At 44.2% G+C, this 71,373-nt stretch overlaps 3 protein-coding genes across 14 annotated transcripts in view; 2 read left to right on the forward strand and 1 right to left on the reverse strand.

The window, feature by feature from the left end:
- Positions 1–10,260: 10,260 nt before the first annotated feature.
- On the forward strand, positions 10,261–48,478 carry ddr2l (discoidin domain receptor family, member 2, like). Of its 3 annotated transcripts, none has more exons than XM_044197461.1 (20): positions 10,261–10,597; positions 25,490–25,588; positions 25,783–25,885; positions 26,529–26,604; positions 27,456–27,608; positions 29,111–29,258; positions 31,097–31,202; positions 31,282–31,471; positions 32,178–32,424; positions 32,547–32,633; positions 32,765–32,904; positions 37,368–37,479; positions 38,997–39,113; positions 39,731–39,805; positions 40,708–40,952; positions 41,283–41,410; positions 42,390–42,587; positions 42,854–43,088; positions 43,768–43,917; positions 45,200–48,478. In XM_044197461.1, the coding sequence occupies exons 2-20, from the start codon at positions 25,528–25,530 to the stop codon at positions 45,332–45,334; spliced, it is 2,706 nt and encodes a 901-aa protein (XP_044053396.1). In that variant the 5' UTR covers positions 10,261–10,597; positions 25,490–25,527; the 3' UTR covers positions 45,335–48,478. The 3 variants fall into 3 exon arrangements, with proteins under 3 accessions (XP_044053396.1, XP_044053395.1, XP_044053397.1); XM_044197460.1 differs by having other exon boundaries at positions 10,262–10,597; positions 32,762–32,904; XM_044197462.1 differs by lacking the exon at positions 39,731–39,805 and having other exon boundaries at positions 10,267–10,597; positions 32,762–32,904.
- Positions 48,479–53,721: 5,243 nt separating this feature from the next.
- LOC122876811 (protein-lysine 6-oxidase) lies at positions 53,722–67,009 on the forward strand. 10 transcript variants are annotated; one of them, XM_044197557.1, is made up of 9 exons: positions 53,722–54,122; positions 56,207–56,293; positions 56,401–56,495; positions 62,455–62,563; positions 63,113–63,244; positions 63,326–63,482; positions 64,052–64,147; positions 64,457–64,572; positions 65,448–67,009. In XM_044197557.1, the coding sequence occupies exons 1-9, from the start codon at positions 54,055–54,057 to the stop codon at positions 65,452–65,454; spliced, it is 867 nt and encodes a 288-aa protein (XP_044053492.1). In that variant the 5' UTR covers positions 53,722–54,054; the 3' UTR covers positions 65,455–67,009. The 10 variants fall into 10 exon arrangements, with proteins under 10 accessions (XP_044053492.1, XP_044053493.1, XP_044053497.1 ...); XM_044197558.1 differs by having other exon boundaries at positions 53,722–54,114; XM_044197560.1 differs by lacking the exon at positions 53,722–54,122 and adding an exon at positions 54,161–54,719.
- Positions 67,010–69,516: 2,507 nt separating this feature from the next.
- Positions 69,517–71,373, reverse strand: part of LOC122876813 (mucin-2-like) — a 21,388-nt gene continuing 19,531 nt past the window's right edge. Inside the window, exons 16-21 of the mRNA XM_044197568.1 lie at positions 71,077–71,127; positions 70,918–70,965; positions 70,675–70,772; positions 70,393–70,524; positions 70,197–70,272; positions 69,517–69,898 (exon numbers count right to left, since the gene is read on the reverse strand). Coding sequence (XP_044053503.1) covers positions 69,822–69,898; positions 70,197–70,272; positions 70,393–70,524; positions 70,675–70,772; positions 70,918–70,965; positions 71,077–71,127 — 482 coding nt within the window. The 3' untranslated portion in view covers positions 69,517–69,821. The remainder of the gene's footprint in view (positions 69,899–70,196; positions 70,273–70,392; positions 70,525–70,674; positions 70,773–70,917; positions 70,966–71,076; positions 71,128–71,373) is intronic.

Below are 71,373 nucleotides of genomic sequence, written 5' to 3' on the forward strand. Positions count from 1 at the left end.
ACAAGCAGTTACTCCAAACACACCTCATCCATGTTATCTGGTTGGTAAACACACACTCTCTCGCTCTCTCTCTCTCACAAACACACACACACACTCTCTCTCTCTTCAGTTAGGGCCAGTGTTTTCAGCACGGTTTGCATGATTGTTCTTGGAAATGTGAAAAGCTTGATATAAAACAGTTTGGACAGATGTGGAGGAATCAGACATTTGAATGTTTCCGGAGCATTTTGACGTCCATCAGAAACCTAAAGATGACTTGTGTTGTGCTGTAAGCCTACATTTTTTCTCTTAGTGCAATGTAATCTTCACAGGCAAGCACGCAGCTCTCCCGCTGTCTATGTAATGCACTTATTAACTACATAAGTAATGAGTGATCCCTGGGAGCCTCCTGGTCTCCACGGGGCCCCTGTGGGCATGTAAAGTTATGTTGGGCTGGAAAATAGCACTCGGTACCAGAGGTCAGTCAGTGCGGTTGAACAGATTGACTCTGCGGGCGGCTGTGGCTTGGTGGTGGAGCGGGTCATCCACCAATCGGAAGCTCGGTCCCGGCTTCCCCCGGCCCACGTGTCTAAGTGTCCTCGGGCCCCAAAGGGCTGTGCCTTGGGTGTGTGAGTGCGTGTGAATGATTAATTAGTTTCTTTGTACTGACGGGCAGTTCTGCCATCGGTGTGTGAGTGTGTGTGAATGGGGTGAATGCGATACGTGGTGTGTGAAGCGCTTCGAGTGGTCGTTTACCGCCGACCCAGCACTCACGTCTCACCTCTGCTGTGAACTCGCGGTCCCCCGTTAAGCCAGGGTACGGTCAAAGCTAGCACTCCTCTGGATAAAAGTCTGACAAAAATGTGAAACAACTGTCTTTTATTTTCGTATAAATAAGAGAGACATAGTATCTCACTATTTGTTGCTGCAACAACCCTTCCTTCTGTCACTGGATCACTGGATCTGAGCCACTCGCTGTAATCCATGTTACAGTACAACATTTTAACAGTTCCAGGCAAAATAAAGACTTTAAGAGCGATCCTGTCACAGTGAAGAAGGGGAAAGTAGCACTGAGGAAAGAGGGGAATAGGTTTTTTCTTTTTCTTAGAGAGGGGGTCGAGAGGAGACACGATCGGGGTTAAAGAGGACAAAGAGGTTTTCCTCTCCCCACACCTCCTCCATCTCTCCTCCTCCTCCTCCTCCTTTTCTTTCTCTACATACCAACACAGTGAGTCATCTGTGGCAGGAAGCCTCGAGAAGCTCGCCCGTTCAGACCGCAGAGGAGAAGAAGGGAGGGACGCTGGAGGGCCGGAGCTGAAATCTGAGAGAGGGGAAGGTGGAGGGAAGGACGAGAGGAAGGAGGGGAAGACAGGAAGGAAGGTGTTTAGCGGGAGATTCCCTGGCTGCATCAGATAGGAAGCAAAAAAAAGATCAAAGTCATCAGTGACGTTTGAACCTGAAAGAAATCAAAAACATCTTCACTGGAGCAGAAAATACATCATACCTCACCAGCAGTGGCTCATCGGGATAACATGACTTATTCTTGCTTTCACAACACCGGCAGCACAAAGACACCGCTCCTCTGTCACAGCTTCATAGGGGCAGAGGGAAGTGACAGGTTCTTGGAAAGCTATGGAGGTTGAAAATGAGCCAAAAAACTGTAATAAACCTCAGACTCTTTACTATACTGGATGAACAGCTTTCATTAAAACCTCGATAGAGGCCAAAGACACCAGAATCTGTGTGGAGCGCTTCAGAGAGATGGATTCATCCAGCAGGACAGACAGCAGCGGAAACGCAGACCAAAGCTTAACGTGGTAGCAGATCAGGACGCGACCGTATGAATCCTTTTTGTAAAGGCCATATGTGAAATAGGGGCTTCACATCAGAAAACACACACAGTGTCAGTGAAAATTAACTTGAGGCCTTCAGTTGCATTAATGTTTTATAGTTATTTCTCCACTGCGTCAGTGACCAACTCTCAACTCCAGGGTGAAAACGTTACTAAACGCGTGGCGTTATTGTTGGACGATAATAGAAATGAGCGGTATTGTTACGTAAAACTGTCACTCTTAGCGCAGTGTACAGTAACATGAAAATGTGGGGTTTTGTATGATTCAGTATCTACCTACTTAAGTTTAACTGTGTGTGCTGATATTCTGGATTCTGGATTATTCTTTATGTCTGATCGCTGAGTAATAAGAAAATCCTTTAATTTGTCATTTTAAACCTCCTGGGCTCATTTTGCCTCAGAGCTACAGAAATCCAGGATTAGAAAAGTATTTGAAGTATTTGTGTGCTGGGGAACACCCAGAGGCCCGGCCGGGTGGAGCTGCATTCAGGTGCGGAGTCATGCATCCAACACCTGTCAAGTCAGTCTGTATCTGTTACTAATCTGAGCTCTTTCCCACACATCCCACTCCCTCAGCAACACCGCTTCATGCTGTAACGGACCAATCGGAGAACACTGATACAGAAGCACCACCATCATACCTGTAACATGACATTAACACTGCGCACATACCGGATGAGGCCCAGACACCGGAACCTCATGCAGCCACGACAGTAGCATTTCTGGGATAACAAAAGAAGGCGCAGCATGATGTCATTCACTGCAACACACCTGAGCGCATCACCTGGTGCGTTCAGGGAACTACAGCTGCTTCTTTCTGACTGCAGCTGAAAGGCCCGAGCCAGGTGTTAGGGAGCGGCTTTTCTCCTGACTCTGCAGTCACGTGGGATCGTTAAATATATTTAACACGTGGCAAACTTAAAATATGTTGTGTGATATTTAAAGGGTTTTTTTGCTCTGCTTGCAACCAGGCAAAGGGGGATCTTGATAAATATTATATTTAGAGGATGAACACTTTCTTCTGCCATCACCCCCGGGTCCTGACCTTGCAGGTTCTGTTCCAGATGTAAGAAATCTACATTCAAGACCTCACTGACATTTGTGATAATAATTTTGGGAAAGAGCCTTTCCTTTCTGTCATGAAGTTCATTCAGTTTGTCTTTAAAAAATATGTAATTGTTTGTACTGTAACTGTTTTTGGTGAGTTTTTAACACATTCTGTTTTACAGTTTATTTATATAGTAATTTAATAATAATAATAATAATGATAAAACTTTATTTATAGAGCACTTATCAAAAGTACAAAGTGCTTCACAACAAGAGAAATGAAACACCACAGTGAATGATGAAATATAAAGAAATAAAATACATAAAAGCAGTAAAATAAGCAGCCAGTTCAGGTAAGATCAGGATCTGCTTTCTAATAAAAATGTGTTTTGAGACGAGACTTAAACGAAGACGCTGACTCAGACAGCCTGATGTCTTCGGGCAGGTTGTTCCAGAGCCTCGGGGCCCTGATGGCCAAAGCTCTGTCCCCCTTAGTTTCCATCCTGGACTCAGGATCAGACAGAAGGTGAAGGTTCATAAGGGACTACAAGGTCTAAGATACAGTCTGGAGCCATGAAGAGCCTTAAAAGTAATCAACAAGATCTTAAAGTCGATCCTGAAACCAACAGGGAGCCGATGTAAAGAGGCTGAACCAGGTGTGACGGGGTCGCACCTCTGGGTCCTGGTTTACAGCCGAGCAGCTGAGTCCTGTACAGTCTGCAGGCGTTTCACAGTTTTTAGATTAAGACGAGTGAACAGGCTGTTACAGTAATCGAGGCGTGAGGAGATAAAAGCATGAGGAACAGTTCCTGCATCACTAAGATATAAATAGATCGGATTGTTGCAATGTTTCTGAGGTATTTGATTTATTTTTATCCTGCTAGCAATACGTTGTGAGGATGGTCCGTCCGTGACACTTTAAATCATGACATTTTGATAAATAGTCACCAGATTGCGCTGAAATTTGCTTTGGATGCTGGTCTTCCCCAGAGGATGAACCCTTGACCTTTTCTCAGGACGAACTGCGGTCCCGGTCAGACCAGAAAGTCAGCGTCATTTTACCAAGATCCCTCCCTGACCGAGTGCTGCAGCGTCTAAACAGAACCATGCAGCAGTTTAATAATGCAACGAGTGGAAAACAAATGAAATACAATGTCCCTGAACATTTTACTGATACGTTCAGTGTCAGTATTTCTCGTGAATTTCCAGATTCGTTAAGTAACAACATTTCTTCATCGTGTTGATAGAAAACGGAATCCGCTGGCATTGTGTTCCCTTTTGCTGTTGCAAATTTGTGTGAGGGTTACAAAGGGCTGCGCAGAAGCACTCAAGCTCTTTATCTCTAGTAGTGCAGCACAAAGACACACCCTGACACACACACACACACACACACACACACACACACACACACACACACACACACACACACACACACACAGGAGGAATTCAGCTGAATCTGATGTGATGAAAGGGGATCTGCCCCGCTGTGATGAAACACAGTTTTGAAATAAAGATGAGTGTAAAACTTCCTTTTCTTCTTTCACCTCAACATCCGTTTACTCAGCTCGAACTGAGGGAAGCAGCTCTGATTCAAAACATTTTTTAAAATGTAAAGATTTCAAATCCCCAAATGTTCTCATTGCTGTGTGTTTTTCGGGTATTCGGGTATATTTAAACCCTCTTTCTGAGGCTCCCTGACTGTTCGTTTAAGGGCTGCAGTAATATTTCTTCTTACAGCTCAAGAAGATAATGGTGATGATTACTGTGGTTAGAAGTAGTAGTAGTGATTTTAGTACGAATATGCTATTGAATAAGCAAATTGATATTTTGATTTAACAGTAAGTGGGGATATTCTTCATTAATTAACTCGTTCAGTTATACAGATATTATCATTATCGTTCATATATTTAATAGCTTTTGAACAGAAGAATCTGTTGTTGTTGTTGGAGTGTAATTATCACAAAACTTATAATCCCACACTTCACCACCATTGTGATCTCCGTGAACAGCAAACCGACTTCTTTAAACAGGATGAAGATTTCTGCTTCCTGGTGAAATACCCATTACTCACTGAATCAGTTCTTCCTCCTCCAGCTCAGACAGGAGACAAACCAGAGGAACGACAGGAATGTTGGCTGAGAGCCAGAAAGACGATGAGACATCAGCTCACACCTTCAGCAATCAGACGCAGGCTTTGGATTTCATGTAAGACATGAACCTGGAGACGCTGTCCCTCGTCGGCCTGCAGCACAGAGCGAGCAGGTGAAGTTTCAAATCACAACACTTATCTCATATTTTATGTTATTTTATTGTACAGCACTTTGGTCAACTCTGGTTGTTTTTAAATGTGCTTTAGAAATAAAGTTGATTTGATTTACTAATCACGAAGGAACAAATGAAGTTTCACTTCATTAAAATAATAACATTTGATGTGCCGCAAGTCTGCATTAAAACGGTCTCTTCTCTTTAAGTAGAAATCACCTCATCATATACTTAATTAATTCACCTCCAACCTGGGCGTCTGTAAAGCGCTGGAATGTGAAACTAGGAGAGGAACGGAGACAAGCTGAGACACAGCTGGAGCTCAGCTCACCAGTCCTGTTCAGAGAAATACTTTGAAGTGATTCAGAAGCAAAAGTGGGACGAGTTTCGTCAGCAGGTGTAAGAACCACTTTCACCTATAGGGAGGCAGAAATCTGAGGTCAGAGGTCAGAGGTCAGCTACAGAACTGAAGCCCTGGAGCCGCTAGACACCAAGCTGTGTTCAGCATCATTCAAGACGCCTTCGGGCCTCAGTTTCCCACAGTGCATCGTGTTCTAGTCATTTGTTAAACTGTGCATGAATACTATCAGGCAGACATCGACTTAAAAACAGTTTGTTCTGAATAGCAGCCACGAAGTTGCTGTTCAGTCTGTTACACTTCATGTTCTTACTCTCGTGGTTAAAAAATCACTTCTTCTACAACATCTGTGCATGAAAGCTGCTGTCTGGGTCTGGTTAAGAAAAAAGAAGCAAACGTTAATTGTTGGTGGACAGGAGTCTTCACTACATAAAGGACAAACACCACTTCCTGTACTGACTGAGCGTTGGCACTGGAACGGTCCAATGCAGATGTGATTCCTCAGGATACTGGACCGATGTTGGCCAGCTGACGGTCACCTGACGCTGCCTGCGAGGACACCGCTTCTGCTGGAACCCTGGACGTCTGAAATAACTCCTCACACCCATCTGGTACTGTGTTTGTGATGTTGCACACGTTTTGTCATCGTGCGTGTCCAGCTGATTCAGTGAAACTGAACGATGAATCTGCGTGACAGCAGCCAGCTGGAATGTGTCCAGATAAGTGTCCCCCCGACCGTCAGTCCTCTGACTCCGCTCTTGTTTGTCTGAATGAATCATGAAGTGTTTGTGTTGACGGTGATAAGAGCGTGCAGCGGATCTGTGAATGAATGCAGAGGAAACACTGCGGCACCAAACCGTTTCTCCTCCCTCACACCGCTCTCCTCCTCCACGCTGAATAATGACCTTTATCTGGAGACGTGATAGTGACTAAAGAGCTATTTTCAAACGCAGACTCACAGTTTTCTGGAGCAAAGGTGGATCACATCATCTGATTTTGAAATGAATCGGAGTCCTGACTGCTGTGAGGCGGAATTTCTTCTGCCCCCGTCACTTTTCAAAATCCTTCTTTTGTCCCCTCAAATTTTGCAGTTTCACTTTGATTTACTCACTAACATCTCTGTCAGCAGTGTCCTCCGAGAGAAACTCAGATGATAAAAACATTCCAGCAGTTCTCTTTGTATTAACTTCACACCTTAAAAAGCTTCAGCTTTAATTAGTCAAAGGGCCACTTCCCTCGAACCCCTACAAAACCTAGTTCCTCTGGTGTCTCTGCAGATGGCTTTGGTTTTATTTGTCCAGGTTTTGAGGAATCTGTCTCTGAGACTTCTGCCTACCTGCCATTTTCACAATGCTAATTCACATGTCTGTCCAGAGACAATGTCCTGGTTACTCGGGACAATCCACAGACCTCACATGGAAACGTTTTTATTGACCAGAGCAGTTCCTCTTCTGTGTGCTGCCAGTCGTACTCAAAGACGAGAAGTTTGTTTTTTAGATTTGTCCCTGTCCTAAATGAATTGTGTCTTTGTGAGAAGAACAGAAACGGGGACATGAACTGGGTCAGCTGGACTGCGTCCATCTGTTAGATAAGCAGACGGCCCACCATCAGCAGAGCTTTACGAGTTCTGTTAGGAGGCTGAATGTGAGGAGGAGGAGGAGTAAACGCATGATGAAATGATCGGATGATGACGACGGTGTTTACAGCCAGTGGAGGACGGAGCCGCTCTCACAGCCACATTTGGGAAAGTTTACATGTGAGTCAGTGCTGTGAATGTTTGGCCGGGGAGATGAAGCAGCTCTGGTTCCCGCTGCAGTCGGCGGTTGTTAATCTCTCTGTGGACGACCTGCAGAGGTTTCTGGCTCCTGGACTGCATTCCCAGAGAACGACACCAAAGATGCCATTTGATCCACCAGAGAAAGTTAGGAGGTGAAGAAAGATGGGGACGCTCAGGGTTACTCAGTGAGCGACAATACCAGCGAGCACACAGTAAATAAGCCAAATGTTGAGGCGGGAGTGAGGCCTCTCCATCCATCGGCTCTTTAAATCAAGCTTTTCCTTTTGTGTCTTTGCCTTTTCCGTGCACGTGGACTCATGACTGAGAACTTTGTCCTTTTTCTGTCAAAAACAAACACGACACTCAAAACAAACAAATAAAGAAAGGGTGATTTCTGTTTTATTAACTTTATTAATAAAGAAAAATATAAAAACGATCTTATTTCTCATGTCGAGTCAAATTTGAAAACAAAACAGAAATATCGATACAATACACGTACAAGCACATCCATACGTTCATACATACACAGCTTCATACACACTGCAAAACACTGATGCAAATACAGTATATCCACCCCAGAGCGTCTGACCGTGTGTGACCCGGACCGGGACCGGCTCAGACGTGGCCCAGACGGGACAAAAGCAGTGAAATCCCTTTCACAAAGAGAACGAAGAAAACAAACAACGCCTGCTTCGTGGTGTGATGCGTGTCACGCCACACATGTCAACAAGCTTTATCCGGCTTTCCATGAGCTTCGTCCGGTGATGATCCAGCGAACACTCGGGAGCAATCCGGCCTGCGGTTTAGGAGATGTGTTGCAACTGTGCATGTTTTGCTTTGTGTATTATGTGTGTGTGTGTGTGTGTGTGTGGATTGCCAATTGCCATCTTTAAGTGTACACAGTGCAGAGGGCTCTTGCGTCATCGAACACACACACAAACAGTGAGGCTGACCCAGTCGACACCGGTTTAATGAGAGGAACTTCGGGGAGGAAGTGATGTCGAGCGTGGAATGATGAAATTGTGGTTTGAAGGAGAAGAATGGAGAGAAGAAATAAAAGACAGAAAGAGAAGCGGAGAGGAAGAAAAATAGAAAACGTAACAGCCAGATTTTATCTCGACCATCTTGTGTTTGGGAAGGAAACAGGAAGAGAACAACAGGAAGTGGAGGGATGGAGAGAAAAGAAGGTGGAATCATGAAAAGAAACAGAGCGAATCAGTAGGAGGTGATGTGACCAAACTAAAGGCATGACAAAAGGAAATGAAAGCACTTGTTCTTTACTCGAGTACTTCAGGTTTGTGCTCCTTCTGCTCCGCCACGTCTCAGAGGCAAACACTGTGCTTTTCACCGCATTTATTTGACAGCTTCAGTTACTTTGCACACACACAGGAGTCTGATTGGAGGGAAGTCGGGAGGAGCAGTGATGCGATCAGCTCTGAGCACTAATCATGATGACTACGTTGTCCCGCCCCGACAGCTACAACAGCATGAACACGAGGCTGAGGGAGCTGTCAATCACGCTCAGCAGTAATTAGGCATAAGTGAATACACCTGTGTGGGTGGACTACAGGTGTGCGGATTATACAAACGATATGATGCCTTTATAAAACATGATGCAGTGCCAGTGATTAAAGTAGTCGCAGTAATATTTCTGGAATATATCCAATAACACTGACAGGCCCACTCTGCATGACGAGCACGTTTACTTCTGATGTTTCACTACATTGTTCTTTTACTTAAGTAATACTGTGAGTGCGTGACTCTTGTATTTTTACACTGAGGTTCGAAACGTTTTACTGTGAAACTCTGCTGCCCCCTGCTGCCTGACACACACACACACACACACACACACACACACACACACACACACACACACTCTCTGAACTGGGCTGGGTGCTGTGTGTACAGCAGTGATGATATGTAACTAAGTTCTGTACTTAACTCTGAGGTACTTGTACTTTATGTGTTGTATTTCCGTTGTATACTTCTACTCCACTCTGTCTCAGAGGTAACAATGCACTTTTTACTCTGACAGCTTCCGTTTCTTTCCACATCACTCTTCCTCCTCACTGCAGTTCCTCTCCCTCCTCAGGACCGTTACAGTTTCACACTGTAATCACTTGTAATCTTTCTTATCTTATCTAATCGTATGAGCCACAGCGCGAGAAACTGAATCCCTTAAAATGGCACTGATTTACCCACAGATGTAATCCAGGAATTCTAATGGGATTTTAAGTGGATTATTAATGGATTAGAATAAATGAAGGTATTTTTTAAACTGGCCAAATAACCTGGAAGCTGCCCCTTAATGGAAATTCAAGGATGGCTTTCAAGCTATTATGTCATATATAATAATCATTGATCCATTATTAACCCCAGAGTTGGCTGAACAAATTAACGGCTCTCTGTCATGTTATGCTGTACATTTGAATCCATGCAGAAACCCCATTTTAAAACCCTTAATGCAAAATAATCCATTAATTTATCATTTATTTATCCCAAATTACCCATCAAAATATTATTCATTTGCACCTGAAACAGCTAGAATCCCAACCTTAATAACAGCTTGAATTGATAATTAATGTTAATTCATCTAATTCATCTAACTGAGTGTTTTAATCTGACTTGTTTCTTGGGCTTCTGAAGTTAACGTGTGTTTGAAGGGTTTAGATTTCACTGATCTCTGATCTCTGGTGTGTTTTAATACCTGAAAGAACCACTTTAAGTCCTCAGATCTTTCTCTCCAGTAAAACCAGTAACACCACAGTGCAGAAATACTCTGTTACAAGCTAAAGTCCTGCAGTCTGTTTGACTGGAGCAAAAGAACAGGACTCGGTATGCAGGACGGCCCTCTTCAGAGTGATCCGGATCGATGTGTTGTTGCCACACAGATGCAGGAACAGAGACAGTCTGTAAAGAACCCCGGGCTGTTAGACCTGAGTGGAACCCGCCCTCTGCTGCGGACTTCCTCCAGCTCTCAGATGTCAGACAGCCTTCCTCCTCCTCCTCCTCCTCCTCCTCCTCTTCGGAAACGGGATGTGATGTAAATACACAGCAACTTTTTTTGTTCCCCTCTCTTTGGATGTGCAGATCTTCTTCTTCCAACACACAGCTGAAGGAAACCCAGCAGCAGAAGATCCAAAAGAAGAAAGGCACGGCAGCCAGCGAAGCGTCCCCGTTACTTTTCTCCACCATGAGCCCGTGAGCTCCTCGGCTGTCTCCGACTGCCAGCTCCCGACCTGCCGGACTGGACTCCGAGAAAAACGGATCCAACCGGGAGAGGCTCGCTGCTGTTGTGGATCCGGAGGGACCCCGCGGACAGGTAAGCAGCTGCGGGCTGAAACGGACTGAAACACGAAGGCGAAGCCGGGCGGAGGGTCCAGACTGTAGGGAACTGTGAGGGCAGGACAACAGGGCTGAGATCAGGGCTGAGATCAGGGCTGACTGCAGACTGAGGCCTAAACGGGACAGCTGAGATGTTTGATCTGCAGGAGCAGGGGTCCAGGAACAGCACAGGTCCAGAACACTCTGACTGAAAAGATCAGACTGCAGGAAAACACATGAAGCAACATCAGACAGAGACATCTGTAATGTGGACAGAGGGGGACATCAGGATAAAGTCACTGCAGATTTAAAAGGTTACAGGATTAGTAGCAACTACATTAGAAGAAAAAATGCATAAAATACAACCCAGCTGCCAGAAACAGATGCTGTGAGCCAACATCAGGTTAATGTAACAGGTGAAGTCACTACAAAGGGCCACAGAAACTCCCAGTGAATGAATGTTAATGTGAAACTCAACACACCGATAATATTCACTACTTATAGATTCAGATATAATGCAGCTGCTTTAAACTGACTGGAGACTCAACAGGAACACTGTCCACAACACTGGTGTAAACAGATGTGAGTATATTACATTATATTGTTACAGCAGCTGTAAGTACACTGAGGGATGATGACGATTAGACGAGTCGATCGATCTGCAACTATTTTAATAATCCATGAATCGTTGAAGTTATTTTTCAATATTCGACGGCTCCAGGTTCTCAAATGTGAGAACTAGCTTGTCTTACGTTACAGTGTTTTAAATATTTGGAGGTTTGGGGCTGAACGAGGCATTAGGTGATGGCTCTAGGAAACTGTGGTGCGTTTCATCGACCGAGCGATTAATCGTTAAATCGAGGAAATAATCGGTAGATTAATAATGAAAAGAGTCTTTAGTTGCAGCTCTAGAACACACACATCCATAAAGATAGATAAAAGGCAAAAATACATAAAAAGCCATTAATCCTAAACATTAGACTGAAGTGAAACTAGGACCACACTCGATAACTCTAATATGTATTAAATACACAGTGATGGAGCCCAGTCATATACTGTTCTGTGCTGGACTGAATTCATACATTATATAACAGGCATCATAGAAATAATCATCATCATCATAACAATGAATCCTGACAGCAGCAACTACAGAAAGTAAAAGAGTCGCAGTAAAAAGCCAGACATCAGGAAAACGAGGAAACAACGGGAGCAAGACATTTGTTTTTGAATCTTCACTCTTACTTTTAATTTAATCTGTCAGCTGTTAAGAAAGTCAAAGTTTCGATCATAGTGTCAACTCAAAGCACCTTGATTTCCCTCAGATATCAGTCACGGTGTTTCCTCTTCGTGCCACTGTAGCACGACACGTCACGCAGAGACGGCAGTCAGTCTGAAACCGCTGGAAATACCGGTTCTTACTCCAAAAATGATTGACAGGACGTTTAGTCCACAGACTGACGCTTTTAATGTTTTCATTTACATCAGTAATGTTTGTAAAAGCAGCAGAAAACGAGACCGTCTGCATATTTCGAGTTATGATCACCTGAATATACCATAATGTAATATATCTAATATCATGTGAAGTGTTGAAGATCATTGAATCGAAGATCAGGATATTAGAATCAAAATAGCAGATTCATATCACAGTACGGATAATCAATAAGTGATAATGAGCTAGTATACACAAGTAAAGTAGAATGAGCTGTCCATTCTGTTCCCAAAGGAGGAAAACTCCTCCTCCATGTTTGTAGTCACTTTAACCCTGTTAGGGTTCGTTTCACCTGTCAGTTAACTGTCAGCATCGGTACTGTTGCTATGGTTACCTACAGTTTACGAGAACAGTGGGTTAACTGTTGACCTGACCTGTGATGACTGTAACTAAGGACTTTACTCAAGTACTGTACGTAAGTACAGAGGGAGATATTGTTCTTTTTATTCTTCGGCGTCTGTCTGACGGCTTCAGTCACTTTACAGATCACAGTTTTCATCCCCTTCCTGTCCAGTGGAAACCAGGTGTTTGTGACGAGCTGAAGGATGAAGAGTTTCCTTCATGTGCTGAGGAAACTCTCCTCCTCCTGAAGCTGAATAAACTCTTTAACCCCCCCTCGGATCAGCTGGAGAACGCATCGTCACAGAGCTGAAAACAGGCTGTTTCTCTGATACGTGGTTCTCACAGGACAGCGACGCTGCAAACGATCTTATAGACCATGATGCATTGCTGCAGATGAAACTACCCAACAGTATATAAAGCAGTTAACATCAGCTCAGCCTTAAACATCTGCATCTGTGAACATCAGTTCACCCAAAATGTAAAACACGTAAGTCCCCTCTCACCTGCAGCGCTGTTTATCCATCTGGGTCGTTCTGCTGCGAGCTGCTGAGTTTCGAGATATCGGCCGTAGAGATGTCTGCGTTTTTTGAATATAATGGGACTGTATGACACACCAAAAAAATTAAATCTGAAAGACTCAACAGCAACGTGTCTTAGCAGAAGTCCCGACCCGGATACTGAAGGAGGTCCACAGGAGGTTCTCACAGTCTGGTATTAGTACTTTTACTGCAGTAAAGGATCTGAATGCTTCTCCACACTGAGTACATCTGAGGTGAACACAGATATGATTTAACAGACAGCTACCAGCCAATCAGAGAGCAGGATTTTGGGGCTGAGATTTTTGGTTGTTTACATAAGTCTCCAGTGTGTGTGTGTGTGTGTGTGTGTGTGTGTGCTGCTGACCTCTTGGCCTCCTGTGAGGTGTGTTAGGGATCATGTTTGGGTTATTTTCATGCTCAGCTCGGTTTACAAGGACGAAGTGACGGCGGGCCGCGGTCTCAAACCTTTAAATATAAACTGAAGTAGATCCTTCGCTCTCGGCCTCATCTCCTTTCTCAGGCTGACTTGTGTCATGAAGCCCTTTAGGACAATTCATTTGCATGTCATTTAAAAACATATGCTTCTTGTCTATGAGAAGCACATTTTGGGTGAGCTGTGTTTTTGTGGACTGATCTTTCTGCAGCAGGACTGTCAGGACCTGTTCAAGTGATTCACAGCACGGACTGAATTCAGTTTCCACACTTTGACTTTGTTGTATCTTGAAACCAGTGCTGAACTTGTACATTACAGTCCCAGCTCAAGGTCATGCGCTAGCTTTTTCCAGAGCTTTCGACCACACGGTCCTCATCAGCCGATGGCCTTTTCTCTGTTGTCATGGAGATGGATGTGTTCACCTGCAAGCTCAGTAGCTGATACGATTCTCTCCGGCACTTAAAAGTTCATGGTAGACGTTGGATATATCACTGACAGTAATAATGCTTATTAATCAGTTAGTCGATTGACAGAAAACTGATTGGCAACGTCTCTGATTATTGATCAGTCGTGTATGTCGTTTCTCATTCTCTGGTTCCAGCTTCTCCAGATTTTCATCATTTCTCTGTTTTGCACCGGAAGAAAACTGAACATCTTTGGGTCTTGGACTGTTGGTTGGACAAAACAAGACATTTGAAGAAGTCCCTTTGCACTCTGGGACTTTTGACATTGTGTCCATTAAACGATTAACTGTGAAACTGATTAAAGAAAAGGTGATGAGCGGTGGCGTCGGCACCCCGCGGGAGCTTTCACAGCTCGGTGTTTGTGATGCGAGGCAGTTGGAGGCTGTGGGAGCAGCCTGGAGCCACAGAGAGGCTCAGAGAGATTTCACAACAGCAGCAGCTCAGTGTTTGGCTCAGACTGTGAGAGCTGACAGCTCTGTTCACTCACAAAACAAACCCCAAACAAAGAAATGGAAGACGAATGGTTTCACTGCTGCCACTCATTAAGACGGCTGAAGTGGAGCACTTTTTTCTTTTCACGGCTCTGTAGGTTTTCTGGGTTTCAGGACGTATCCGCAGCGAATGAGCGGCGCAGAATATGATCAGCTGAAGTGTAGGATTGTATTCGTATAGTCCTGTAACTGAGAGAAGAACCAGGTCCAGGACTCTCCTGCTGCTGCTGTCAGCTTTGTATTTCTACACAAACTCACATGATGTCTGTTGTTCTGTTGAAGACAAATAAACCCAGTTTGTCTCTGACCAGCAGACCTCCACTGAGGTGAACCACAGCAGGTTTGTCCTCATGTTTGTCTCCTGAGGGGGGAAAAGCCTCTGAAGAGAGCTGATTCTCGTAAACTTCAAAATCATTTGTAATTTGTAATTTATAGCTTCGGAATCGAAAACTCGTGTTTATTCCTCTCATACTGACTGTGTTTTTGTGCAAGAACAGGACAAAATCTTTGGAAAGGGACACGTGTCTTCAAAATTAGTCGTAGCTTTCAGAGCTGCACTTACAGGATGTTCAGTACAAATGCAGTCACTTTCATTTTTTGCTGGCGACTCAAGCAAGCTAACCAGCAAGTGACGGGACACGCTAACGAGCAACCGGAGTGAAACCGCTCAGACTCTGTTGGTCCTGTGGACTTTGGCGTGCCAACCTGCGCAGTGAATTTGTTGATAGAAGACAGTCACATCACAGCGTCTTCTTAATGACAGTGGACGCTGCGTCCTCACTGCACTCTGAGACAGGCTTCGAGGACCAACAGTTAACCAGATGACTTCAAACTGTCTCTAGGAATCTCGGCGTGTGTGAGCACTCCTGCTTTCCAAAAAACGATAATTCGTCCCGTCCCACTTTGAACAGCATTAGATCCAGATCTCTTCTAAAATCTCGCCAGCTCAACCTGGAGCCAATAAAGTGATCTGTCTGCGAGAGTGAACCATTTGAGAGATTGTATCTATGTTAGCAGCAGACACACAGAAAAGCATGCATACACAACCTCCTTCCAGTGAAGTCCTCCAGCCGTTTGGACAAACCTTTCCAAATACATTTAACCTCATTAAATGACCTTATAAAGTCAGTGCCCCTCTTATCAGGCTGTGATCTCAGTTATGATGCGCTCATGAAGCCTTTTTATATCAACACCACTGTTAAACACAAACACAAGTGTGTGCTGATGGTAGCAGCAGATTACAGATGAGTGTAAATGATCTGTTAGAGGCACAGGAGGCTTCTGTGTTAATGAGGAGTTAAAGGTCACAGAAGCGACATAACCTCCCGGGCCGATCGGCTCTGATATTTAATACATCGTCGTCTCTGGTCCCCCTCAGAGAGCTCTGAAGTGCTGCAGAGTTCAGAGTGCAGTAAAACTGCACCGCGGGATCAGAAACATACATGCTAAGATTCAAATTTTTGATCCGGCAGCTATAAACAGTCAGACATTTTGTGATTGTTCTTGTTTAAAAGGTCCGATAATAAAAACTCATAAATGTCTGTCTGGCCATGCCCGAGCTGTCTGTCTGTGTCCTGGTCTTTCCTTGAGTTGGACGTCCTGACAGCAGCTGCTTCTGATGGGGCTCGATGACTTACAGTCATCAGCTGCGAAATGATTCCGCATGTTAGACAAACTCCTTCTCTCGCATTAAATTGTTTTCATGCTGTGATTACAATTGACTGAATCACTGCTATTGTCTCTGTGAAGCTTAGCGGCTCTTCGGAGCGCTAGCACGTACTGTAAACACTGAACAAACGTCGCTGTCAGAAATCTGTAAACAGAACGGGAAAGCACATTTGTCGATCTGCTGAGTGGATTTGGCTGGCTGGTTATCCACCGGCCGGCTGGGTTTGCACGCTCTCGTTATGACTATGTGGAGCATGAAGACGTGCAGGTGAACTGAATGGAAACACTGAACTGTCTGGAACTTAGCCGACGGCTGTTTTGTTGCGTAAAGCTTCGGGCTCAGGTCGGATTTGGTTTATTTTAAATGCAGTTCATTAAGAAATGTCCCTCTTGTCCATGCTTGTCATGTTGCAAGTAGATATGCAATGTCCAATGGGAAGAGGGGAGGAGACAGAGTGAATTCAGTGCACTGCATTAGTCTGGTGAACTTATGGTCAGTAACTGATGAAACAAAGCAAAACATAGCTTTGGGTTCAGCTCTCAGATTTGGAAGTCAGGTTCAAGGTATAGACGAGTAACGGCTCCGTAACAGACTGGGTGCACACTGCTTCTCACCCAGTGCATGCTGGGATAAAGTTCACGGATGGGTGGATTCTGAAAACCCAACTCAATCTGAAGCGTGAACAGTGATCTGGTCCTGCCATCTTCCCGGACTGCCACGTTAAGGTTCACGCGGCTCTGTAGAAATGTGAGGCCCCAGTGGGCATTTTCAAAGGCACGAAACTCTGCTGCGTTTCAGTGCTGTTAGCTTAGAGTCCTGCAGCTGCTCAGTGAGCTCCTCGGCTGCCTCCGCCCACCGCTGACAGAGTTATGACACCCTGCATACCTGTGTGTGTGTGTGTGTGTGTGTGTGTGTGTGTACTGACACATTCGTGTCTTCAGGGCTCGCATTCTGAGTCGAGCAGCACAGTCTCGAGCGACACGTTTGAAGAGTACTTCCTGGAAAAAGCAAAGTTTTAAAATCAGAAACATTCGACAGTTTTGTCCTCTTCGATGTGGGACATCACTGCAGGAGTGGACTCCCTGGTTAAATAATTCCACATTCAGGTTTTCAGGTGTGTTTGATAACGTTCACCTCGGCTGCAGTGCTGTCTGTCAGTTCAAAGCTCTACATGTTAAATCAAGCGCTCCTCACATTCCTCAGATAGCAGCAGCTCTTGTGAAACCATCTGCTGCTCTGCTCCAGGTCAGACCCGTAACCATCACCTGCTCTAAGGTTACATTTGCATTTTGGCCATTTTGCAGATGCACATGTGTAATTTCTGAAAACTCTGAACTAACAGAAGCAACCAGACAGGAGCTTTAATGTTGACACTGACACCGTCACGTTCACCAGATGGCTTTCAACGGATCTGAAGTGTTTCGTACTGTTGGGTGGAAGCTATTCATGTGTAAAAATATTCTAAATATTACATATATATACTTAAATATTATTCATTTCTGTTATAGTTTCCTGTTGATAACCATGATCATCACAGGCATCTGGACCCAACTGTGTGTGTGTGTGTGTGTGTGTGTGGAGCCTCTGCTCGGCTCTCAGTGTGTTTTCCTGTGTTCATTGTGTTGCGTAATCAGACAGCAGTGCTGCAGCGACAGACAGGTTTTGTTGAAACAGGCTCTGCGCTGCAGTGGTGTGTTGCTGCGGGTACAGGTGAGAAGCTGAAATCCAAACCAGAAGGTCCAGTCTGAGATACGAGATCCATGGCCCGTTAACAGTTTGAGCCCGTGCTGGAGCAGCTTTCTTCCTACAGCGATGGCTAATTTCACTTATATATAACATGCAGCTAACGCAGGAGAAAGACACTGTAAGGGGGCACTTCCACAGATCACTTACAGTACTGGCATAAGCACAAATTATACTTTGCACAGCTGTGAAGGTCTGCCCGACGTAAATTTTGTCATCCACCAATACCGACAGGGGTCTGCAGGGACTGTTCACGTGCAGCCTCCAACATATGGTTGGCCGGGACCACATGCACCCGCAGACACGTACGAACATGTCGGCCAACTGCACCCAACACAGCAGGCGACGTCGCCACTCCAGGCGACCAGCTGGCTTTGGCTATTAGCAGTCGCATCGATGCGAGGGAGAGACCGAAGAAGAGCGGTCTCTGCTCTGGGATCATGTTTGTTGATGAGGTATTATCTCTGATACGACAGGGGAAGCCGTGGGACTCCTCTGCTTTATGCATTCTGTCCCAGGGAGCAGCTAATGCTAGCTAGCAGATGTCAAGAAACACAAACCGCAGGAGGAGATGAATTCACATGCAGACTTTTCTGCGCTGTGTTTGGAAAGTGATTATTGAAGCGGATGTCCATGCTGGTACGGACAGTCCAGCTGCAGGGGACAACCTGTATTTCTGAGTATGCGTGCCGAGCGTTTCAGGTGCTGCAGGTCTTCTCTTATTCTATATGATGTTTGGTTTCAATCATGTTTTAGTCCGTGCATCTGGGACAGAAGGATGCGTTTACACCTTTTCTATGTCTGGCTAGAACGCGTGCAAAAACGGACTGAAATGTGTCTCGAATGATTCTTTGTTGCATTTACACTTTTTCCCGATCGAAGTCGCAGAGCGGGGGCTTATCAGAAGCCAAAACATCTGTGGAGCGTTATTCAAACTAAACAGTAGACCTATACATTTAACGTTATAATCTGCCTGGAATGTGCATGTATATGACTGGTCAACACAGTGCGTTAGCCTGACATATGTGGTGTCTCTGTAAATGTTGGGATCTATAATAAATGTAGTTAAACAATATGAGCTTTCGTGTTAAAGGTGGATCTCTGAAGGGTCTGCTGTTTCTACTCTGTACTGTTGTACTGTGCGTTCTGCTGCTCTGTTTTGTTCTCAGTGAGCTCTGTCTCATTCACCCCTCAACCAGAGAGAGAGAGAGAGACATGCAGATTCCTGTGTATAACAGTAAGAGAGAGAGAGAGAGAGAGAGAGAGAGAGAGAGAGACTTGGAGAAAGGCATGTGGATTCCTGTGTGTTTGTGTGAGCGAGAGACATAGACACAGACAGGGGGAGAGAGAGAGCTCTGGGTTGCGTTGAATGTTAGGAATGTTGAGGCTTTTGGCTTCAGTCTGTTCTGACGGAGGGAGGAGGAGAGAGGACGGACAGAATGAGAGGAAAAGGGGGACGGAGGGAGCGACAAGGGAGGAGATAAGACGGAGAAGACAAAGGAGAGGAAGCAAAGATGGAGGAAAAGCAAAGCAGGGAAAATTCAGGAAAAGTAAAACACAGAAATCTGTAAAATAATCAGAGTTCATATTATTATCCGGGCTGCAGCTAGTGATTCATTTCACTGTCAGTGGGATTCAGGACAAACGCTTGTTTCTAAACAGAAATTCTATTATGTCTTATGTCTGCATTATTGTATTATTTCACAGTTTATCTGTGTCACGCAGGACGAGTTCAGGCACAATCCAAAAGTGTTCTGTTAGCTCGAATGACATTTTTCATTACGATACTGTACTGCAGCTGAATGCTAAGGCTAACTAGCTGTAATACGTGGCAGGGCCGTACCTTCGTCTCCATGTCTTTAAAGGATCATCAGCTGCTGAGGACGGTGACTTTTTGCCTGGGGCCTGTTAGCTTAGCCTCAGTGTTTTAGCATTATATCGTATATCTAGCCATCAAGTGCATATTTATGACCCCATTACAGGATTCTTGTTTTGAAATGAATCAGCTGGACATTAGATATTCAGCCGGAGATGGAGATTTCAACCAAGTCACAGAGTCTTAGCTAAAGGTTCATCGTTAACTTACACTAGTTAGCCCCAGCTGATTGAATCTGCCAACAAAATCCAAGGTGTGAAATTAATGTCACTAATTTCAGTTGTTAAAATCGAGTGTGCTGCGCGAGACTGACAGGTTCAGCAGCAGTTCATTGGGGGGGGGGTCAGTTGTTGACATACTTGCTTGTGTACTTTGTGTGTATCTGATGGATTAAAAAGTAGGCTATCTGCACCACAGAGCAGATCAGGGCCGAATCCTTCAGGGCCACACTCGAGGAGGTTACGTTTGTCAGTCGAGTTCTGGTTCTTTTAGCCATGACCACATCTTTCCCAATATTTACCAGCTAGTTTTAATTGGGTAAGCTTAACAGAAAACAGTCGTATGAATCATTTTTCTAAGTACTGTCAAGCCTGCTTTGTCATTTAGGTATGAAGCGTTTGGCCAGTACAGTTAAAACCCCCTGAAACCTCTTTATAGCCATTTAATTAACCGAAATCTGTTTCATCCACAGTTTTAGCCCCCCCCAACAGGAAACAGTTTGTAATGACGTGGGATTTGTTTTTGTTACAAAACCAGTTTCTTGGTGTTGATCTTCGGTTGGTCGTGTTCTTAGACTGCAACAGAGAAAATGTCCCACTGGATTCCAGATGTCCAGATATCTTTATGTGTCTCTCTTTGTCTCCTTCTCCTTCTTTTGATCGCTCTTACTGTGTCTGTCTCTCTCTCCATGCCCCGGTCATGTGATTTAGCTGTAGAGATGAGCAACAGTGCAGGAATCTGAGCTGCAGCCAACACATTACATAAAGCTCTCTCTCTCTCCCAACTGTAGCCAGAAAATAAAAAGTGAACCGCTGCGTTCTTGTGCACAAGTGAATGAACTCGCTCTCTGAAGGCAGAACAGAGATCTACGTCAGAAAAGGAGAACTGGCAGGTTTTCACTGAGTCTTAGCAGTTCTGCATTCAGGCTGCATGTGAAGAATGTGAAAGCAGGCTGCAATCAGAGAGCTGCTGCAGCTCGGGAACAGTCTGGTCACATTCGTTCGTTTCCAAATGGAGGTCAGGCTGCTGTGACTCAGGGAGCTGCTTGTTTTTCACTCCAGTCTCGATTCAGAAACACAAACTAACTGTTATAGAGCGGGATTTACCACGCAGAATGATCCAACTTCAGGCTAACTTCAGCCGCGGGCTCGACTGCTGAGTGTTTCTCACACATCTCCAGCTGATCGTCACCGCAAAGCAAACATCGATGGGGACGAGTCATCATCCAGATCCTATTGGTCATGCCACGATCAGAGTCCCGACAGACGTGGAGCGTCGGGAATGAAAATGAGTGCTGTGTTTTACTCCGTATAGAGTGTCACCGTGTCAGACAGCTGACTCAGCATCTAAAGACGAACCCACTGAGTCGCAGAGCGCTCTTCAGCCGTTAACGCGGAGAAGAGGAAGAGGCTGGTGTCGTTGCTGCCGTCAGGGGGAACCGGGAAGTCGGCCCCTTCAAATCGTGAAAGACGGCGAGCTCTGATTGGTCGGGGTCCAACGTCTAGAGTTTATGACACTTTGATTGACACACAGTGAGCATCTGTAAAGACAAAAGTACTGTGCAGTCTGATCCCAGCACTGCTGGAAAGTAACTAAGCACGTTTACACAAGTAATGTCGAGTACAATTTCTAATACTTGTACTTGACTTGGCTATTTTCTATTTCATGCTGCTTTTAATTTGTACTTTCAAAGGCAAATGTCGTCCTCGTTCCTCCACTACGTTGCTGTTTGGCAGCTTGAGGTACGAGTTACCTTACAGATGTTTCATACCAAATACAAAATCTCCTTCTTATCAAGTCATTTTAGTCTGTAATTTAGTCGTTAAAATCTTTTTTTCTTTAATAAAAGTGAAATAACCTGACGCTGCAGTTAGAATATTCCAACCTATTTCTAATTCAGTTTCAAGTATTTTCTAAAACAGTTTCATTTCTCATAATTCCCTGCCTCATTCTTTCTCATTTCAAGCTGCAGACTCCGTTCTTAAAACCAAAAACCGGTTTAATTCAGTATTCTTACTGCACTGACAGATTTTTATATACTTTTATTTTAAGAAATTTCGATTTTTTATTGGACGTAATTATATTCAGAAATGTCTTCATGAGACTGGAGGGTTTGCAGATTAAACTGCCCAACCCCCCCGACAAAGTACAAAAGGCCACTTACACATTAATGCATCAGTAATAATAATCCTATAATATAACATACAGTATAAGTATGTATAATACATCACCATCAAATGAGTCCTTTTGCTTTTGATACTTTAAATCCAGTCAAACCAGTTACCTCCCCTTCCTTTAGTGATCGATCGGGAACATAGTGCTTTTCTCACTAATAACTGAACACCTCCTGAAATCTTGTGTTTGCTGACCTCCCGTGGTTCAGCTTCTGGCCTTGCTGCGGCGATGCGCAGGTGTACTCCAGGACCCCGTGACATCACTGGTTTCAGGCCACGCCCAGCGCTGATGTGACACAACGCAGCTTTCCAGCCTGGTGTTAATTACTCGTTAAGCTCTGCGTGTCTGCGCTTTCCCCTTCCGCCCATTGTTCTCCTCTCCACCTTTTTCTTCCTCTCTTTCCGCTCCTGCCTAGACTTTCTCTGCCTCCTCCTCCTCTTCCTCTCTGTGTTTTCTCTCCTCTGTTTCTTCAGTTCGCCTCACCCTGCTGTCTCTCTCCAGTCTCAGTTCAGGTCTTCTTCTCTTTGTTTCTCCCTCTCCATTTTTTCTGCCCTTCTGTCTCCCCCTCTCTCCCTGTCTCTCTCTTTCCCCCGTTTCTGCCCGTCTCTCTCTCCCCCTCTCTCCCTGTCTCTCTCTCTCCCCCTCTCTGCCTGTCTCTCTCTCTCCCCCTTTCTGCCCGTCTCTCTCTCTCCCCCTCTCTGCCCGTCTCTCTCTCCCCCCTCTCTGCCCGTCTCTCTCTCCCCCTCTCTGCCCGTCTCTCTCTCTCCCCCTCTCTGCCCGTCTCTCTCTCTCCCCCTCTCTGCCCGTCTCTCTCTCTCCCCTCTCTGCCTGTCTCTCTCTCTCTCCCCTCTCTCCCTGTCTCTCTCTCCCCCTCTCTCCCTGTCTCTCTCTCCCCCTCTCTGCCTGTCTCTCTCTCTCTCTCCCCTCTCTGCCTGTCTCTCTCTCTCTCCCCTCTCTCCCTGTCTCTCTCTCCCCCTCTCTGCCCGTCTCTCTCTCTCTCCCCTCTCTGCCCGTCTCTCTCTCTCCCCTCTCTGCCCGTCTCTCTCTCTCCCCTCTCTCCCTGTCTCTCTCTCTCCCCTCTCTGCCCGTCTCTCTCTCTCCCCTCTCTCCCTGTCTCTCTCTCTCTCCCCTCTCTGCCCGTCTCTCTCTCCCCTCTCTCTCCCTCTCTCTCTCTCCCCTCTCTCCCTCTCTCTCTCCCCCTCTCTGCCCGTCTCTCTCTCTCCCCTCTCTCCCTGTCTCTCTCTCTCCCCTCTCTGCCCGTCTCTCTCTCTCCCCTCTCTGCCCGTCCTCTCTCTCCCCTCTCTGCCCGCCTGTCTCTCTCTCTCCCCTCTGCCTGTCTCTCTCTCCCCTCTCTCCCTGTCTCTCTCTCTCCCCTCTCTGCCCGTCTCTCTCTCCCCCCTCTCTCCCTGCTCTCTCTCTCTCCCTCTCTCCCCTCTCTCTCTCTCTCTCCCCTCTCTGCCCGTCTCTCTCTCTCCCCTCTCTCCCTGTCTCTCTCTCTCCCCCTCTCTGCCCGTCTCTCTCTCCCCCTCTCTGCCCGTCTCTCTCTCTCCCCCTCTCTCCCTGTCTCTCTCTCCCCCTCTGCCTGCCCTCTCTCTCTCCCCTCTCTCCCTGTCTCTCTCTCCCCTCTCTGCCTGTCTCTCTCTCTCTCCCCTCTCCCTGTCTCTCTCTCTCCTCTCTCTCCCTGTCTCTCTCTCTCTCCCCTCTCTGCCCGTCTCTCTCTCCCCCCTCTCTCCCTGTCTCTCTCTCCCCCTCTCTGCCCGTCTCTCTCTCCCCCTCTCTCCCTGTCTCTCTCTCCCCCTCTCTCCCTGTCTCTCTCTCTCCCCCTCTCTGCCCGTCTCTCTCTCCCCCTCTCTGCCCGTCTCTCTCTCTCTCTCCGTGTCCAGCTGTTTCCTCCAGGGACTTGATGTTTTTCATTTTGAAACAGAAACTCGACCGCAGAAAAACTCCAGAGAGAAAGAAAATATCCAGAATAAGAGAAGAAGGCCGAGACACAGCGTATACTGATACTAATATGAAGTATATATCTGTTAAATACTTTGATTGAGAGAAGAGAGAATTCTCTACTGTGTGTGTGTGTGTGTGTGTGTGTGTGTGTGTGTGTGTGTGTGTGTGTGTGTGTGTGTGAGAGAGTGATTGCACAATGTTAGTGCTGTTGGAGCAGAGCAGTTTATAAATACTGGACACAAACAGCGGCCCACTCACAGAGGTTATGCAACACAGAAACACACACACACTCACACACACTCACACACACTCACACTCACACACACACACACACTCAGTCGTTTTGTAAATGAAGTGAGGAGTCATTCAGACTAATCCTTGCTCGTCCATCCTGCTGTAGTTGCAGAACAGTGACAGTTTGAGGTCCACTTGACTTCCTGTAATAGAAACACGCTGAATGTTGGAACTGACGGATCCTGGATGGATTCTGTGTTCACGTAGGTGCGCTGACAGTTTGAGAGCAGAGACTCGGTGAAATGTCTGTGTTGTGTTTATGTGTGCGATTTAAAAATGCCGGCATCCCGCACTTTGTTTGAGTGAAGCTCGCACATGAACCGACCGGTCCTTCTAAGCAAAATGAGCTGTGACACGTGGCTGTAAGCCTTGGCGTGTTGTCAGAGCGAGCCAGCACCACTTTCGGTCCCGTTCTCCCTGCCGCGAAATGAGGCCGTAAAGAGTTTATTGGTTGTGACGCTTTAGTGAACTGTTCACCTTCTGCGGGTTGACCTTTGACCCCTATGAAGTCTTGTGAGCTCATAGCTGTTTCACCAGAAACCTCCCAGATGTTACTGACTAGTTCAGTTACTGTTCTGGAATCAGCTCTCATCTTTGATAAAATTTATCAGCTGTTTGGTGCTTAGCTTCAGGTTGGATCCACAAAGCAGCAGGAACTCCACTGTACGTCTACAGGAGCTAAAAGTATGATAACAAGAGATCAAAAAGTAGTTAAATAAGTAAATCAGCGATCGATATTTTTTATGTTGGCAGTTTGTTGGCACGTGGCTCCAGCCTCCACTTTGCACTTTGGACATTATCTGTCAGTAAGCCTCAAGCTCTGGTTCCCTGCACACACAAGACAAAGAGAAGATGAAACCGAACGTCAGCTGATGATGACAACGGGAGGCGATCCTTTCATTAATATTGAGGGAAAATGCTCGTATCCGATTGGCTGGAAGGTGTCTGTAAAAAAGCATCCGGTCGACGCTCAGACCTGGTTAAAGATGCTTAGAGATGAATACTAAACATTCCAAAAATGTTTCTGCTTGGTGATGCGGTACCTCGTAATAAATATAAACCATGCGTTGAAGTGATTACAAACAAACTGTGAAAAACGGATGATGATTAGAACTCAGCCGGCCTTGTTTTGCTCTGGTCAGTGGCCATGTTCTAACTGGATGATTCACTCTGAGGTGTCCTGATATTTAAAGATTATTATCCCCCTCTCAGAGATGTAGCGTGTGTGTTGGTGTGATCGGTGGACCATCATGCACCTCTTCCTGCTGCTGATCCTTCAAGCTGCAGCAGCCTTCGGACAGATCGACCCCGGTACACACACACACACACACACACACACACACACAGCCATTTGAAGAAGTGAGGAATAAAATGTTGTTATAGTCTAACATTGGTCCCCGCAAAGTCAGCAGGACAAGATCACACAGACACACACACATTCACAGAGTTTTGAAACTGTTGATTGTGATTGTTTTGTGTGTGTGTGTGTGTGTGTGTGTTTTCAGCACACTGTCGCTATGCCTTGGGCATGGAGGACGGACGGATTAAGGACGATGACATCACGGCATCCAGCCAATGGTACGAGACCACGGGACCACAGTACGCCAGGTCAGTGTGACTTAAAGAGTGATGTGATTGGTTAATAAGATAGCTAAAAACTGATTTCATTTTTCTGACATGTTCTGAAATGCCCTTCTGTATGTTTTATCAGTTTACTATTTACACTGTAGATCGGGATACTTTTAGAGTTTTCATGACAAATCTTGGACGCCAGTTTAACTTGGATATGATTTAATCCCGACGCACGTGGTTACACATGGAAGAGTTACTACATGTCATGGGAGGTCAGCTGAAGTTCTTAAAAAGCACTTAATGAAAATGTCGAAATGAATGTCGGATGGCTGTAAGAAATAATAACAATAATAATACATTTTATTCACAGCGCTTTTCAAGATACTCAAGATGCTTTACATGACAAATTACATAAAGAAAACTAAAACACAGTACAGGTGCAAATCAACGCAAGACACAAAATGTCGAGTGAAGTTTGGATGTGGCCCCTCACCACTATTCATTCTCTCCAGTGTCACCACTGAAACGAGCTGTTCCTGAGCTGATCTGTTACTAATAAACACTTTACACTGTGGTTAACAGCTGTGAGCGCTCAGCTGTTGATCCACGTTATCAAACGTCCCCAGGATCTGCCCACGCGCTGTGTTAACTGTGTGTGTGTGTGTGTGTGTGTTTGCAGGTTGAATCGTGAGGAGGGAGACGGCGCCTGGTGTCCTGAGGGACAGCTGGAGCCTTCAGACAGTCAGTACCTGCAGGTTTGTGTCTGCTCGCCGCTTTAAAGAAAGAAACAATCGCAGACATGTTCGGTCATGTTCATGTACCCGCGTGGGCTTTACGGTTCCAAGGTTTCTGTGTCGGTGAGGATTCGCAGTTGTTCGGGTCAAAGGATATGTAGAAGTGCAAAGTCAAATGCTAAAGAGACGCAGAACATCCTCACCTACAGCGCGGCCAGCTGTCTGCGACTGAGCACTGCAGTCAGGGGGCAGGATGTGTGAGGAGGAGGAGTCCTGCCTGCAGTCAGGGAAACAGGAGCGAGGGGGTCCCAGAGGAGTGCAGGAAGGTGAATTACTCACATTTCTGGGCATAGATCACCTTTAAGCTAACGAACATATATGTAAGTGTTGTGGGAGGAAACAGTGTAAGAAGTATGAAGCTTGTGGAAAACTTCATACATGTCAAATCTGGATATTTTTTTGTGATTCGCCTGTGGACTTTACGCTTCACTAGGTTGCATCTCTTGGAGTAAATGTGGATTGATACATTTGTAAAGACAGAATAATTAATAATATTAAAAAATTATTTTAAAAACGCAGGTTTAAAAAACCCCAAAACATTTTGACGTTTAAACAAACGTTGGAAGGAACTGCGATGCATTAGCAGGAGAATTTGAGTGCTGATGTCTGACGTACGTGCTGTCGCTGCCGAAGGTGAAATTTAAGAGTTTGTCTTGTTGACAGGATGATTATTTAAGGATGCTCACAGACAGACTTCTGACTTCAGGTAGTGATTAAAGTCACGTTAGTATCTGTAGATGATCCCAGCTCATGGCCTTTGGGTTCTTGGCGAGTGGCGTGATTTGACAGAAACCTGCTGGTGTGCTGTTCAGGTGGATCTGGGGAGGCTGACTTTCCTGACGGTGGTCGGGACTCAGGGACGATACGCCAGGAACTCCGGGAACGAGTTCGCCCGAGCTTACCGCCTCAACTACAGCAGGGACGGCCTGCTGTGGAAGTCCTGGAGGAACCGGCTGGGAAACACGGTGAGTGACCCAAATATCTCACTGCAGAGGTCAGACAAAGCACTGTGGGTCGGACTGGCTGGGGGGGGCAGGAAGGCCGTCTGAGCAGCAGAAAGAATAGAAGAAAACCTGGAGCGGAAACATGTTACAGAGTGATGGAAGAATGGGAGAAAGAGGAAGGAAAAGAAAAATAAAATTCTGTTTTCTTTTCACTCTGCGCTGCTTCTGGTCATTCACACTGGAATCAGAGGAAATGACCTTTACACAGCAGCTTCCTGTTGGCCTTCGAGGTCCCTGCCAGCTACAGCAGCAGCATTAGGACACAGTTTTTAACACCAGGTCGTGTTTTTATTTGAGGCTGTTGGACCGAACAGTTTCCTCCCTCACATTCAAACTGGGAACATCCCAGAAGCACCACAGATTTCTGCTGTCAGACCCTGAACAGCACAGCGACTCAACAAATCAGCAAACAATGGGGGCAGCTTAGACGATGAAGTCAGTGAGCAGTGGCGTATTTGTTCTGTGCTAATTTGAAACAGAAAATTGACATCAAAAACAAAGATAACTAATAATTTTAAGCATTTTAAAGCAATGTTAAATTCATTCCCCAGCTTACTCTGAAACAGGAGAATGAAAATCAGAATCAGAAATACTTTATTGATCCCTGAGGGGAAACTCCTTCATTACAGCTGCTCACTGTCAGTCAGTGCACACAGGGATAGAAGGACTAATAGAATAGAAATCGAAATAATAATAAAATGAGTCTGCAACGAGACAATTATTTCTAGTAAGAAATAAGAGATGTGCAAATCAAAATATAATACGCTATGATACAGCTAAGATAAATTAAGTTAAAAGTGGATATAAAAGCTAAAATAAGTGTAAGGTACAAAGTGGATTTACCGGTTGATGATAGGTATGTACGGTATAATAATACAATGTAATAATAAAAGTAATAAGTAATAATGAGTACTGTCGAGTTAAGTGTAGCTTATTAAGATGATTATGAGACGGTGGATATTGCACAGCAGTAATAGAAGAATGAATAAATAAATATCAATAAATTAAACTGAAAACAGAGAATATTGCACAATTATTTCAAGTATTGCAGAGATGTAATGATCAATGTCCAGTTTAATGACTTCGGGTCACACAGACTGACACTCAGAGGGAGGAGTTGAAGAGTTAGCATTTTGGGGGGGGATGAGTCTTCCGCTGTAATATAGATGAAAGAATAAAAAAAATAAAAACTGATCATTTAATAATAACAATAACATAAGATAACAAAGATAAAAGCATTTTATGGATCAGTGGACAAACTCCTCCGACCGACCGTCAGTTGACGCGGTCCAGATGTGAACATGGACGCTGCACGCTTCACTACGCAGGCAGCAAGTGAAGCGTCCACAGTCCATACTGCTGCAGGATAACTGAGGGTTAGAGAAGTCACACACTGGAGAAACTCGTTTTTCCTTCAGGCCAGTCGATGCTCCTGTTGTTTGTCATGTGATATCTGTTTCCAGGTGATGGAGGGCAACAAAAACGCCTACGCCTCCGTCATCAACGACCTTCACCCTCCAATCGTCACCCGCTACATCCGGCTGATCCCGGTCACCAAACTGTCGACCACCGTCTGCATGAGAGTGGAGCTGTACGGCTGTCCGTGGGAGGGTAGGACACACGAACACACAGTCTCGCTGTAAATGTGTGTGTTCTTTAGCTCTGCTGACATTAGAGGTTGTTGATTCGGGGGGTTTAGATTTTTATCAGTTCTCAGAAATGTTTACTCCTCCTCAGAGACGAGTAAACTCCTCAGAAACCTCCTCATTCTAAAATGTCAACATAAAACCTAACAACCATTTTTAATCTGTTGTGCAATAAAACTAAATCACAACAACAAATGTTATCACACAGTTTATCAGCACATTTTATGTAAATTGTATCACATAAAGGAGTTATGTATCTTTGGGGGGCAGATGCAGTGAAACATAAAGGTTTCTACCAGAGGATTACACTCCTGGTCTATTTTTCACCCGTGTCCTTTGTCTTGGCCGCCGACGGTTAATGTGTCCATAGCATCAAGTATTGAAAACTGTCAACCAACAGCTGGCAGCCAATGCTTAGTCAGATTCCCAGTGTGGTTTACTTTTTCTTTCTTTCTTCAAAAATCTGAAAATTAGGTTTATTTTCATAAACTCAGGTATTAAAAAAGAAGAATAAAACCGAGCTACCAAGACCACGTTGTGCCCTGACGGTGGGTCCAGATGATGGTAAATGGCTGCATTCATAGGCCCAGCTGTAGAGCGGGTCGTCCACTAGTCACAGGGCTGATGGTTTGATTCCCAGCTCCTCCTGAACGAGACGTGAATTATATAGATATAATAGGATAGAGGCGCTGTATGAATGCAGCCTTTTACCACTGAAATGATGGTGAAGGCAAGGCAAGTTTATTTATACAGCATATTTCAGCAACGAGGCGAGTGCTTCACAAAAAACATCAAAAGCATCGCGACAAAGGAACACGCCATATTTAAAAACTATAATAGAAAACTAGAATAAGAGGGAAAAAATGCAAGAATATAAGTTACAGTGCAGTTGATGATTGGATTTAATAAAAGGCAGCAGCAAACAGAAAAGGTGCAGTTAGTCACTCCACCTGTCTAACACTCAGTCCATGCAGACATATTTGTACCATCAGCTCCGGTCTCAAAACTGACTGCAGACCATTCGTCTTTTGTTCTTCAGTTTATACTCCGGCAGAGCAGGAGGATGGTGTGACACAGCTAATATGATACTGTAGCTTCCTCTGAAATGGCATACCTGCCAACATTTAGGTTTTAAAATACGGGGGGGTCCCTTCCCTGACATTTTGACAACAGCTAACCGTAAGTTAACTGCACACACGGCCCTTGGATGGGGTTGTGGGTTGCCAGGCTGCGATGACAGATGGGTTGAAATTGTATGTAGTGTGTGGATTGTGTTTCATAGACAGACAAACATACAAAACTTGGGTCTGTGTATGACGAGTATTCATAATAAAGTTTGAGGACCATGCTAATTAAGGGAGTTTCCCGAGAGAAACGACAAAACGGGTGTGCGACGGCAGATGGCCTGGAAATACGGAGAACCTCAGGGAAAACGGGAGTGTTGGCAGGTCTGGTTATGGACTCTCCGTACCCCCAAAGGTCGGCTCTGTCCAGACGGTTTGCTGTTTGTCAATGCAAGCATTCATGTGTCACCAAAGTTGAACCCTAAGTGAAAGATTTGCGCAGATTTACTTCATCTCTGTAAGCAAATCCACTAATCGCTGTGATCCCATTGAGATGAGTTGGTTTTCGTTTGGAAAATTAGCTGTGATAAATGCTGCTGCCACTGGGCCTTTATTATGGTAACAATGAGGCTCTCTCCTCTCCAGTCAGTGAACAAGTTCGTCTAAGCACCTGTCAGTAAGACATTAAGTGTGTGCAGAAGCATGCGGGGACGATAAAACGTGACTCTCCCCCCTGCAGACGGTCTGATCTCCTACAGCGCTCCGGAGGGTCAGCTCATGATGCCGCCTGGTTATCCCATCGCCAGCCTCAACGACTCCACGTATGACGGAGCACATGAGAGGAGGCGAGTCACGCACACTCATCACACATCTGTGTTTCCTGTTTCCCTGCTCTCTGTGACTGACAGCTGTCTCGTCCAGTAGGAGGCTGTTTGGCGGGATGGGTCAGCTGACGGACGGTGTGATCGGCCTGGACGACTTCCTGCTGACGCGTCAGTACCACGTGTGGCCGGGCTACGACTACCTGGGCTGGAGGAACGACTCGCTGGGAACTCTGGGATACGTGGAGATGGAGTTTGTCTTTGACAAGCAGAGGAACTTCACCTCCTTGAAGGTTTTCAGTTCTACTAAGACATCTATTAAAATGCTGCTAGTGAACAGCAGTACTGTGAGACTACTACAGAGGCTGCTCGGAGCAGATCCACATTGCACTGTGCACAGCGCACCAGTGTTCTGTGATAATTTCGTGACTTTAATTAGAGGAGGTGAACCCTGTCCAAAATCACACAAACCTTTTCTAATCATGTTTTCATGATTCATGTGTATTATATATTATTGTATATCATGTATACACACATATATATAGAGTCTCTAACCAACAAACTCAAGAATAAACATAAACACAGAAAAATATACTGTTTTTTATTAGACAGTAAAACATGAGCACGTTGTTATTTTAAGATAAAACTCCAACTGTTTTGTCAGTAATAACTGCAACTCCCATGAGGCTTTCACTGCTGGCATATGTTGTTACTAAACACCAACCAAAAAATCCCACAAAAATGTACAGTGAGGCTATGTTAAAAGGGGGGCAGGGTTTCAGTTCCCTATAAGAGGAATCAACAGCATTACTAATATTTTTAAAATAAATGTATAAACCAGTTTGGAAGTCACAGAAAAAGGTTAGCATAAAGTTTGTTTTTTAAAGAAAAGCAAGCCTTCGGTTTTATATTATTTTAAACATGAATATTCTTGCTTTATATTTTGTTATTCTGTTTTTAATCTTACAAACATAATCTCTCCTCTGTTCCTCCGTCCAGGTTCACAGTAACAACATGTTCTCCCGCGGTGTGAAGATCTTCTCCTCCGTCTCCTGTTGGTTTAAGCCCCGCCTCATCGCCGGCTGGGAGGCGGAGCCTGTGGCGTTCAAGACAGTGCTGGACGACAGGAACCCGAGCGCGCGCTACGTCACCGTGCCGCTGAACCGCCGCACCGCCAAATCCCTCCGCTGCCGCTTTTACTTTGCCGACGTCTGGATGATGTTCAGCGAGATCTCCTTCCAGTCGGGTAACACACACACATAAATACACACACACACACACACACACACACACAAAAATACACAAATACAGATCCACATTTCTTTCAAAACAGACAAATAATATGACTTCCCTTTATTTGTCCCTCAGAGGACACCGTACTCCCGACCCTGACCCCGGAGGTGACCCCCACTCCAGCCAGTGTGGAGAGCACCATGACAACCACACCAAAAACAGGTATGACCTTTGACCCTTTAATTCAATAAAATTTTATTTATATAGCATCAATAAATCTAATTTGTAGAAAACATTAATCATCAATAAATCTGAAGTGTACATCTTTAACCTCTTTCTCTTCTCCACAGCAGCCAGTCCATCAGCCAGTGTCCCGCCAGATGACGGGAAAACGCCCATTCTGATTGGCTGCCTGGTGACCATCATCCTGCTGTTGGTCATCATCATCTTCCTCATCCTCTGGTGCCAGTACGTCTGTAAGGTGCTGGAGAAGGTGAGCAGATAAATCACTGATAAAACTCTGAAAAGGCGAGTTCTGGTTGTGTTCTCCATCCATCCATCCATCTTCTTCCGCTTATCCGGGGCCGGGTCGCGGGGGCAGCAGTCTAAGCAGGGACTCCCAGACTTCCTTCGCCCCAGACACTTCCTCCAGCTCCTCCGGGGGGATCCCGAGGCGTTCCCAGGCCAGCCGAGAGACATAGTCCCTCCAGCGTGTCCTGGGTCTTCCCCGGGGCCGCCCCGGTGGGACATGCCCAGAACACCTCCCGAGGAGGCGTCCAGGAGGCATCCGGATCAGATGCCCTAGCCACCTCAGCTGGCTCCTCTCGACGTGGAGGAGCAGCGGCTCTACTCCGAGCTCCCCGTGTGACTGAGCTCCTCACCCTATCTCTAAGGGAGCGCCCAGCCACTCGGCGGAGGAAGCCCATTTCGGCCGCTTGTATCCGCGATCTTGTCCTTTCGGTCACTACCCAAAGCTCATGACCATAGGTGAGGGCAGGAGCGTAGATTGACCGTAAATCGAGAGCTTTGTCTTTCGACTCAGCTCCTTCTTTACCACAACGGTCCGATACAGCGCCCGCATCACTGCAGGCGCTGCACCGATCCGCCTGTCAATCTCACGCTCCATCCGTCCCTCACTCGTGAACAAGACCCCGAGATACTTAAACTCCTCCACTTGGGGCAAGGACTCCCCACCCACGAAGAGAGCACACCACCTTTTTCCGGTCAAGAACCATGGCCTCAGATTTGGAAGAGCTGATTCTCATCCCAGCTGCTTCACACTCGGCTGCAAACCGTCCCAGTGCATGCTGCAGGTCCTGGTTTGAAGAAGCCATCAGAACGACATCATCTGCAAACAGCAGAGATGAGATCCTGTGGTTCCCAAACCGGACACCCTCCGGCCCCTGACTGCGCCTAGAAATTCTGTCCATATAAATTATGAACAGAACCGGTGACAAAGGGCAGCCCTGGCGGAGTCCAACATGCACCGGGAACAGGTCTGACTTACTGCCGGCAATGCGAACACAGCTCCTGCTCCGGTTATACAGGGACCGGACAGCCCTTAGCAAAGGGCCCCGGACCCCATACTCCCAGAGCACTCCCCACAAAGCGCCCGGGGCACACGGTCGAATGCCTTCTCCAGATCCACAAAGCACATGTGGACTGGTTGGGCAAACTCCCATGAACCCTCGAGCACCCGATGGAGAGTATAGAGCTGGTCCAGTGTTCCACGACCGGGACGAAAACCACTCTGCTCCTCCTGAATCCGAGGTTCGACTATCGGACGAATTCTCCTCTCCAGTACCCTGGAATAGACCTTACCGGGAGGCTGAGAAGTGTGATCCCTCTGTGATTGGAACACACCCTCCGGTCCCCTTCTTATACAGAGGGACCACCACCCCGGTCTGCCAGTCCAGAGGCACTGTCCCAGACCGCCACGCGATGTTGCAGAGACGTGTCAGCCAAGACAGTCCCACAACATCCAGAGACTTAAGATACTCAGGACGGATCTCATCCACCCCGAAGCCTTGCCACCAAGGAGCTTGCCAACAACCTCAGTGACTTCGGCCAGGGTGATGGATGAGTCCGCCTCCGGGTCCCCAGCCTCCGCTTCCTCTTCGGAAGACGTGACAGTGGGATTGAGGAGATCCTCAAAGTATTCCTTCCACCGTCCGACAACATCCCCAGTCGAGGTCAACAGCTCTCCACCCGCACCGTACAAGGTGTTGGTGAAGCACTGCTTCCCCCTCCTGAGCCGTCGGACGGTTTGCCAGAATTTCTTTGAGGCCGACCGATAGTCCTCCTCCATGGCCTCTCCGAACCTCTCCCAGTCCTGAGTTTTTGCCTCTGTGACCGCACGGGCTGCAGCACGCTTAGCCTGCCGGTACCTGTCAGCTGCCTCGGGAGTCCCACGAGCCAACAAGGCCCGATAGGACTCCTTCTTCAGCCTGACGGCATCCCTTACTTCCGGCGCCCACCACCGTGTTCGGGATTGCCGCCGTGACAGGCACCAGAAACCTTGCGACCACAGCTACGAGCCGCCGCATCGACAATGGAGGTGGAAAACATGGTCCACTCGGACTCAATGTCCCCAACCTCCCGGGATCTGGGAGAAGCTCTCCCGGAGGTGTGAGTTGTAGACCCTGCTGACAGAGGGCTCCGCCAGACGTTCCCAGCAGACCCTCACGATACGCTTGGGCCTGCCAAGTCTGTCCGGCTTCCTCCCCGCCAGCGGATCCAACTCACCACCAGGTGGTGATCGGTTGACAGCTCCGCCCCTCTCTTCACCCGAGTGTCCAAGACACGCGCGCCGGAGGTCAGATGATACGACAACAAAGTCGATCATCGACCTCCGCCTAGGGGTGTCCTGGTGCCACGTGCACTGATGGACACCCTTGTGCTTGAACATGGTGTTAGTTATGGACAAACTGTAACTAGCACAGAAGTCCAACAACTGAACACCGCTCGGGTTCAGATCAGGGCCGTTCCTTCCGATTACCCCTCTCCAGGTGTCACTGTCGTTGCCCACGTGGGCGTTGAAGTCCCCAGTAGAACAACGGAGTCCCGGGTGGTGCACTGTCTAGTACCCCTCCCAGGGACTCCAAGAAGGCCTGGTACTCTGCACTGCTGTTCGGCCCGTAGGCCGCCACAACAGTGAGAGACCTGTCCCCACCCGGAGGCGGAGGGACGCGACCCTCTCGTTCACTGGGGTAAACTCCAACACGTGACGGCTGAGCTGTGGGGCTATGAGCAGGCCCACACCAGCCCGCCGCCTCTCCCGCCCGGCAACGCCAGAGAAATGGAGCGTCCAGCCCTTCTCGAGAGAGACGGGTTCCAGAGCCCAGGCTGTGCGTGGAGGCGAGGCCGACTATATCTAGCCGGTAACGCTCAACCTCCCGCACAAGCTCAGGCTCCTTCCCCCCAGCGAAGTGACATTCCATGTCCCTAGAGCCAGTTTCTGTGTCCGGAGATCTGGTCGCGAAGCCCCTGCCTTCGACTGCCGCCCAGATCTCTCTGCACCGGCCCCTTACGGATCCTCCTGCGGGTGGTGGGTCCACGGGAGGGCGGCCCCACGTCGCTCCTTCGGGCTGTGCCCGGCGGGCCCCGTGGGGAAAGGCCCGCCACCAGGCGCTCGCCGTCGGGCACCCACCCCAGGCCTGGCTCCAGGGTGGGGCCCGGTAGCGCCAATCCGGGCGACGTAACTGGCCTTGATTTTAAATAATCCATAAGGGTCTTCTGAACCGCTCTTGGTCTGACCCGTCACCCTGGACCTGTTTGCCATGGGTGACCCTACCAGGGGCATACAGCCCCAGGCAACATAGCTCCCAGGGTCATTCGGGTACTCAAACCCCTCCACCACGTTAAGGTGGCGGTTCAAGGAGGGGTGGTTGTGTTCTATAGGACAGTAAAGAGACTGAGGACAAATATAGTGGAAACTGGGAATTGGCTGAAGATTTAATGTTTTATTTGATAAGCTTTTGTTTATTAAAGTTTCGTATTTTGTTTGTTATTTCATTTCGTTGATGTAAATTTCTGCCCCCAAGAATGTTCAAGGCTCAATGAATGAGGCAATTGATAACCGGCTAAAGACCTTATGTGTAGAATTAAAAGATTTCTCACTTTGGGGACACCTACTGGTAATATCTGAAAGTACAGATCCGACCTGGGGACACTGAGATGAATGGGCTGGAAAACATAAACACATGAATACTCCAGTTTTCACCACTTATGCTAATATTTTTAAGACACTTTTACCCCATAATACTTCTACATATAGGGGCTTTAAAGCACAATTCATCTCAAAAAAGAGGTGGTGTAAACTGTGAGTGAGTCAGCCAACAGACTCGTCCAAACACTTTCCTCATACATCTATTGTCTTCAGTTCCCAGTAAGTCTCTGGCAGCTTCGAGCCACCTGTCTGATCTGAAAGTGTTTTGATTATCATCATAAAGCCACAGATCTGTTAACAATGAACAGCTGTTCAATACAAACCGGGCCAGGGTCAGGCCTGATCACAAACCACAGGCAGAATCAGAAGCAGCCATTTCTTTTTCTTTTTAGGAAATAGAATTAAAGTCTACAGCTTTGTTGTGCTGTAATGTTTATTACACAGGAGAAAACAAAAGTCTTAATGAATAAAAACTGGAGGGACAGCTGTTTGAAAACACTCGGCTCTAAAATTAGCACCTCTGATTGGAAACTACTTTTCCTAATCAACTTCTGTGCTTGAATTTCTCTTATGAAACGGAGGTCTTTCTATGCAAAAGTAGTTTCAAAGAGTCGCGTGTTGACAACAACAAATCAAAAAGCTTCATGACCTGGATAAAGGTTGGATCATTGTTGTCTCAGAAGACTAGAGAAAGACTAGAAGAACATGCAGATTAAGAATGAGAACATGCATATTCCTTAAAGCTGAAAGAAATGTTTTCCTCTTCTTCTCCCTCCCTCCTCCTCCAGGCTCCACGTCGGATCCTTGACGAGGAGGTGACAGTTCGCCTGTCGTCCTGCAGTGACACCATCATCCTCCAGACCCCCCCTGTGCCCCCCCGCTCCGGCCACGCCCCTACAGGTAGACAACAACAGATAGTCCGTCTGTCGCAGACAAAGAAATTATAATAATTAATCAATTAAGGGTAATTGACAGTATAATTAAAACAGTGGTCTGCCGTTTGCTTCGATTGGTCTACGTATTAATGTAGTCTGTCATCACTGACACTTAATTTGTTGTATAAAATATCTGCACACCATTTGCAGTGTTTTTCATATGATGGGTTGCTCTGACAGCCAATAGAGACCTACTGTTATACACAGCACAGTACACCTGGTGAAAGCCTGCATTGTTATAAACTTTATTAATTTTATATATATATATATATATATATATATATATATATATATATATATATATATAGTAAAAAAGTGTTTGCCCCTTTCCTGATTTCTTATTTTTTTGCATGTTTGTCACACTTAAATGTTTCAGATCATCAAACAAATTTAAATATTAGTCAGCGATAACACAAGCAAACACAAAATGCAGTTTTTAAATGAAGGCTGTTATTATTAAGGGAAAACAAAATCCAAACCTACATGGCCCTGTGTGAAAAAGTGATTGCCCCCTAAACCTAATAACTGGTTGGGCCACCCCTAGCAGCAACAACTGCAATCAAGCGTTTGCGATAACTTGCAATGAGTCTTTTACAGCGCTGTGGAGGAATTTTGGCCCACTCATCTTTGCAGAGTTGTTGTAATTCTGAAGAAGAACAAAATGAAGACTTTGGAGTGGTCTAGTGGAGATAAGTTGAGCAAACGAATGTTTGCGAATGTTTATTCAACATCTGTTGCATAATAGCCGAACCTTATATGGATTCAGATGTGAATTTGATACAGCATTCTAGTGAGGCTGACAGACGAAGAAGAAGAACAAAATGAAGACTTTGGAGTGGCCTAGTCAAAGTCCTGACCTGAATCCTATTGAGATGCTGTGGCATGACCTTAAAAAGGCAGTTCATGCTTGAAAACCCTCCAATCTGGCTGAATTACTACAATTCTGCAAAGATGAGAGGGCCAGAATTCCTCCACAGCGCTGTAAAAGACTCATTGCAAGTTATCGCAAACACTTGATTGCAGTTGTTGCTGCTAAGGGTGGAGCAACCAGTTATTAGGTTTAGGGGGCAATCACTATTTCACACAGGGCCATGTAGGTTTGGATTTTGTTTTCCCTGTTTACTTGTGTTATCGTTGACTAATATTTAAATTTGTTTGATGATCTGAAACATTTAAGTGTGACAAACATGCAAAAAATAAGAAAACAGGAAAGGGGCAAACATTTTTTCACACCACTGTGTGTATATATATATATATATATATATATATATATATATATATATATATATATATATATATATATATATATATATATGCAGGCTTTCACCAGGTGTACTGTGCTGTGTATAACAGTAGGTCTGCCACTAATTTATTTTAGTAGAAATATAGCTATTCAGATTGCTCAGACAAATGGGGCCCATGCAGCTTTTTGGTGTTTAGACTTGGTGAGCTTGATTTATTCATGTTTTTTGTTTTGCTCAGGCCCCGCAAACTCAGACCCTCACTATGAGAGAGTTTTCCTGTTGGACCCACAGTACCAGAACCCGGCGGTGCTGAGAAACAAGCTGCCAGAGCTGTCACAGAGCGCAGAGGCCTCAGGTAAACAGACTGCAGCTCATTCTTTTAACCCTCAGTACTTACAGTAGTCATAGCAGAAAAACAGTGAGAATAAGGTTGACACATAGTAGAATTTCCCTTCAAACCTCCCAGTTTTTTCTTACAGCCACGTCATCATGTTCATGTTTTATTGAACAGTTATGACCATCTGTGGAGGTTTGGAGATAGTTAACAAAGACCTAATCTTGAGGGAAGGTAAACCTGAATCAGTGAAGCTCCAGATCTTCCGTGCTGACATGTTTAGACGCGACTGTCCAGAGCCGTCAGAGAGAGCCGAGGCCTCCAGTAAAATACATTAAAGTGCTGCAGTCTGCCCCCTGCTGGCATATCTACAACAGACACCTTCACCACTCCTGTCAAATATCCCCCATCCTGTCAGTCCTTAACAGCTTTTGAATGTTTTCTGCTTTTAACTTCTTTTAATTCCTTCAGAAAACTCTGTCTTTCTTTTTTCTCTTACTCTCTTTTTTTGTCTTCAGTATTTTCTTGATGATGCTGTAAAAACCGAATGTGCATGCTCATTCATTCTGCAGTTTTCCTCTCCTTTACTACCCAGCCCTCTCTGTCTCTGTCCATGTTTCCTCCTCATCTTCCTCCAGCTCTCCTCCTCGGTAATCCTCTCTATGACCTCCTCCTGCTGACTTCCTGTCACATGACGTCAGGCTGGCTGCGTGGTAAGAGCTGAAAGGTGTGACTTCAGACATTTAAACATTTACAAAATCCTGTATTTTTTCCTGCTAAGACACAGTTGATAGAAATATCATCTGACCAATAAAGTTTGAACTGTTTGCCAGAATCTACAGACGGACGTTTAACCGTAGAACACATACCCACTCAGTACATGTTTGGTCACAATAATCCATTTTTAATAACCAAATTTGATGAACCCTTATCAAAAATGTTTGTGTTTATGGTAAAAATTGTCTGATATAATTCTAATTTTTTTTTACACTCAAATATAGATATCGGCTTTGGCCTTCAAAATCCTCAGTCAGGTCTTCTTCATTGAAGAAGAAGACTGTAGATGCAACTTAACATGTATATATCAGGGATCTGGCTGATATTTTTAACTTCATTGACCCTCTATAATGTCAAGAGATGTGCAGATGATGTGGCAGCAGAAATTACCTTTTATTCTCTTAGCATAATGTGATCATTTTGTTGTCACCTAAAAAACCTTTTGGCCTTTGAGATAACAAGATAATTAACTTGTTGTCATGAAACAACGATATTGTTGTTTTAATGAGAAAAATGAACTCATGATCTCAAGATAACAGGATTTTAAAATGAATATTGTAACCACAGACATTCTCAGCTTCCGTATTAACTAATGACGTATTTGTATTTTGGGGACATTTTTAAGCATTTATGAAAGACATTGGAGAGACAACAGGACATGAAGGAAAGACAGAAAGGTCCCTTACTATAAATTCATGAAATGTTTTCTGTAATTACGGCACAAAGTGCTTCGCAGGAAGCTGTAAAAACAAAAATATGCATAATTCTTAACAAGAAATCAGAGAAAAGTGGCACGAGAACTCAATAAACAAACAGCTCTTCCTTCTCTCTCCAACAGCGTGTGGAGGAGGCTACGCCGAGCCTGATGTCACCCAGTGCACACCGCACCAGTGTTTCCATAGCAACGCACCGCACTACGCTGAGACGGACATCGTGCGGCTGCAGGGCGTCACCGGCAGCAACATGTACGCCGTCCCCGCCCTCACCGTGGACTCTCTCACCAGGAAGGACATCTCTGCCGCTGAGTTCCCGCGGCAACAGCTGATCTTCAGGGAGAAGCTGGGGGAGGGGCAGTTTGGAGAGGTGAGCGGGCAGCGGGTGGGGCCACAGACAATGAGGGAGGACTTCAAATCCTTGAAAGTTTGTGGATTTTGGAGAGTAAAACAAAGTCTGAAAGGTTTTTGAAAATGTATTGATGCGTGTGTTTGATTCTCCTTCAAATACTGGTGCATCAGTTTCTTAGAATCTGACGGATTCCTTAATAGAAAGAGAACATCGGGACATCATCACTGAACCGTCTGCATCGAACCGTTCTGTGTGTAGGAAACTGTCTGAAACTCTTTTGTCTCAGAAAAAGCGACTTGAAAGTAGGCTGCTAGCTTCCAGGGTTATGTTTATACTTGTCTCCTGCAGGTCCACCTGTGTGAGGCCGAGGGACTCCCAGAATTCCTTGGGGAGGGGTCGCCTCTCCCTGACAGAGATGGCCGTTCGGTGCTGGTGGCTGTTAAACAGCTGAGGGCCGACGCGACCAGCCAAGCCAGGTACACAACATGTCTGTGTGACAGTGTTTTTATGTGTATTGATCTACGTTTGTTTGTTTCAAAATGTCTCTAGTGTTCCTCTTTAGGAGTCTGAAACATATCGCGTCACACATCTTATGTCTCATAATAAGGGTGGAGATAATGAAGTATCATCCTTACAGCTGCATGAATATGCTCACTAAATTTCATGGCAATGATATTCGATTTCTGTATACAAGTGGAGACTTTGACCTCATGGTGGCACTAGAGGAAAGGTCGGGAGTGACTAAAATCATAAGGATTCATCCTGAGGGGACCATGAATATCCACAGACACTTTAATGGCAATCTGGCCAGTGGTTGTAGAGAAACTAGACTGAAGACAAAATATTAGACCGATCGAGTTCTGCTGTGGTAAAGTGACACAGAGGGATGTTTTTATTCAGAGGACACATTGGAGTAAGGACAGGACAACTTTCCTGTGCAAAGCAGATGCATTTCAGCGTGTTTTGCAGTCCGTCTCACACGTCTGATGGAATAGTCAAAGACGGTCGTGTTTTATAGTGGAGGTGGACCGCCTCACCTGAAATAAAGATCACCTGTGCTAACATCGTAAAATGCATTACACTTTTATAAAATAGAGCATTAGCCTTCAGGGGGAAAGAGCAGAGGCATTGTTTCACACAGCTAATGCTATACATTTAATGAGTGTGGCTATTGTTCAGGCTGCCATGTAGTGACTGGATCCATCAGGAGACAAGATGCTTCAGGTTCTGGGTGGCTATTACCACCTCAGCTAAGCAGTTACCCAGCTGACACCCGCAGAACTTTTCAGGGTTCAAGTCTATTTCCTTTCGACTCACGCTGGTAGCTATAGTGATTGTGTACTTTCCTATTTACGTGCAGTTTTAACACATCTGTGTGAGAAAAAACAAGACGGTCCAAAACTGAGAGCTGAAAGTATCTCAAATCAAAGTGTCCTCCATCTGTCTGTCCATCAGGAACGACTTCCTGAAGGAAATAAAGATCATGTCTCGTCTGAACGACCCCAACATCATCCGGCTGCTGTGTGTGTGTGTGTCGTCCGACCCGCTGTGCATGGTGACCGAATACATGGAGAACGGAGACCTCAACATGTTCCTGTCACAGCGGGAGATCGAGAGCACGCTGACACACGCCAACAACATCCCTTCAGTCAGGTTGATCTACCATACACGCTGTCTCTGCTTTGTACATGCTAACATGCTAATATCATGCTATCTGAACTTTTCAATCCATCCAGCTCATGTAGTGTTTCATGCAAACAGCAGGGGGCGACATGCTTACATTTCAGGCTATGATCAGCACATTCTCACCTCGTCCACGGCCATTTATCTTCCCTCTCCAAACATGTTCTCCACCTCCTTCTTCTTCCTTCTCCTTCCCCATCTCTTTCCCTCCTCCTTCCTTTTCTCCCTCCCTGCAGTCTATCCGACCTCCTCCACATGTCGGTGCAGATCTCGTCGGGGATGAAGTACCTGGCGTCTCTGAACTTCGTGCACCGCGACCTGGCCACCAGGAACTGCCTGCTGGACCGCCGCCTCACCATCAAGATCGCCGACTTTGGGATGAGCCGAAACCTGTACACCAGCGACTACTACCGCATACAGGGCCGGGCGGTGCTGCCCATACGATGGATGGCCTGGGAGAGCATCCTGCTGGTGAGGGAGGGGAGGAGTTAACATAGGATAGGATTAAGACAGAAAGAAAAGAAGATCAGTTACACCTGGTATTTGTTAGTTGTTGTTCCCTGACGCCGCGACCTGCTCCTAATGATGGGATTAAAGTAAAACCAAAAGCTTGAAACTGATTTATGCCTTAATGTTTTCTTGGGACAACTTATACATTATGAACGTCAGCGGATCTCCTAGTTTCAAGAGAATTTCTGCAACTGTACAATTATGTGAAAAAATGATAGAGGGACTCAACCTGAACCAAACCAGGTCTCAAGATGAAACTTTTTAGTGTATGACACTATTTGTAGACGAGGAAGTAAAGTGCTATGTGATGACATTATACAAATTATCAGTGCACCAACAACGCAAAAGCACCTCTTATTCTCGACCTGGTTTACTTTGCCGTGAGAAGTTCAGCTTTAAAATTCTGGTGCCTTAATACTGAATGCAAAAAAACATTTTAGAATCAGGTCCCAGTTCCACTCCGTAACTTGTTGTCCATTTGCTCTCAGAACAGGTTCATCTTTAGGTTTTGTCTGTCTTTGCTGGAGGGTCATTCTGGACCTTGTGGATTCTAAAATTTGAAAAGCTCTTTCATAAAATGTAATTTTGACTTCTACAGCATTTTCATTTTATTTCTGTCACCCCCCTGCCTCCTCTCCAGGGTAAGTTCACCACAGCCAGCGACGTGTGGGCGTTCGGTGTCACCCTGTGGGAGATCTTCACTCTGTGTAAGGAGCAACCCTACAGCCTGCTGTCCGACGAACAGGTCATAGAGAACACTGGCGAGTTCTTCAGGAACCAGGGCAGACAGGTGAGACGAATCAAACGTACCCACAAAGGACAGAGTTCAGAACAATTCTGATGTGTCATTCATCCCAAGTCAGGCATCAGTCTAACATCAGGTGTACCTGATTTAGGCCACCATGGGGCCAAGTAATTTAGGCCACCGGTGAAAGCAGCTCCAGTTCCTGCGAATGCTTGCATCGTTGAAATAATTATGCATGTTTGTGATTCATGTTAGCTGGATCCAGGAAAGAACTACGTAAACCTTTTAGACACGTAGCACTGCATGGAACTAGCTTGTAACTCACTGACAAACTCACAAAATTCGCTAACCAGTTTCCATTTAGCAGGCCGCAGTTCCTCCACAAGGGGGAGCTGTTCAGTCATTGTTGTACCAGTTTTACACATGCCATCCAATCTCACCTACAGCAGTGGTTCTCGACCAAAGTCTGGAAACATGGACATAGCGTCTGTGACGTCACACACAGGTTTCTGAAGAGCTGTTGTGAAGCTCAAAGTGGGCGGCTCCGGTCTTGACGTGGCAGTCCCCGACTCTGGCTAATCTAAAAATGGGCAGAGAGGTGGAGCTGAAAAATTCACCCCCCTCACAGCTGTCACGAAGGGGGAAATGAGCTTTAGAGACCAAAACCGCTTTTTGTTCCAGGCTGTAAACGTGTTTATTTCTGCTGTGAAGTTGTGCATTTTAACACAGGGCTCTACGGGGACTGACTTGCTTTTGGAGCCAGCCTCAAGTGGCCATTCGAGGAACTGCAGTTTTTGGCACTTCCGTGTTGGCTTCATTTTTCCAGGGGATTGGGACCCCTAAGTGCTCCCTAGATAAAATCTGAGGGGTCCCTAGATGATTGACAGGACTGGAAAGAAGAAAAATATTTTTATTATAAATAATTTTACTTCTTTAAAAATTACTCAAATGAAACAGAAATGAACTCGCTGGTTGATCTAGTCTTAACTCAAACATACTCAGCTGGCAATGGAGGGGTACAAGTAATGCAGTGCTTCATTTTTAGGGGTCATAATAGGTCGGGAACCACTGACCTACAGGATAGGAACGTCACTGCAGCAGCAGTTTAGACGTTCCGGTGCATCGCATCAGTGACACTACGTCTGTTGTGTAATTGGCCCCTGCTCATTCTACCTTTCACCATTTCTAGATCTCTAAAAGGTCCATCTATTTTCATTATTTTCATACTCCGTGGGTTTTTTTGATCGTTCTGACTAAGTTCGTACACCTGAGGAATGCTTTTTCTTTACTATCTGATCTCTTTAACTCTCCTGCATTTCCCTTCTAGATCTTCCTCTACGGCCCTCCGCTCTGCCCACCATCTCTCTTCGAGCTGATGATGCGTTGTTGGAGTCGCGACATAACCGACCGACCCACCTTCGAGGGACTTTACCAAGCCCTGAGGCCCCATGTGAACCAGTGAGCCGAGGCCGCTGGGATGTACCACTGAGGCTTTCCTAGGTGGGTTTGTCCATCTCTGGACTCCTGTAAGATGACAGATTGACACGAGAAGACAGAGGACTGGAATTGCGTTACAAGAGTAAGTCGCCGTCAGAGGGAATGAAGAAACTGGCTGTGGTCAGAAGTTTGGTTTGCTTTGTGGTAACAGCAGCACTCTTCTGAGAGACGAGATGGAGACGGAAGGAGAAAAGGCTGGTCAACTCAGAGGAGAAACTTTTTGCTAGATCCAAACCTTTCAGTCGTTAGTGAACAAAGATTTCTAGGCTTTTTTAAAGATTTCTATCATTGCTGATTTCACAGTTTCATCCATCTCTTTAAAGTCTCTTTGACCAAAACGTCTTCTTTTCATGTTGCTTTGGTGCCACAGGTGCCGTAAACTTTATTTTCTTCCTCTCTTTGGCTTTTAATGATGCCAAAAACTGGACAGACTCTTCGGTCTCTGTAGTTTCTCCGGTCCCTGTGGTTTTTATTATTATTGTAAAGCACTGTCTGTGTCTCTCAGTTATTCATGTTCATATTAACCCACACTGGAGCTAGGGCTAGGGTCAAATTGTAGTGTAGTTTTATTTTTAGATTTTTATTCTATTTTATTTTTCTTGTTTTACAGTATTTCACTTTTGTTGGTCTTTTTTGTGGATATGAATGTTGTTCAGCTGAGGTTCACATCACGGTGCCAAGAGGCTGCGTTGAAACCTGTGTGGTTCACAGACTGAAAATCAGTCAGTGGGTAACTGTGGGTAATTAAGGAAAGAATGGAGGCACAATGAAACCAAATAAGAAAATAATGTCTTGTGCCTTTTTTTGTTTTGCTAAAGAGAAATAAAATGTGTAAGTGATAAAACAATAACATGATTATATCAAATTTGTAAAACTCATCCTTGTGAATGGATTTATGGCTAAGCATTATACCATTAACATTAACATCTGCCAGTTGGTGGATGCTTTTATTCAAAGTGCCTTACACTTGTAGCATGAGTGGTACCAGTGGGAATTAAGCCAACATTAACAACACGGGTACTGCTAGCGGGGAGAGTAAATAACCACGTACCTAATGCAAAGATCTAATGTCAAGGTATCACTTAACCTGTGTTTGTGTTTGTGCTGGGGCCTATAAAGTGTACGTATGTGAAGTGTGTATGTGTCATAGGACTGTGGGGGTATATTCGTTGTCTCCATTAGCCCTGTTCTGCTTTGATGGAGTTAGTTGTGGTTTAGTTTGCGCCTCCAAAGATTGGCCAGCTAGCTATACAGCATTAAGATTTTAAAATTGAAGTCTGTAGTTTCATCACTGGAATAAGACAACAGTGAAACAAATGACAAACTTTTCAAATTAAGATAAAAATATTCACCAAACAGAAACAGAGGCTCAAACTAGAAATGAGATTTTTCGCGAATAACCTACCGTGCTGTTAGCTGACTAAAAAGCTAGCAAGTTGTGCTGTAGTTATACTAGGTTTGGCTTAGTTCTAAAGACAGTGAAGACAGAAGAGTAGTTAAGGATATATGCAAGCTAAGTATCTTCTTTGCTTGCTGTCTAACTAACTAGCAAAGTACTTAGCAAGGAAGCTAGGTTATGTTTAAACCAGGCTTGGCTAGCTTTCTGCGCAGCTAACTGCATAATCACCCAATTTGTCTTGTCTTGTCTTTGCCTAGTTTGATAGTGTTGTGATGAAACTAGGTCTGGTATGATTTTAAAGACAATCAGACCACATCCAGGTAAAATTTCAGCAAGTGGAGACAAGACATAACATCTACATTTTGCCCGTACGTAGCAGAACTACTGTGTTAGAATGGGGCCCTCCGAGCTGAGGGCCAATGAGCCACTAGAGACTGATGAGGAGCGCATACACCTTGGACAGATGGAGCCGTCAGATAAGTCCCGCCTCTCACTGCAATAACCAGCCAATCCTGATGCCCTCAAGAAGATTCATATTGGAAAATATACATTTCTTTTTCTGCCATTAGAGGGCGCAAGTAATGGCCTGTCAGCAATATGTTTCAAAAGTCCTGAAATCCATTCTGATTTTGTACCGCATAGCATTCAAGAGAGTTTTATTTACAGAACTGATGCAGGATAGATGCAGCACAGAACAAAATGAATACCGGGCTGTGGACTTTAAAGTGGCTGCTTCTAAATTTTAGGTGAACTATGGACGGCTGGATGTGGAGAAAGCTAGCTAGTGATGATGATGTCGACAGTGATGATGAGTTTCCCTACATGTACTGCAGCATTTCAAAGCGTAAAGGTGATTGGTCAACATTGCAGCTGGATTAAAGCACGTTCTTCTAGTTGGATCTCTACAGGGCCGGTCACACCAACAGTCTTTTGAATCCTCCCTTTGATCAAAATGTAAAATGACGCAAGTACAAATCAGCATCACCTTCACAGGAAAGAGGGCGGAAGACCAACTATGTTTAGTTTGAGTGCATCTTTCAGTGTTTTTGTTGTTACAGTAGTGTTTCGTTATCTGTACTGTATCTTAACACTAAGAGTGTGTGTGTGTGTGTTTTAAAAGAACATGAGTTTTGTGAATGAGTGTTTTTGACATTCCTTTGAGCACTGGGAGCTAGTTGGGATTAAAGTGGTGCCAAATTATGTGATTAAATGAGGGAGAGGGGATTTTTTAAAGCGAGAGGAAAAAGGACAGAAAGTAAGGAAACCACTAAACTCAATCTCCCAGAGTCCTTTGCTATAGTGAGCCTGTGTATTTTGTTCTGGTTCCTTTAGAGAGATAGACGAGTCTTTTAGTTTGGTTGTGTACAGTATAAGTGATCTATAATATCTCAGTGTGTGAATGCAGATTAGGTGTGATAATTGTTATTGATAATTAATCTATCAGAATTTATAGTAGCTATTTCTCTGATTATTTCTATTCTGGGAAGGTGTTGGGTTTGTTCTTTTTTTCCAACAGGATTCAGTTTTGAACAGTTCTAACAGAGATGTCCTGTTTCATACATGTATTGTACATAGGCTAGTAGCTGTGTATATTAATATATTGGGAGTTGGGAACTTTATGTTCTGTCATCCCAAATCATTTTCACTCTGTACCCTCTCATGTCTCGGTTTGTTTTTCTTATAATAAACAGTCAAATTTGTCAAACAAAAGAGTAGAGATTGTGTCTTATTTTACACAAATATTATATTATATTCTTTTGTTTTTTAAATATAAATGTTTATTAATATATTTTAGTTGGGGTTCTTTTAGTGAGCAAGCAGATATTCGACACCTCTTCCATCCACTGGTTCTGTGTTTGGGTCCATCATCACATACTGAGGCCCAAAACATCCCAAAGTTTCCAGAGATACCACTGAAAAATGTGTAATAAGATCTAGACATTAGAATATTTCCATTTGATGAAACAATGCAGCCATAAAAACATGTCTTGGGATAAGCATCACATTCTGCACCTTCAGTCATAGCAGATAGTTTAGGTGACGCGGTCATACGAAGCGCAAACATTTTTTTTATGTTACTTTAACTGTAACTTTAACCCCTTTAATCAGCCCCAGTGGGACACCGCTGTTTAACTGAGGCTTTCTCATGAAGCGACTGCTGAATCTCGCTATCAGTCGAAATATCAGTAGCTCTGGCCCTTACAAGCAACAAGTGTGCATGACAGTTTGGTTGTGTCCCACTTTCCTTAATAGAGGAAGTGGCTGTAAAGAGTTCACTAAATAGTTGCTTGTGTTATTTACGATTCACACACTAGGTTTTGACGCCCTGACGCCTATAAAGCCAAAAAGCTTAGTGACATGGTGTGACTTAAGGAAAACCTGAATGACAGTTACTTTGAGTTGAGGCTTGCTGTTTTTCGGCTCTGTTTTTTATTGGTATATTGGTTCTGTGGTAAGTCCATAGTTGCTGCGAGTTACACCAAAATCCTCACAGGTTAGTTGGATTACTCTTCTGCAATATTTGACAAATTCAGAATTCAAATAAAATGCATTTTAACAGAAATTTTCTAGGCAACATCCATATTTGAAGCTAATAAGAGACTCAGAGACTCCGATAAATGCAAGTAGCACAAAAACAAAGGCCTGGGACTGTAAGAATTAAAGTTACACGTTCAGATCATCACTCATTCCACCTGCATACTGAATACTGAGACGTCTAATATGTGAACTTTCAAACCTGTTGATAATGATTCAAAGTATGACTGATGAGACATTTTGTGTTTAGTGTGATAGATTAGTTGTAGATCACTAAGCATGTGGAGGAAACGCTGGTCAGAAATGCGCCTTGATGTGAATTGTTTCAAAATATGACCTCAAAATGAATTCCTGGGAGGTTGTTTCATGATCTTTTCATTGTGATTAAGTGACCTTACTTCCTTCTCTTCCAGCTGTTTTAACAGTTGCAACTCACCACATTGCAGTCCAGATAAAAGAATCAGTGCAATGTACAAAATGTACATCAGGAGATACCAAGTGTTCATGAGCTGGACATCAGCAGGGGGCGGCAGAGAGACAGAAACCTTTATCCAAACTGAATCCTGCAGAGAACTTCCACCCTACAGCACGGTTTCTGTGAGATTAGGAAATAAATAACGCCTGGAACAGCTAAAACCAACAGTACCACTGATATATTTGACAGATGACAGACCCTCAAGTGGTTTGGAAGGGATACCAGACCCATTTTCTACTCTGATAGTGAGCAGTCGTACGAACTCTCAAAAAACAAAACATTGTGAATTCTGTTTTAGGGTAGATCTTTCCCTGTTTCCAGGATAAACAATGGCTAATGTGTTCCAGTTTACAACAGGGTTCATGGTGGGTAGGAATGTTCTTGTTACCTGTGCCACCGGTAATAAAACTTTACAGCTAATAAATACTGATACAATTAATACTTTGCATTGATTAAAGCTTTTTTTAGCCAATAGATACGTGAGAACTCCAAAACAAGCTGACAGACACACATTAACATGTTAGCAGCCAGACACAGAGCAACGTGATCATCCCATTGGAGACGGGTTTGTGTCACCTGATGGACGTCAGTCCAGTCTCCAGCAGCTGCTGAGGGAAATATCTGGCTCTTTAGCTGCTAAATGCTCCACTTTCTTCCCCAGCTGCTCTCTGACTGCGTCTGTCTGCTGTTTGCTGCTGGGCAGCTCGTGTACAGCGGCTTTATTAGAGCTTGTCTGATGAAAACAGCTGCTGCTGCTGGAAACACTGAGACTGAACCAGACAGGAAATGTGCCGCAAAACCAAAACTAGGAGCTGAACGAGGCTAAAAAGCTCCGTAGAACTGCAGATATGGTGACAATTAGTTCATCACTACGAGCAACCCTTTCACATTACACAGTTAAGAAAGCATAATCACTTCTCCAATTAAACCTTCATACACATGTATACCTCAGCCCTGCAAACGTCTCTCTGCCAAAGGCCTACTGATTGACCTCAGTAACTCAAACTACCTGTAGCCTATGTAGACTTTGTGAAGTCACACACAACCTGGCAGATAAGCACAAATGTGCATCTTACTTTTACATGAAAATACCATCATTCTCATTGAAACAGCGATGGGAGAGATCTCAGAAAGAATTTACTGACTGTCATGTATTTTTTTTGCGTTGTTTGGTGTCAGGATTATCTTTCTCTTTTGAAAAAGAAGGTATCAGTTACTGTATGAATTGGATAATGATGGTAAGGTGTTACAAAACATTAGCAGGACAGAGCTACTCTGCACCTTTGACAGAACCACACTCGCTGTAATTGTTCTTGGTGGAAGCAAAGCTAAATTTGACAAAGAAACCAAAAGCAGAGCGTTGTTTGCAGACGTGGGCTCAGTGACCGCAGCTTTCATAAGGGTGGTTCAACAGTGGTTCAGGGCCAAAAGGCAAGTCACAAGGAGGTAAACACTGGTCCAGGTTTCATTTTGTAAGTAAAATCTGTTTAATGTTGCTTCAGCTATGAAGAATAAATGGTTGGTTGGATAGAGAGTCTAAAAAAAGCAACACAATGAGTTTTGGACAGCAAAAAAAGAATCTCTAGACGTGTAAGGTTTACACAACACTGGGCGAGGTGACAACAGCTTTTCTAAGTGTTTTTTTCGTGGTGTGATGCTAGAGTGGGCTCAGCCAAACCCAACCTGGCTGTAATTATTGGTGCTGCTCTGCTCGCTGTTGTCCTCCAAAATATGTGAGGAGGTTTGGCCAAGATGAGGATTATTTTTATCTCTTTGGTGTGAACTCTGTCACGTCCACAGATGCAGATGCAGAACCGAGGAGAGCTAAAGTTAAAGCATCTGGTCATTTTTATTAAAGACCATTAATGACAAAAATATTAAGTGATATTAAGTTTTCAGCGTAAGAGACGACAGAATGACCACAATGACTATGATGACCCGATGACGGTGTTTTGATTTAGTGTGAATTGGCTTAGGACATGCTCACTCATTTGGTTTTAATGAAATTCACTATTTTGGCCAAAAAGCCTACTAGCTTTCACTGTGCAGACAGAGTTTAGTTCTTTTGGTCAAATCAGGTTTGGTCATTTCAGACATTTTGAGCTCTCTTTACTGACAAACATTTGCATAGTTTGTTCTGCCAGTTGTTATTTCTGACTGTTGTGTACCTGGAAAACCCATGTTCCAGAAGTTTACTATGGGAGCCGACAACCTTCAGCTTTTTTCATTTTGACGTATTTGAAAACATACATATAAAAATGTAGTTAATGTAAACATTACCTCATTTTTTATGGGCTGAAACTTTATAAAAATCCACATTTTATTAAATTATAAATAAAAAACATCTCGTTGCACCTTAGCCTGTCCTTGCACACAAAGTTTGCCACACAAACTTTAAGAGACACTGTTGCAGAAACTGTCCAAAACTACTTCTCCCTTTTGTTTCCAGCGTATCCTGTAGTAGTATCTGCTATGTAGGTCCTTAGCAGCCGTCACAGCTCCACTGATGAAATGAAACTAGAGAGCACAGGATCAATTCAAGTGACTCTGCATATGAACAGATACGTATGGTACGACTGAAAGAGAGAATGTATTGGAAGATTATATTGGGACCAAGAATAGCGCCCTGTGGAACACCTCAGGTTCATTCTTTTAGGAGGAGGAGGACAGATTAGCTGTTGAGATACAGAATGTCACAGTGGACAAATAAGAAGTTGATCAGCCAAGTGTTGTTTCTATAATGCCAACTCATAGATCTTAAATAAATACAAATTTAACATGGGTGCCACTGTGGAGTTAAAACTCCTTAACCTGACAGAGTGAATGCTTTGTTCTCACTGCTGAGCCACACAGGGCATAGCATGATATGAATGAAGCAAAAGCAACATCACAATCTTTAATCTGTAACTAAATAATACATACAGATAAACTGAGGAATGTTTTGAGACCTCTGTACATGTTGGTCCATAGATAAAGGATTTGGGTTGGGACACGGCTCCATTCATGCAATAAGACTGCTATTGTACTTGGCTGCTGGTAAATGTATTTCGTGCCATTTTAAGACTCCAGAAAATGCTAATTGCTTTGGAATTCAAAAGTCAGGAGGAAATGGGGTAAATTATTGCTGAATGAAGCTTAAATGGTTTTGTAGATTAAACTTTTAATGGTCCATGTTGGGAAATTGGGCCACTGCAGCAGTTAATAAGACAAAAGAACACAAAACAAAAAGGAATAGAAAGAAGTAAATAGGGCTCAAATAACAATCTAACAATTAGCTCTTGTTGTTTTTATGATCACCTTTTCTATAACTAAACAATTAATAATAATGTGATGTAAAAGTAACAATGATTACAGAGAAACAAAATCTGATTGTATTGAGTTGCTTAGGTGATGAGACATAGACATAGAAGTGTTACTTAAAAAACTGCCATAACTGTTCATTGTTTCATTTGGGCATTGACAAGATGTTATGTTTCTCTCGGTGAAGAGGTCCTATGATGTGGTAATTAAGTTTCCTGTCAGATTTAACAATAATATAAGTAATTATATTTTTACATAATGCCATCATTACAGGTGTGTTGATTAAATGATGACTCCTGCGCCACCTGTGGGAGACTCACGTTCTCTCTCGTTTGGTGGGTGTGTCAGAGGTGTTACCCAATCAGCAGCGTTGTGTTTAAACCCTGCCTTATTCAAAAAGTAAATTAAAAAAAAGTAAATTGGATTTTTCCAGACAGGTTTGTGGTGGTTTTGGTGTATCACTTCCTGGTTTATTTTGTAGTAGTCTCCTTCCCTTGTGTGTCTTGTGTTTTTACTTCCTGTCTGTGTTTTCCCTCCAGTTTTGATTGTTGGTCCTCCCTTGATTGTTTGCACCTGTGTCTCGTTGTCTCACCTCCCCTTGGGTATTTAGTCTTGGTCTTTTTCTTTGTTCTGTGTTGGATCATTGTTGTACACATGGTGTTGTTCCTTGCCGAGCCCTTGTCTTCATCCGGCTACTTCACCCTGAGACCGCTTCTTGTCATCTGCTTTTGGGTCCACATACCTGCATATAGCACCTCGCCATACGACAAGGTTTGCATATAGCCTACTTTGACTTCGCTCTACTGGTCCACTGGTTTGGTAAATGCTACTTGAAAGACAAACACTTCTAAGTGGACATAAGTGGGATCTGCACCGTCTGACTGGCTCCTCCACCCATACTGAACACAAGGGAGAAACACATCGTGAATCTGAAAGTTATCTGTGAAGCCACGGAGCCTTATCCATCGGGCAGCAGATGAAGAGGAAGCTGGTCTCCATCACCACAGCAACGTCTGATCACACTTGGACACGTGAGGTGAGCAGGTGAGGGGATGTCTCAAACATTAAAGCAAAAATCAAAAAGACACTGGACAGGAAATACCTCCTCTGGATATTTAATGTACCATGAGTGGACAGAAAAGAGCCAAACACAATCACCAACTACAGAAGCTATACTCCCAGCCCCGCCTCCACAGTTTGATTGACAGGTGATCTCTGGAAAGTAGTGAAACTGCAGAGAAATCTGAGCCACTTGTCATTAATGTTTAATGGAAGGTGTGTGGATCTGTCTTCTAGCAGTTTGACTTCAGGGTTTGAGGTCAGGGGTCAGCTGGTAGATGTGGAGTCAGGTTCTGTTTATAGTGTTTTTATTGAGCCTGGCTTCTATTAGCTTCTGCTGGAGCTGCTTTACAGACACATCAGCAGGAATGAGCTGTTCTCACGGACTGACTGACGGGTGGATGGAGAGATGAGTGACTAGTCATGTACCCATTAAAAGGTTTTAAGCAAAGAAGTGCTACAGAGGAAGGGTTACTTGCTACAAGGGCCGCCGTTTCAACTCAAACCACAGACTTTCTGCAGACGTACATCCCAGAACCTCCGCTGTCTCCGTTCTTTCTGGTGCCGTGGAGGCCTGTAATGGTGAGTGGCATCAGTGGCATGTTTTTCACCTCAGTGAAACATGAAAACTTTTTTGCAATATTTTGGCTTTTTGTATTTTTCCAGAGGATTCCACTCAGGGTTTCTTTATGCACATGTGCGTAAAAGGCTACTGACGGACTAACTACATGAATGACTGGAAAAAATACCTGCGGGACTGATTTACTGACTGACCCCTTTATTCCTAAATAATGGATAAATGATTGTTTCCTTAGTTGTTGTTAAAAGCACACCCATACAGGTGTTTTCACTTATTCTGGCAAACTACACCTCTGGTCAGGTTGAAGGTGGGTGGAGCTATGATGGTAATTACGTGTTGTCACCAGACCAGACAGAGCAGGTGCAACAAAGCTATTCGGTGGGTCTGCTCCATTTCAGTGCGCTGGTGCACCACTTAACACGTAACGGCGAGGGCTGGGAAACTGATCTGTCAGCCAGCGGCAGCAACCACGTAACCATCAGCGTAACGTCGCCCACGGGCCAAAAGCCATGGTAGCTTTCCTCGTTGACAAATAATTGTCAGCATGGACAGCAATGTTCACAATATGATTTTATGCAAGCCTGAATTACGTGCATCAGTTATCTGTCTTATCCACCCCCCTTGACCTGTTTGTGTGGTCGAGGTGGACGTACACGCCGCTATCGCCGCTTGAATTGAGCGGGGCATCCGGCGTATGCGTTGGCTGAGACGCCTTTTTTAAAGTGGTGTGCAGACTCCGCCTACTCGGCGCACCGCAGGCGTACGCCGGCATGGTATTGGTGCGGACCCAGTGAGACGTCAGTCTGTACACTCCCCCACAGTCCTGAGAAGAAGTCTAATCCTCTAATCTGTCAAAATAATTAGAATCACCTGTGTGGGTGTAACATAAGTGTGCAGGGCCTTTAATAAATGACCTCCAATAGACAGTAGAGGATAAACACTTAACAACCACCTGGAAAAGCACCAGCAACCACATACATACACCCAAGTAACCACCCGCCATACCCCTAGCAACTGCCTAAAAAGCCATAGCAACCACTTAGCAAATATTGTAGCAAACCACTTGACAAACAGCTAGCCACCATGTAGAAAACACCACCAATATCTTAGCATCCATATGTTAGTCACCTAGCAACCACCTATGGCCATCTCAAATCTTGTTTTATGTCTCAACATTTAGCAACACATTAGCTAACCTTTTATAAATGTGAAGTGGTAGCTGATGTGAATGCAACGAGCTAGCAACAAGAGATCTCCGGGGCATACACAAAGCTGTAAACACAACTGTAAATCAACTGTAATTAGTTTTGAAATTCGGTGTTGTCTGTCTTTACCAGAGTCACATGAGAAGATGGACATCAGTTTGAAACTGATGGACAGAGCTAGCCTAGCTTAACACAAAAACTGGAAGCAGGGAGAAACAGCCACCAAAAGAAAACATCTACACCTTCCAAGCTGTCTGATTTACATGTTGTATCTTGCTTTCTAGCTTGCTTGTGGGTCTGCTGTGTCATATTCAAGGACCAGTCTTCAAATTTGAAATGGATGGATGGATTTGCAGCTCGCTATCTAACTTGTAAGTAAGACTGCTTTAAACATCTTGAACCGTGCATGCTGTACTTTAACGCATGGTTGGATTTAAGTTCAGTCACGTGCCTCACGCGTCTAATTTGTTGAACGCAGGTGTGGCATTAAGCAGCATCACTGCATCGAGTCTTCAACACCTTTTTATAGACCAGGCTGTGGAGGTTTTCTGTATGGTACTCAACAACACTTAGGTGCATACATTCACTCACATCGTCTCTCTCAAACTCATACAAAGTTGATGTACTGTTTTTGTGGCATTATTACAAATCTCTTCTTTCTTCCATTGTCTTCTACACACACATTGAAGGTGCTGATGATGTTGGCGGTGATGAAGGCAGTGCTGCTGTGACCGGTGTTTCCGTGGCTCTTTACGTGTCCTGTGCGCAGGGGGCCCCTCCAGGCGGCCAGCCCTCATTATGAAGCTGTTTAAAGCGCTCAGATCAGGCCGACACCTGCTTCTCATTGGAAACCGCAGCCGCTGCTGCCTTGTATTCCTGAAAGGGAAGTGCAGAGCGCTGCCTGCCTTTGATCTTTACACAAATGTGTAAAAGAGCTCTTGTTCAGCTTGATCACGTTTTCCTTTAACATAAAGGAATCGGTTCAACTACGCACACGTGTTGCTGCTGCAGGCTAGTTAGCTGCTAGCTGCTGCATGGCTAGCTACTGCTACTGGAGCGTTGGCATTTCTCCTGCTACACAGAGCCCGGGTGGTGAGATCCATGACTGAATTCAAATCAATATCTGGAGTCACATCAAAAGGTGGCGGCAACCACCACAGCTAAACGTTTTAATCTGCAGTTGCTCTAATGGCCACTAGATGCTGACATTGAGAAATTCTCACTGCATTGGTGAATAGGAATATCCCCAAATTCTCTCTACGATGTCAACTGTTTGTTTTGCCGCTTGTTTTGAGCATCCCAAAAGCTAATAAACTAAGCTGGTGACTGTAGCTTAGTATAAAGACTGGAAGCAGGGGGAAACAGCTACACTGTTAATTTGAGAGAACGAAGTCATTTGAGGGGACTTTTTAGTAGTTTGAGGTGATGAAATACTAAACCGAGAGACGAAATTAAAGATACTTAGCACACAAAGTAGTAGCTGGTGGGAATTATTTGAAATTTTGATTGCACAAACTAATACAGAGAACATGCAGCAGAAATCTTCCCCCCTGACATGTACCAGACTCTATTCTGGTAAATCTATTTTCCTTCCCTGAGCTCGATACAAGCAATGACGGATGTGCAGATGCAATTACAGTCGTCACAGTGGACGAAGCAGCTGATAGTGAGCAGATGCTCTTGCTGTTCCTTCAGGGGACAATGAGCAGGTTCATTACAGAACTATGGAAACAAACTCTGCCAAAGTATGTGTCCTGTACATTAAGCAACAGGACAACAAACTGAAAGCAGCATGCTCAGGGTTCCGATCAGTGCTCACAGACAGGGCGTCTCAGGGCGGTCCAACTTATTATGTCTTTAAGCCCTTTTTGATAAGCTGTTTATAATATTTTGTCTTCCCCCTCTACTTCTAAACTTCCGATCTGCACCTCCGTTACTTTAAAGAAGTCTTGAACTCCAAATGTAATTACAATTAAAACTCTTAATAACACTAAGAGTCTGCAGAGTGTGAGGCTGTACTCAGGCACCGTGCTTTGAGCGAAATGCTAATGTCAGCATGCTAACATCCTCACATCCACAGTGACAATGCTAACATGCTGATTAAGCAGGTTTACCGTGTCCACCATCTTAGTTTGTATCATTAGTTTTGCAGGTATTTGGTCATAAACCAAAGTACTGAATCACCAATTCAAATGTTGACCTGATAGTGGCGCTAGAGGAAAAGAGGATCGCCAGAGAGGCAGAATTCATCCTCTGGGGACCCCGAGAGTTTGAACCACATTCATCCAGTAGTTGTTGAGACTGTTTTATAGTTTCTCTTTGTATTCTGTAGTTTGGGATGGAAGATGAAAGGAAAAAAATAAAAGTTTGTCTTCTAGGCTGCTAAAGTCCACTGAAGAAGATGCCTGACCTGTAACTTACTGGTAGATGCATATGGAAATATGACCTGTGTAAAGTAGCTCAAATAGATCGGCTTAAAGGGAAACTGTGTGTGTGTGTGTGTGTGTGTGTTTCATGTTCTTATATCCTGGTGGGAACTTTAACCTGAATGCACACTAACCCATGGGGACACGTGTCCCCACAGGTAGAGACTGCTGTTTGAGGGTTAAGACTTGGTTTTAGGGCACAGGTTACAGTTAGGTTAGGGTAAGGGGCTAGGGAAAGCATTATGTCAATGGATAGTGAAACAAACGTGTGTGTGTGTGTGTGTGTGCGTGTGTGTGTGTGTGTGTGCGTGCGTGACTTGCAGCATGTGGGTGGCAGGTTGCGTGTTTTACGGTGTTCTGAGGAGGAAACTTCTCAGTCGGTAAGTGCTTCAGTTTCAGCTTTTTTAAAGCATCCTGAGTGCTCAGCGGGGCAGAGGGCGTCGTTTCTCCAATAAAACCACACAAAAGCATCTTGAATGGATTGGACTGTAACTGAACAACGTTTCATGCACATGTACAGTAGCTACAGAGGCCACAGGTTTAATACCACACACCTGACAGATACCCTTTGGTCAGTGCTGAACAGTGAAAAAAACTTAGAGCAAATAGAAAATGATGAAGATCATGGAACAGTTAGACTACTTGCAAGAAAAGAGAGTAATGAATAACCTAAAAGAACTGGACCATATTGAACAGGGTAAACCTCTTGGGACCCTGGGAGCCTTTTATCCAGTGTGGACCCTCAGGATGTAGTTCTGACTCCCAGTTCTTCAGTCAGAGAGCAGCTCTGACCACAGACATGATAAGACTGAGACAGGACAGTTATTGCTCTAATTACACCTAACAATGGGTCAGAGCTTAGAGTTCAGAGAGAAAGAAGCTGCAGTCCAGAGCCTGGTGCGTCTTTCATTTAGTTTGAGCACATTAACAACGAATCCTTGTCCAACTCGTTCTGTGATTTCCTTCCATCCACTGGTTCCAGTTCTTCTGCAAGAAAATCAGTCTGCAGAGATGTGAAGCTTTCTGCCGGTTCAATCCATCACTGTCACCTTTTTAGTGAGTTTATTTTCAGTTAGTTCATTTATCATTCTGCATTCTGAAACCTCTCCATGTTGGTGCATTCAAGACGCTCTGACATCAACCTTTTCAGATCAAGGGATCGGGACTTCGTTCCAAACAGTCGCCTCTTTCTGTCACTTTGTGCAAAGACGCCAAATGCAGCTGTAACAAAGCCGGCGTTCCTAAGCTGCTGCCGCCGTTTGGGTTTGGCTGGAATGTAAACTGTAATTGTGTGAGGCCTGAAAAATACGAAATAAAAGCCTCAGCAAAAAACATCAGTTTCAACTCAGTTCTCAGGACACCGTGAAACCACCGGGCCATGACAGCAGATCCTTCTTTCAAAGACCTGAAGGGGGTCGATCCTGCTTTTGCCTTCTCCTAAAGTCGACCCGAACGCTGAACGTGATCGGTATCTTGGATTGGCTTCTTGTCCTTTCTTAAAACCTCAGAGGAGCCAAATCAGTTTATTTGTATTATAAACGTATTTTAAAAACACTTTTACCCAAGGCAAGAATTTTCTATTTTTATGCATCAGTGTGTTTTGTATGATCTCTTTTGTGCACTTTGAAAAGTTCTGCAGATGCAGTTTACATGCACACAAATGTCAGTCTCTGGTTGTTGAGTCGTTGAACCAGGTAACAGCAAATGAGTCAAAGGCCACATCCAAGACCAGCTACCAAACCTCTCTCTCCCAGTTCAGTGGGCTTTATTGGCATCATGGGAAACAGATGTAAACGTTGCCAGAGCACGTGTGAAATTAAAACATACATGAACAGAAGAATTGTGATATTAAAATATATACAGATAAGTAAGCTGGGATGATGATAACTTGCAGTTACAATACAAAAAGTGAGAACTAAGCGTGTGTGTGTGTGTGTGTGTGTGTGTGTCCTCAGGTTGTGGCATGTTGATATACAGTATACAGGGCTGCCCCCCCCCCAGCAGCAGCAGCAGCAGCTGAGGTTACACAGTTGAGAGAAACTCTTCAGATCAGCGGCTGCGTGTGTGTGGGAGGAAGACAGTACTTTATTTTTCGCGGATTATTAAAAATAGAATCGTTTCTTTTGAGTCATGAAGGAACTCTGCCGTGCCGCCTTGCTGCTGTCTTTTGCACATTTCTGTTTCCTCTGTAGTTTTCTGGACGGGGCGCGCGCTCAGGAGGCTGCAGGTGATGATGAAGACGCGCTCCGGCGGGGGTTGACATGGCAGCATAACGGCCAGGTTTTTAGCATCCTGAGCCGCGGATCTCAGTACCGGCCGTCCGGCAGGAGGCAGACCGGGTCGCCCCGCCGCGATAACCCTGTGGTCGTCGTCAGCAGCGGGAACGACACGGTCCCCGCCGCGTCCCGGGGCTCCCCGCGGGTCCCCGCCGCCAGCAGCGCTGCGCAATTGCGCGCGACCATGCGGCAGCAGCCGCCGCCGCCCGGCCGCGACGGAGACTCTGTCCCGGCCGGACGGGAGGACATGATGGTCGGAGACGATCCGTACAACCCGTACAAGGCTTCTAACTATTATCCCTATTATAACTACTACAACTCGTACTACAGACCCAGAGCCAGGACTCAGCCCCGGCACGGATACGGAACCAGCTACCACCAGAACGGTACGGAAACAAGCGGTTACTCTCTGTCGTTGAGCTTCTTTTCAGTTCCTCTCATCCTCAAAAAGAAGAGAAAAGAAAACTGGCCTAAAGTGACCTCACAGGCTGAGCAACAAGCCGTTTAACTGAGGCCCAGGTTAATGCATGAAAATAATCTAAACTAATGTTATTTGCTCATTATTATCTATATAATTTTGCATGTTCAGTAAAGTTGTGGTTCGCTTCTTGCTGTTAAACAAAGCTGGTTAGTTTGTCCTCCATTAAAGTGTAAAAGGTCACGAGTCTGGGATCTTTCATGTCCATTTAAAGGAAGACAGATCTCTCAGTGTTTACATGCCTGTCATTAACTGCATCTGCGTCCTGATGGTTGGCCCATTTCACTTTGATCATTTGAGGTGAAGAAACCTTACTCTGATATAAGGAATAAAGCAGGGCCACTTTGTAATGTGGCTCCTACTGAGCTGATACTCTGCTGTGAGGACTGCAGCCTGTGCTTTGTCCTCAGAGTGAGCACTGGCTGAACTGAGGTAAAACCAGGAGCCACATTTCAAAGGGCCACACCCCTTCGCCTGTGATGTCATATGGATGTACAGATACATATCTGCCTGCAAGGTTTAACTCAGGGCAAACATGTCCTTTTTTAAATGCATGTAGCTGTGGGTCCCAAAGTCAGATCACACCACGAGAATAAAGTAAAACATAAAGTGAATCCTAAAACAAAGCAGCCTTTTAAAGGAACTGACTGTTTGTCACTTGTTTTGATTCTGAAGGCAGAACAGGCTCCATAGGAGTTCCCGAGCATGGCTGATGTACTCGGCGTCTCTATTCTTAAGAAGCTACTTTGTGTCCTGTCTGACTCTGAATCGTCACGATGCTAACTAACCAACACTAAGGGCTCTGACTCACCAAGCTGAACAAAAAGAAGAGCAACAGAGGAGGAGGAAGTATTCTGATCCTTCACCACGCTGTGAAAACACTCCCCGACAAGTGAAAGTCCTGCAGTCAAACCTCCCTGAAGTAAAAGTATAGAAGTGTTATCAGCTCACTGTGCAGTAAAACGCTCCTGTCAGTGTTTTATTATATCTGATGTTTCTGGATTCATATTCGGAGGGGAGTTTGGGGAGTTTCATCTGCAGCAATGCATCATGGTCTATAAGATCATGATGTGTTTGCAGCGTCGCCATCCTGTGAGAACCACGTATCAGAGAAACAGCCTGTTTTCAGCTCTGTGACGATGCGTTCTCCAGCTGATCCGAGGGGGGGTTAAAGAGTTTATTCAGCTTCAGGAGGAGGAGAGTTTCCTCAGCACATGAAGGAAACTCTTCATCCTTCAGCTCATCTCAAACATTCACAATCACCACATTTGGAGATACATGGTTTTCAGAGAGCTCCCTCTCACTGACTGGCTCCATAATTGCTGTAATCTGTGTTGTCGTCCTGTTCGTAGGTCTCCCTGATCTGGTTCCTGATCCGTACTACATCCAGATCGCCACCTACGTCCAGAGAATGCCCATGTACAACCTCCGCTGTGCTGCTGAGGAGAACTGCCTCGCCTCGTAAGATAACCAGATACTGAATGGGATGATGCACGCTGGACTGCAGCTTGACCTTAGATGGAGGAACGTTGTAGAGTTTGACCAAGTGTGAAGTGCTAACTGTGAAAAACCAATGTTTGCCGCTTCCTGAACGTGTTACTTTGTGAGACTTTTGAAAACATTGTCATCGAACATCATTCATCCGGTTTTGCTGAATGATCCAGTATCGATAGGATTGCACCAACATACTGTATCACTGCTATCAGCTGACATCAATACACTCCACTATATTTTTAACTGAATGAAACTTTAATATCTTAGTCAAATTAGCAGCAGAAAAAATACTTTTTAATACTTTTTTTAAAAAGCACTTAATGAAAAAAAGCTTAATCTGTCTGGTATCGCCCACAGGCCTCTGGTACTTTCCTATAAATGTTGCTTTTTACATTTGGTTACATTCAGGTCCCGGTTGATTTGATTTTGATTGAACCTTATTAAAAGTGTTTGCTCCTCTCCTCTCCGCTCATCCCCTCTCCTCTCCTTGCTTCCTCACCTCTCCTCCTCCTCCAGTTCCTCTAGTTACTCTCAGGATTACGACACCAGAGTTTTGCTGAGGTTTCCTCAGAGGGTGAAGAACCAGGGAACAGCCGACTTCCTGCCCAGTAAACCTCGATATGCCTGGGAGTGGCACAGCTGCCATAAGTACGTAGCTAGTAGAAGCTAGCAGTAGAGTCTTTTGTGAAATGAACTGCTGTGTAAACTTCCTGTCTTTGTGGTGTTCAGTCACTTCCACAGCATGGACGAGTTCAGCCTGTACGAGCTGCTGGACGTCCACACGCAGAGTCAGGTCGCTGAGGGTCACAAGGCAAGCTTCTGTCTGGAGGACACTTCCTGTGACCCGGGATACTACCGCCGCTTCGCCTGCACCTCACACACTCAGGTACACACACACACACACACCTCTGCTGAGGTCATCTGGAGTCACTTTATTGACCTGCATTAATTTCTTGGAGGCTTATTAACCTATGAATACAGAAACCATTTTGGCATACACTGAACAAAACACTGGGGGTATCAGTGTTGTTGCCCTTAGACATGTTAACGCTAATCAACTGGTTTCAAATTTAAAAACTGGTCCCCAAATATGACACAGGAGATACACGGGGAAAGGAATAAAGCGCACATTTTAAAATGTTATTTATGCTTGTAGATAAATCATAATATTTAAGTTATAAGAAGGCCAGACTCTCTATAGTTGACAGGATGTATAACTGTATAAAACTATTTGGTATATTTATTTGATCATTTCCAATAAATTTGTTTAGTACAGAGATGTGATTAGCCTAGCTGTATGATACATTAATACATACAATAAAAAGTAAGACTAAGGCCAAAATGTTTTCAAATATCAATAAAAACGTAATAAATAAGCTTGTGAACATTTAGTTATGAACATATTCAGTGTAGTGGAGTGTGTTAGTTGTTTTTTGTGTGTGTGTGTGTGTACAGGGTTTGAGTCCAGGTTGTTATGACACCTACAACGCCGACATTGACTGTCAGTGGATCGACATCACTGACGTCTCTCCTGGAAAATACATCCTCAAGGTCTGTTAGCTCCTGAGCGTTCACTGGGGCGAAGTCACTGGTTTTTATTTCCAGAGATAAGTTGTGTATTCCCATTCACTTTAAAACATTTGGGGTGTTTTTTGAAAGTAAACTCACTAGAGCACGAAATGTGGATTAATCCACTGCTGAAAATCGTCCCCAACAAGTGAGCAATGTTTGATTTCAACTACAGTGCTGTTTTAGGAAATTACTGAGCCTATATAAAAATGAAATAACACCAAACTAATGAGTTGGTGGCCTCTTGTGCTAATGACTGCTTGTATGTTTAATGTTGTGTTGTCCTGGCAGGTGACAGTCAACCCCAGGCAGCAGGTTCCAGAGTCCAACTTTAACAACAACGTGGTTCGCTGTGACGTCCAGTACACCGGCACCGCCGCTCACGTCTCTGGATGCACCATGACATCGTAGGAAACACTTTCTTCTTCTCTTATTCATTTGAGCTTTATTGCAGCTTTACTATTTTTGCAAAGACGAGGGAGTGTCAATGATTGTGACCAATCAATTCAGCTTCTCCTCACAGATGAAAGATTTTATATTGTTTTATTAAATAACATTTTTTAACATACTTATTATTCAGATTTGTGAATATGAGGATGACAATTAAAATTCATGCAATTCAGACATAATCTGGTTGCACTCTTCTGTAACATCACTCGGTTCTGGCTGGTTGATATCACAGTTCAGAGATCTTTTTTTTGTCTTCACTTCACATTTAATGAAATAGGTTAAAAGTTGTCAGAATTTAAAGATAAGATCAAATTCGTGGACAAGTCTTCACCTGAATTTTTGATTTTCAACCCTTTCACCTTAAACCTTCAGAGTAAAGTGCCACCCATCTTTAAGGTTCACGTGTGTGAAATTCAATGGGAGTTTTTGAATCGGCGTGGCTCTTTCCAAAAGCTAGAGACAGGAGAAACAAACTCTTCAATCTGTGATTTTACAGGGATGTAAAAGCAGCAGCTGTTCCCCTGACAGTATATGGGCCCCAAAAAAACCTTTCATAGCAAACACAGCAGTCCTACATCTCAGAGACCCCTGTACGGTCTATTATATATTCAGGGGTCTGTTCTTTAGAAAACAGCTGTGAATATTCATCTGGATGAGCACGGCGATGAGAATACCTGCAACTTCCTTAAACTTGTGGTTCCTTTAATTGTGACGGAAAAGCGAGAACAGAGTAGATTTTCAGCCTGAAACAACAGCACCGAACATTATCTGTCTTTAATGATCGATACTTTCTCTCCGTGCTTTGATTGTGTTGTTCTTTTGCTTCTTGCAGCTACTGAGATGAAATCTGCAATATGAGCTACAGAAACGGCTACAGAAGAATGAAGCTTGAAGTTACATGTAATTTAAATAATTCAGTTATAACCAGATTAAATAACAAAAACTGGATTACTCACTAACAAGTTTTTCAAATTACTGGCGCAGGTATTCGTGTCAGTATTAATGGATGTGGGTTAATGCACCACGGTTAAGTACATTCATCTTTACTTTCTGGACTAAGTTTCGAGGTTCTGGATTGGGTTGCACCAGCTATTTGTAAATCCATGATTAAGTCTGTGTTCAAAGTCTTTTCTGAGATCTTAATAAATATTACCTAGTTTCAAATCAGTGATGTACTTTTTCAAGGAAGGAAATGTCTGGTCTAGTAACGACTTTAGAGATCTGTAAATCGTTTGCTAGGAAACATCTGTAGCAGCGTCCAATCAAAAGCCATCTATGCAAACTGTAACATCACCAGCTGTAACCTAACTTCCAAAAATCCATTTTAGGGGGCCAAATATATTAAAGTACCTGCCAATCCGTTGTAAATGTAGGTCAATCTTTGCTTTCTTTAGTGTACATGGAGAAGTTCGTGGGTTTCACGGTTTGTAGCATTAATGAAGTTTAGAATGTGAAACATCTGATTGCACAACTTCACCAACAGAGTAATTGGTCATTCAGTAACATTATTTAACATCATCGGCATAACGTTTACTGATTTGAGGACTGTATTCTTTTGTAAGATAGATTTAAAATCGTTTTTATCAATAATAAACAGCATTTTGATCAGACACCCTTTTTAATTATAAAACAATCACACACATGGCCAGAGGGCAGGGGTAAAGATGAATTTGTTAGTTATAAAGCTTTCAGCCTTTATATTTGTTCTTTTCCCCTTTTGATGAATTTTTCTCATTGTGTGTTTTAATGTTTTCAGAACGCATCTGGAGATATTATTTTCTGATCTTAATCTCTGATCTCACCGAGCTGACAAACCACTTTCTAAGGATCACAGAATAATAATTTTGTGATCACAAATAGAAAGTTACTTACATGCATGTTCTCCCTGGGCTTCCGTAGACTTCTTTTATACTATATGTGATATAACTGGCATTTTAATGTTAATTTAATGTTTTGAATATGAGAAATTGCACATTGACAGTTTCTGGACATTTTCAGAGAAAAGTGACCACAGCAGTTTCTGTTTTAAACTTCTTATAAGGTTTTATTTCACTAGTGGTGTTTTTGTGTTCATTATTGGTGCTGTAGAGTAGATCTTTGAGTTTTGGTGCTAAAGGTGGTTTTCACTTTGTGACATTTTGTGTCCGCAAACTGATTTGAACTAAAAATACTCAGCAGATGGACACAAAATGAGCTGCTGGAGGTCAGACTTACAAACTCGTGTGTGTGTTTCTGTTGGTGAGCGCTGTATCGAGTGTGTATACAGAGTACACAGGGTGTAACCACCTGTAACCACACATCCCTGCAGAGCTGTATATATAAGAGCTCACATCTCATGTTATTAACCTGCATTACTGCTTCTTATCACATTAATAAAGTTTGCTTGAATGTGAACCCTGTTAAGTGTGACTCATTGCAAGCCACAGTATATTTCCACCAACCTGTTTAAGTGCGTTTTTTAATTTGTGCACGAACACCTGAGAGGAAACAAAATCTTGTAATGTAATATTTCAAAATATAATAATATTTTAGTAGGCCTACCAGCTCTCTACCAATGAAACTAAATGTGTAAATAATGTGCAAATCATTTTTATTAGACTCAACAAAACTCTTACGCTGACATCAGTGCTGAAACAATTAAGGAATCCATTGAGTAATTGATCAATAGAGAATTATTTCAATAATTGATTGTTAAAATCCTTTTCCAAGAAAAAAACGATAGTTCCAGTTTCTGAAATATGAGGATTTGTTGCTTTTCTTGTTTTATATCGTTAACTGACATAAACATTGAATATCTTTAGGTTTTGAAAATGTTCAAAACATTTATAGACTAAACAACTGATCGAGAAAATAGAGTGGCCTAATAGATCGTGAAAATCTTCAGTTGCAATCCTAGACGATCTAAATGTGTATAAACTCCAGCACTGAGTCGGTTGGCAAACAACGAAATGCTGCCTCACTGCTGCCAACTGGTCTGGAGTGTGGATCATAGATCTGAGTTTCTAGGGTTGATAGGCTAATAATAGTCCATCCTGGTGGAAGACATATTCCAATTCTTTATGTAAGTAAAAGTAACAATGCATCACTATAAAGAGGGAGGCCATATGACCACCTCCCCTGTTATAATGTGACCTGAGGTCTAAGTCACCTGAGCAAGTTCCATTTGCTGAAGAAGGTCATGGGACAGGACCAAAAGCTCAGAGAAGTGCATTTCATTATTTACCACATATTTCATGCCAGTTCGGTTCTCCATAAAGGGTTCCCCCGAAACAGAATTACATTTCACCAGAATTGTAATGTAATACTGTATGACATATAGAACATAGTACCATTTTGCAGAACAAATACTTTTGATACTTTAAGTACATTTTTGGTGGTAATACTTCTGTACATTTTGAATGGAAGACTTCTACTTGAAATGGAGTATTTCTACACAGTGTTATTGCTACTTTTACTACAGTAAGAGATCTCAATATCTCAACCAACACCATGCTGTGTGATCCCTGCAGTATTCTGTGCAGTTTTCCCTCTCCCTGTGAGTGTCCTCCGTTTGTCTGTAGTGTGTGTGTGTGTGTGTGTGTGTGTGTGTGTGTGTGTGTGTGTGTGTGTGTGTGTGTGTGTGCACTCCGGCTCCCCGGGCTTCCACCTGCTGCTGATGACCGGCGCACCTGTCATCAATCATTAGTCTCCTCAGCATAAAGACCGGGCTCTTCCTCATCTCCGTATACCTGTTTGAGCATACGTAACGGCTCCTCACAGCAAGTACAGTTGTAGCTCTGTCTGGTAATCTTGTGTTTTTTGCAAACTCTGGTTTGCTTCTGCTGCAGACATCCCTCTCGCCGGTGATCACAGCCACGTCACCTCACGGATATCTGCCAACCTGTTCGTGCTCTGCCAGCTAACCAGTGGTCTCCCTGCTCCACCTGTGAAAACCCCCGTGCCACTTTTGTGAGTAAGTTGAACTTGTTGGAGTAATACAGTATTTTAATTCTTACTTTAGTAGATTTTTAGAAAAAAAATATTACATTTGGATATGTTCATCGCTCTACTTTGATTTATTTATTTTATATTGATTTATTTATTCGTGCGCAGTCCATTGAGAGGTTGGTGGTCAGCTGATCCACGCCCCCTCTTGACTATGTTCAGAGCAGAGAGCAAAAAACAGACTGATTTTTATTTTATGTGGACGTGACGGATATAACTTTATCACCACAGATGGTCTTCCTCAGGTAAAAGTGAAGAAGTGAACACACCTGGAGGCAATTCATGATGAAACGTCACATCATTATCTCCTAATGAGCCTAAATGAGTCGTCTGATATGAGACATTTTCAGTCACATTAGAGGCTAATTAGGCCACTAATCTAATTGTCTTCCTGTGATTGGAGAATACTTGGTGTGGGGGGGAACTGGGACTTGAGACGTCTATACTGTAACATGTGGACACTCTCTGTATTTACTTTCTGACATAACAGACATGGTCCATGGCTGCTGACTGGATGGCAGTTGTCACTGAAATAAACTGTATGGAGAAATGGACGTTTACCTTAAGACTACAATATGATCAATATATAAAATACTGGAGAAAATGGACTTCATGTACAGTATGTGCTAAAAATGTGTTAAAAAAAACACGCTAAACTAAGATGGTGAACCTGCTAAACATCAGCATGCTAGCATTGTCATTTTGAGAATATTAGCATGCTGATTTAGCTCAAAGCATCACTGCTTCAAAGTACAGCCTCACATAGCTGCTGGCATAGCTACAGACTCTTGAATTGTATTAATATAATTGATCTACATTAGAGAAGTTGTTCTGTTTCTTCTGAAAATTTGGTAGAAATTCAGGAAGATTATACCCATGTAAACAGAAGATTTAACACAGACTCACAGACCATCAGCCTTTTTCAATGCTTAAGCTTTTTAATTTGCACAAGACAAGAAAAGTTCACTCTGCAGAGTAAAGCCATGCTAAAATCCTTCTTTTCATAACTCATTCAGTCTGCTCTTATTAAAGGCACAAAGCCTCAGAGACCATCCAGCCAGTTCATGTCACTTCGATCCTCCTTCGTAGCGTTACAGCGATAGAAAGATGTCAAATGAGATTCCGAGAATTCAGGTTGCATATGAGAGTGATGGCACAAATACACATCGGCCAGTGTTTGTGCTTTTTCCAGACGGATCATGCCTCTGTTTCAGCCCAGGAATCACATGAGAATAATGCTGCAGACTGATGGGAGATGAGAATCGCACTGCGTTTCATTCAAGCACCCCGACACGTTTTCTGTAAGTGCCAAAAACACAGGAGTCAGTGAGCTCAACACAAACGAAGACCTTAACCTATCTGATGATGCATCACTATGTACAAAGACTATGGAAATATTCCAGGGGAAATGACATTGTTCTGCACAACGGCATCGCCACACACAGTTTCAGGCAGAAACCACTGTGGTGTGTAATTCTCATATGACTTAAATTTACAGCTGCATCAGTAAGTTACTCATCAATGTCAAAACCATATTAGATAATGCAATACTGTGTATGGATAACCATGAACTGATTTGATACTCGGATTGATTTACCTCCAGAGGGTTGAAAACAGAAGTGCTCACGCTCATCAGATGTCCAGTCAAAAATACTCCAGGACCAAGAAGGATCCTGTGAGGCAAAATATAATGTAATACATTGCTATATTACTATATAAGATATTACTTGGATTAAAATGAATGAATTGAATATTGTTTAAAAAGCAGTCAAACCTCATGTAATAGTATATACCTCTGTATCACAGCCTCCAACCCATACGTCTCCAGAATTATAGCCAGCACTCTGAATCAGCTTTTGAACGTCATCAAAGGACTCAGCGTCGCCTGCAAATGCAAGGTTTCCACCCATGGACCGGCAGTTTTCCTACAGTGGAGACAAACAAACAGAGTGATGTCACCAAGAAAAGCAACCTTAGTAATAGGACATCAACAGAAGATGCCAATTAACCAAGTAAATACAGAGTTAACTTAGTGTAGAAACGTTCTGCTTTGAATAAAGAATCATCCGGATTACCTGAGCTTCATCCCAAGTCATGCTTTCTGCAACGTAGCGGAGACAACGAATAGTGAATGTAGTCCAACCATCAGGACAAGATGGAAACCAGGGTTCATCTGAAGACAAATACAGACAAGAGGTTAATATCGAGTCACCAGGGGAGTTACAAGAATATGTAGAGGCAGTTTTTCTCTCTCAGGAAAACATTTTGACAAAGTGTGTTGCATTTTTGCAAATACCTAAAAGTATATATACACCAACCTATTACTGGAGTTGGAACTGGAGTCCAGATGTCTCCATCTGTATAAGCTGGACAGTTTGACATAGCAGTTATTATAGACATCTGCTCTTATTTATTTTATTGTTATTTCATTGTATTTATATTCACATCATTACAAATCTGAGGAAATATACACTCACGATCAACCATAATGTCCTGTGTCACAGGCTCGTCCTCTGTTTCTGGAAGAGCTGGAAGGACAGTTTGACACACCAGTGAGCAGTGGTGGAGGAAGCACGCACATCCTTTACTTAAAGGAATAGTTTGACATTTTGGGAAACACTCTTATTCACTTTCTGGCAGAGATAAAGCCAGGCTAGCTGTCTTAATGCTAAGCTAATCAGCTACTGCTGTAGCTTCATATTTAGCGTACAAACATGAGTGACATCAAGCTTCTCGAACTCTCAGCAAGAAAGCGAATAAGAGTTTTTTTAAAA

Source organism: Siniperca chuatsi, linkage group LG5, assembly GCF_020085105.1.
Source record: "Siniperca chuatsi isolate FFG_IHB_CAS linkage group LG5, ASM2008510v1, whole genome shotgun sequence".
NCBI classification, from domain to species: Eukaryota; Metazoa; Chordata; class Actinopteri; order Centrarchiformes; family Sinipercidae; genus Siniperca; species Siniperca chuatsi.

Excerpts from the sequence above, each read along its gene's own strand:
- ddr2l (XM_044197460.1), top strand. The coding sequence starts at position 25,528 with ATGCACCTCTTCCTGCTGCTGATCCTTCAAGCTGCAGCAGCCTTCGGA. Across the intron at positions 32,634-32,761 it reads GACAACCACACCAAAAACAG|CAGCCAGTCCATCAGCCAGT; the intron begins GTATGACCTTTG and ends TCTTCTCCACAG. Across the intron at positions 43,089-43,767 it reads CCTGGGAGAGCATCCTGCTG|GGTAAGTTCACCACAGCCAG; the intron begins GTGAGGGAGGGG and ends CCTCCTCTCCAG.
- LOC122876811 (XM_044197556.1), top strand. The coding sequence starts at position 54,055 with ATGAAGAGGAAGCTGGTCTCCATCACCACAGCAACGTCTGATCACACT. Across the intron at positions 61,011-62,454 it reads AACCAGCTACCACCAGAACG|GTCTCCCTGATCTGGTTCCT; the intron begins GTACGGAAACAA and ends TCCTGTTCGTAG. Across the intron at positions 63,483-64,051 it reads CCTGCACCTCACACACTCAG|GGTTTGAGTCCAGGTTGTTA; the intron begins GTACACACACAC and ends GTGTGTGTACAG.